This window comes from Mus musculus, chromosome X (assembly GCF_000001635.26).
Source record: "Mus musculus strain C57BL/6J chromosome X, GRCm38.p6 C57BL/6J".
NCBI classification, from domain to species: domain Eukaryota; kingdom Metazoa; phylum Chordata; class Mammalia; order Rodentia; family Muridae; genus Mus; species Mus musculus.
This window is the reverse complement of record NC_000086.7, coordinates 89,845,388-89,917,476: the sequence shown is the minus strand read 5'-3', so window position 1 is coordinate 89,917,476 and position 72,089 is coordinate 89,845,388. Positions and strand designations below refer to the sequence as shown.

General features: G+C 38.0%; 1 pseudogene; it reads left to right on the top strand.

The window, feature by feature from the left end:
- Positions 33,844-34,312, top strand: Nanog-ps1 (Nanog pseudogene 1; annotated as a pseudogene).

The window sequence follows — 72,089 nt, the reverse complement described above, 5'->3', positions numbered from 1 at the left end:
TTTGTGTTGCCAGTCTGTTAGTCTATGTCTTTTTTATTGGGGAGTTGAGTCCATTGATAATAAGAGATATTAAGAAAAAGTAATTGTTGCTTCCTATTATTTTTGTTGTTATTGTTGGCATTCTGTACTTGTGGCTGTGTTCTTTTAGTTTAGTTGAAGGATTACTTCCTTGTTTTTTCTAGGATGCAGTTTCCGTCCTTGTATTTTTGTTTGTTTGTTTTGTTTTGTTTTGTTTTGTTTTGTTTCTTTTATTATTCAAGTGGCAGTAGCCCACTGGCCAGGGTGAGCAGGCTAATTTGTCTGTTTGTACTATAGGAAACCCAGGAAACCGCAAGTTGTCTGGAAGACTGAGGAAGCAGAGAGTTCAGGGCAGGCACTGCTGTCTGAAAAGCAGCTCCATAGGAGCCCTTGCTGTGGGGCTGGAGGGGTTTACTCATGATCTTGAGTGATCTGTAGTTCCAATGTGTGTTTCTTTGTGTGGGCTCCAACTGAAGGTATGCTTTAGATGGTTCTGTCCTACATTGGTAATGCCAGCTGTGTGTTAAAAAGGGTGTCCCATGTCCATCCTAGGGTTTGGGCTCTTGGGTGAAGGGGACTTGGGACTTTTGACTCTGTGAACCCCATGCCACTGCTGAGTGGACATCAGGCTGTGAGAATCTCCATCAGGGATGAGGAGGTGCAGTCTGAGCTTCCTGGGGAACTGCTGGGAACCGACTTATGGATTCCTGGGCTGAACAAAGGTCAAGGATGGCATCTTGGACACCACAGATGCTTCTTTTTTTTTTTCCATTTTTTATTAGGTATTTAGCTCATTTACATTTCCAATGCTATACCAAAAGTCCCAGATATCCACCCACCCCCACTCCCCTGCCCACCCACTCCCCCTTTTTGGCCCTGGTGTTCCCCTGTACTGGGGCATATAAAGTTTGCAAACCAATGGGCCTCTCTTTTCAGTGATGGCCGACTAGGCCATCTTTTGATATATATGCAGCTAGAGTAAAGAGCTCCGGGGTACTGGTTAGTTCATAATGTTGTTCCACCTATAGGGTTGCAGATCCCTTTAGCTCCTTGGCTACTTTCTCTAGCTCCTCCATTGGGAGCCCTATGATCCATCCATTAGCTGACTGTGAGCATCCACTTCTGTGTTTGCTAGGCCCCAGCATAGTCTCACAAGAGACAGCTACATCTGGGTCCTTTCAATAAAATCTTGCTAGTGTATGCAATGGTGTCAGCGTTTGGATGCTGATTATGGGGTGGATCCCTGGATATGGCAGTCTCTACTTGGTCCATCCTTTCATCTCAGCTCCAAACTTTGTCTCTGTAACTCCTTCCATGGGTGTTTTGTTCCCAAATCTAAGGAGGGGCATAGTGTCCACACTTCAGTCTTCATTCTTCTTGAGTTTCATGTGTTTAGCAAATTATATCTTATATCTTGGGTATCCTAGGTTTGGGGCTAATATCCGCTTATCAGTGAGTACATATTGTGTGAGTTTCTTTGTGAATATGTTACCTCACTCAGGATGATGCCCTCCAGGTCCATCCATTTGGCTAGGAATTTCATAAATTCATTCTTTTTAATAGCTGAGTAGTACTCCATTGTGTAGATGTACCACATTTTCTGTATCCATTCCTCTGTTGAGGGACATCTAGGTTCTTTCCAGCTTCTGGCTATTATAAATAAGGCTGCTATGAACATAGTGGAGCATGTGTCCTTCTTACCAGTTGGGGCATCTTCTGGATATATGCCCAGGAGAGGTATTGCTGGATCCTCCGGTAGTACTATGTCCAATTTTCTGAGGAACCGCCAGACTGATTTCCAGAGTGGTTGTATAAGCCTGCACTCCCACCAACAATGGAAGAGTGTTCCTCTTTCTCCACATCCACGCCAGCATCTTCTGTCACCTGAATTTTTGATCTTAGCCATTCTGACTGGTGTGAGGTGGAATCTCAGGGTTGTTTTGATTTGCATTTCCCTGATGATTAAGGATGTTGAACATTTTTTCAGGTGCTTCTCTGCCATTCGGTATTCCTCAGGTGAGAATTCTTTGTTCAGTTCTGAGCCCCATTTTTTAATGGGGTTATTTGATTTTCTGAAGTCCACCTTCTTGAGTTCTTTATATATGTTGGATATTAGTCCCCTATCTGATTTAGGATAGGTAAAGATCCTTTCCCAATCTGTTGGTGGTCTTTTTGTCTATTGACGGTGTCTTTTGCCTTGCAGAAACTTTGGAGTTTCATTAGGTCCCATTTGTCAATTCTCGATCTTACAGCACAAGCCATTGCTGATCTGTTCAGGAATTTTTCCCCTGTGCCCATATCTTCAAGGCTTTTCCCCACTTTCTCCTCTATAAGTTTCAGTGTCTCTGGTTTTATGTGAAGTTCCTTGATCCACTTAGATTTGACCTTAGTACAAGGAGATAAGTATGGATCGATTCGCATTCTTCTACATGATAACAACCAGTTGTGCCAGCACCAATTGTTGAAAATGCTGTCTTTCTTCCACTGGATGGTTTTAGCTCCCTTGTCGAAGATCAAGTGACCATAGGTGTGTGGGTTCATTTCTGGGTCTTCAATTCTATTCCATTGGTCTACTTGTCTGTCTCTATACCAGTACCATGCAGTTTTTATCACAATTGCTCTGTAGTAAAGCTTTAGGTCTGGCATGGTGATTCCGCCAGAAGTTCTTTTATCCTTGAGAAGACTTTTTGCTATCCTAGGTTTTTTGTTATTCCAGACAAATTTGCAAAGTGAGGCAACGCTGGAGATAGAAACCCTATGAAAGAGATCTGGAACCACAGATGCTTCTTGATGTCATTGCTAGCTCTAGCCCAGGGACAAAGGGAAAAGGCCTGGAGGAGAGTTTTCCAGCTAGTGTCGTTGAGGTGGAGTCTTTGGCTTGTTCAGGCAGGTTGGTTTGGTTGAAACCATGTGGGGGAATGCAGAGAGGCCTCTTGCGTGAGATAAGATGCAGCTCTTTAGAGGAAGACCTGCTCCATTGTTCCTCAGGGTGGGCCCCAATGAGATGAGGGACTCGGTGGTGTTAAAGCATTTATTGTTATGTCGGAGAGTTGTGATGAGTGAAACCATAACCCCATTTCCCTGTTTTCTTTTCCAGTTCATTTGACATATGTTTATAAGAGGGCTACTAATTTGTGTGTGTGTCTCTCTCTCTCTCTGTGTGTGTGTGTGTGTGTGTGTGTGTGTGTGTGTGTGTGTGTGTGTGTGAATCTTGTATCTAGCCAGTTCCTTAAAGGTATTTACCAGTATGAATTTCTTGGTAGGATTTGGGGAGTATTCCATCATATCATCTGCAATAATAATACTTTAACTTTTCCTTTCCAAGTTTAATAGTCTTGATCTTTCTCAATTGTCCTACTGTTCTAGTGAAAACTTCAATTATTATATTAAATAAATATGTAAAGAGTGAACAGCCTTTTCTTCTCCCTAATTTCAGTGGAATAGCTTTGAGTTTCTATCAATTTAATTTGATGTTGTTCACTGCCTTGTTGTAACTTCCCTTTATTTTGTTGAAGTATGTCCCTTGCATTGCTAATCTCTCTGAGAATTCTGTCAAGAAGGATTGTTGGATCCCTCAAAGGCCTTTTCAGCATCTAATGAGATGATCATGTTTCATTGTTCTTTCAGATATTTTTCGTAGTTGCTTACACTGGCAGGTTTTGATATGTTGAACTTTCCTTGCACCTCTGGGATGAATCCTACTTCATCATGGTGGATGATATTTCTGATGTGTTGTTCAATTCATTTGCAAGTATTTTCATTATTATTATTTTTTTGTTGTTGTTGTTTTTTTTTCAGTCCAGTCATTATCCCCTTTCTGGTCTACCCTTCAACAACAGTTCCTCATCCCATTCGTGCTCTCCCATTTCCAAGAGGATGTCCCCATCACCCCACTCTATAGACCTCCCCATACCCTGAAGCCTCAAGTTTCCTGAGGATTACTTGCTTCTTCTCTCACTGAGCCCAGACCAGGCAGTCCTCTTCTGTATTTATGTCTGGGACCTTGGACCAGCTAGTTTATGATGCCTGGTTAGTGGCTCATTCTCTGTGAGATCTCAGGGAATCCAAGTTTGTTAAGATTGCCAATCTTCTTATGGGGTCATTCTCCTCAACTTTTTTTTACCTTATCCCTAAGTCAACCACAGGAGTCCCCAGCTTCTGTCCATTGCTTGGGTGTAAGTATCTGCATGTGACTTAGCTGCTTGTTTGTTCTCTTAGAGTGACCATGCTAGGTTCTTGTCTGTAAACACGCCATAGCCTCAGTAATAGTGTCAGGCCTTTAGCCTCTCTTTGAGCTGGATGCCAATTTGGGCCTGTCACTGGACCTCTCTTCCCTCAGTCTCTTCTCTGTTTTGGTCCCTGTAGTTCTGTTAGAATGGAAGTGTTTTTACATGTATGTTAATGAAAAAAATGGTCTCTAATTTCTTTTCTTTGTTGATAGTGTGTGTGGTTTAGTGTATGATGGTAAATGTGGCTACATAAAATTAAGTTTGGCAATGTTCCTTAAGTTTCTATTTTGTGGAATAACTTCAGTAGTATTGACATTAGTTCTTCTTTGAAAATCAAGGAGAATTCTGCACTAAATCTGGAACTGTTGTTTTGTTTGTTTGTTTGTTTGTTTTTGTTTGACTTGGTTTTGTTGATATACATTTAAAGAGTGCTTTCTTAGGGATTAAAGGTTTATTTAAGTTGTTTATCAGATATTTTTTGACATTGGTGGGTAGCATCTGTGGAGAAAATTAAACATTTCTTTTTGTTTTCTTCTTAATTTAATTTAATTTAAAATTTTACTTATTCAATTTATGTGCTGCTTACTTTCCCCTCCCAGTCACCCCCTCCCATAGTCCTTCTCCCATCCTCCTGTCCTTCTCCTCTGAATATGTACTTTCCCCCAGAGTATTCCCACAACCTGGCACTTCAATCTCTATGAGACTAAGCACTTCATTTCACATCGAGTTCAGACAAGGCAGCCCAGCTAGGTGAACATCTTGCCTACAGGCAACAGCTTTTGGGATAGTCCCCATGCCAGTTGTTTGGGACCCACATGAAGACTAAGCAGCCCATCTTCTCCATATGTGTGGGAAAGCCTAGGTCAATCCTGTGTGTGTTCTTTGGCTATTGATTCATATTCTGAGAGTCAAAATTATCCAGGTTAGATGGCTCTGCTGATCTTCCTGTGGAGTTCCTTTCAGTCCTGTAATTCTTCCTCCTATGCTTCCATAAGAGTCCTCAAGCTCCATCTGCTGCTTAGCTTTGCGTATCTGTATCTAAGTCAGCTGCTAGATAGACCCTCTCAGAGAATATCCATGCTAGGCTCCTGTATGCAAGTATAACAGAGTACCATTAATAGTGTTTGGGATTGGTGCTTTCCCATTAACTAGGTCTCTAGTTGGGCTGGTTATTTGTTTGCCATTCCTTTTTTTTTTTTTTTTTTTTTTTTTTTTTTTTTTTTTTTTTTTTTTTGGCTTTGCTCTATTACATGTGCCTGTATCTCTTATTGACAGGATAAATTTAGGGTTGAAAGTTTTGTGGGTGGATTGGTGTCCCTATTAGTCCACTGTGATTCCTGCCTGGTCATAGGAAGTGGCCTCTTCAGGAGACATATTGCCAATGCAATGAGTCACAAATAAGATCACCCCAAGTGTTTTTTGGGTGTCACCCTTATCTCAGGTCTCTATCTCATCTTGGAGATGCCACCTACTTCCTCACTTCTGTCATTTTTAGATTTATATTCATTTTCATGACTATCTAGCTCTCTTTTTTGTCCTTCTCCACACCCAATCCTAAACTCCCCCATTCCCCTCCACAACTATACTTCTGATAGATGGCAATTTTCTAAAATATATGAGGAACTTAAAAAATAAAACTGGACATCAAGGAAAAAAGCAACAAAAATGAGGTATGGATACACACAAATTCTCAATAGAGGAATAAAAATGAGTAGGAAACAAAGAAATGTTCAACATCTTAGTCATCAGGGAAATTTTAAAAAGTACTTTACTATTCCATCTTATACTAGTCAGAAATATCCAACTTCAATAACACAAAGTACAGCTCATATTGCCAAGGATGTGGAAGAAGAGAGACTTTCATCCACTGCTGGTGGGAGTGAAGTCATTTATAGCTACTATGGAAATCAATATGGAAATTCTTTAGAAAGATGTGAATGGACTTACCTCAATATTGAACCATAGTACTCTTGATCATATACTCAGAGAATACTTTATCCTACCACAAAATCATATGCTCAAACATATTCACTGCTGCTCTATCCATAATAGCCAGTAATTGGAACTAATCCAGATGTCTGTAAATGTGTTCATGGATAAAGAAAATATGTTATATTTATGCAATGGAATACTTTTTGTCTGTTTAAATAATCTTTCCTATTCTGTAATTCATTGCTTTGCCCAAATGATGATGTTCTTTGTCATACAGAAACTTTCAGCTTCATGAGGTCATATTTTAAAATTATTGATCTTAGTCCCTGTGCTAATGCCGTTTTGCTCAGAAAGTTATTTCCTGTGTCAATCAGTTCAAGGCCTCACTTTCTTTTTTATCAGGTACAATGAAGTCAATCTGGTGCCTACCTAGAATCTTTACCTATACTGACTAGTGTTCATAGTCTACACTGAAAAAAAAATCCACACTTAAAGGAAAATATACATTGTAGATGTTATTAAATGAAGAAATAAAAAGATGTATCCCAGTAGTAAAGTTGTGCCTAACACATTTAGAGAGAGGGGGAAAGGAAGAGGAAGAAGAACAAAGAGATAATAATAGAGAGATAATAATCTAGCATGTTGAAAAAAATTTGATTTTGGTATAGAAGCTGAATGATGAATAAATGCTTTACTCCTGGAAGGTTATTTGCCTTAAAGGATAATATAATTCAAGTGACATTAATAATAAATTACTTGAAAATTTAACATTACTAAAGAAAAATATATTTCAAAATACATTAAGTATAGAACTATTTATTACAAATAATAGAGAGTTGATTTCAGCAGCAGCACAAATGAAATGCACAAGTATATTCTAACAGTAGTTAATAGTAGGAATGCTGTCATATCATTAGGATCCCAGAATCAGCTTCATTCCTTATAGTAGTACAGATTAACACAGAAAAGGTGAAGACAACACAGTAGGACTTGGGTAAAATACAAGCCACAGAAACAAAGAAAATTGAAAAATAAACCATAAGGAAGGCATGCATCCTTACAGAAGTAAAAAATACAACAAGTATCAAGCAATGTAATACCTCTAGTTGGTCACAATTCTTCAGTCCAGAAAATGAAAAGAAATGAGATAACTGAATACCAGAAAAATGATTTTAGAGTCCTACTCTTTAAAGGATGAATATCCACATAAAACCCCAAGTATACAGATAAGCTAGGTAAGGAAATCTATTTAGAACCTATACAGAAAACAGTTGGCAAATCAAAAAAAGGGTCAGTAATAGGAGACAATTGAGACATGAAGACAATAATCTTTAAGGAAATTGAGGACTAGAAAGGGAATAAGCTGAAATGAAGATCAGAGTCAATCAACAATATAAAAAAGAGAATTAAAAACACCATTAACAGATAAAGAAAACAGAAAACAAAGATTCAAGGATGGGAACAAGATAAAGTCAATAATATCTTTAAAAATTGGCAAGCATGAATATTCCTAAGAATGCGGGGTAGGATTCATCAAAGAAATGAAACCTAAAAAAACATGGGATATGTGAAAGTGCTAGAATAACATCTAAATCCCTTCAATTTATTTGATGAAATTATTCAAGAAAATATCCAAAATACCATGAAAGTAATTGATACTCAGTGAAAGTAAGTGTTGGAACTTGAGTACCAGTCTCTGCTTGTCCACAAAGGTTTAACAGTGTAGTGGGACAGGGCAACAGCAACTGGGCTTTTCCTAGCACCCTGAAAGGGCTATTACAAACAAGAGGAGCAGGGTTTAAATAAAAATCCTTAGAAAAAAATTTTAGCCCAGGTGAATTTATACTGCCTGTGGCTTCCAGATTAGGGGACTTTGGATAAAGCTACTTGGGAAACAGTAGAAGTGCTAAGAAATCCATAGGCTGATTGATCATACTACCTTCTGCATTTGGGCACTAGTAAATGATGCCATTGATGATAATAAAAATAGGAAAAATTTTCAGGCTTTGGCAACAGCACAGTAACAATTACTAGAGCTCAAGGAGGAGCGTTTGTCTGAGAAAGCCCCTTCCAAAGCTAATTCAGTCAAGGATTGGCCCTATAAACCTCCATGGGAAGCATTAGAGGATTTGAAATTAACTGATGATGAATTAGATCCAGAGGAGGAAGCTGTTCTGGAAGAAGCAGCTAAATATCAATATGAAGATTGGCTTCCTTCTGCTCCTTCTGCTCCTTTTGCTCCCTCTATGGCTTTCCCAAGGCAAAACGATTCTGCCAAACATGTAATACAGGTTTGCAAATTAGAGTTAGAAATCTAATGACAAAAAATAATAAATTGCAGGAGTTGAAAATTTTATCCAAGATAAGAAAAGAAGGATATGAGGCTTTTGTTTGCCACTGCCTGCTGGAACAGGTGCTAGTTCAGGTCCATAAAGAAAGCCAGAATCCTTCTGAAGTCCTACCCTTTCCAGTGGTTGAAATAGTTGATCAACAGGGCAATAATGTTAGAAAGTAAAAGCAAATGGAATTTAAAGTAATCAAGGAACTGAAAGCAGTAGTTGCACAATATGAACCCACTGTTCCTTTTACTCAAGCACTGTTAGATACAGGGGCAGAAGCAAATTTAACCCCATTATATTGAAAAACCATATGTAAAGCCACCTTATCCAATGGGGACTATATATTATAGAGTTCTGAGTGCCAAGAAGCCAGCAAACACACTCTCATGATGAGTTCAGAAGTTGGAATGCTAATAGGGATCATAATATGCTCTTGGAAGAAGGCATATATGAGGGTAATGCCAATCAGATTGGCCTGTCTGGCAGAGTATACCGTCAAATTGCAGTGACTGCGTTCTGTGCCTCAACTCAATTACCTAAAAGGGGGAATTTAAGAGGTATTCTATCTAATAGTAAACAAGACCCTTATAAGCCTTTTCAAAAATTTGTGAATCACTTTTTTTCTTGTTGTTCTATTTTTCTCCTTTTTTATTGGATATTTTATTTATTGATATTTCAAATGTTATCCCCTGTCTCAGTTTACCCTCTGGAAACTCCCTATCCCATCACCCTCTCCCTCCTTATATGAGTGTATTTCCCCACCCACCCACTCCCACACTGGCATTCCACAACACTGGGTATTCCAAGCTTTTAGAATAATATCCACTTATGAGTAAGTGTATATAATGATTTTGTGATTGGGTTATCTCACTCAGGATAATATTTTTAAGAGCAATCCATTTGCCTGCAAATTTCATGAAGTTATTTTTTTAATAGTACTCCATAGTGTAAATGTACCACATTTTTTTGTATCCATTCCTCTGTTGAAGGAAATCTGGGTTATTTCCATCTTCTGGCTTTTATAAATGAGGCTGCTTTGAACATAGAGGAGCATGTGTCTTTGTTATGTGTTGGAGCATCTTTGGTTATATGCCAAGGAGTGATATAGCTGGGTTCTTGGATAGTATTCTGACCAATTTTCAGAGGAACCTCCAGACTTATTTCCAAAGTGGTTTTACCAGCTTGCAGTCCCACCAACAATGGGGGAGTGTTTCTCTTTTTTCACATCCTAGCCAGCATCTGCTGTTACCTGGGACAGATAGATAATCATTACTCTCAAGATAAATTAATAAAATTCCTGACATTTCATAAGGTTCTTTTCCCTCTTGATAATGCCATTCTGGTGTTTTCTGATGGAAATTCTAAAGGTAGGTCCAGTTATTATACTAAAGGAAAGATAGTGATGATTGATACCCCTGAATTGTTTGCCCAATTAGCTGAATTATCAGCCATTCTATTAGTTTTTTTTTTTATAATATATCAGAGTCCTTTAATCTTTGTACTGATGGTTTGTATGTGGCTACATTAGTACATCTATTAGAAACCTGTGGAAGTCTTAAAGTTAATACCTCTTCTCAAGCCTTGTTTGCTAAAATTCAGGCCTATCTATATTTTGGCAAGGAAGGCACCATTCCATATTGGCCATCTGTGGGCCCATTCAAGGTTGCCAGGATCCCTGGTCAAAGACCATGTTTCTATAGTCCAAGCATTAGTGGGAGAAATAGTGCAACAGGATCCCATTTCATTGGCTTTATGGGGAATACCAGGGCCAGAAAGCAGGAGTAGATGGGTTGGGGAGCAGGTTGGGGGGTATAGGGAGCTTTGGGGATAGCACTTGAAGTGTAAATGAAGAAAATATCTAATAAAAAAAAGTCATACACTTTGTCTTAGACACAAGATCACCAAAGAACAGGCCAGGTTCCTAATAAACCAATGCCCTGAATGTACATTGTTTGTTCCTGTTCCTCACCTGGGAGTCAATCTTAGAGGATTAGTGAAAAATCAAATTTGTTAGATTGATATTACTCATTATTCTGAATTTGGCAAACTAAAATATGTTGATGCTTGCATTGACACATGCTCAGGGTTCATTTTTGCTTTCCTGCTTACTGGAGAAACATCATGAAATGTTATAGATAATTGTCTATAAGCTTTTAATGTTATGGGGTTAACAAAGTTGATTAAAATAGATAATGGACCAACTTACACTGGAAAAGGATTTAATGCCTTTTTTAAAGTATTTGGCATCCAACAAAAAACTAGAATTCCCTATAATCCAATGGGACAAGGAATAGTAGAACGTGCCAATGGTACCTTGAAAACTTGGTTGACTGAAACAAAAAAAGTGGGATTATATCCCTACTAAGTCTCTGAAAGCTCATCTTACATTTTCCCTTTTTATTTTAAATTTTGTGCATGTTGATGAGCATGAGCATACTACAGCTGATCAATTTTGGCATCCTGAAACATTGAAGATTTATGTTATACTCAAATGGAGGGACCTTCTCACCAATACCTGGAATGGACACAACCCTGTACTCATGTACAGGCATGAGGGCATGTTTGTGTTTTTTCACAGGAAGACAATGGGGCACAGTGGTTGCCAGAAAGGATGGTGAGACAAATGGAACAATCCTACATTCCTGCTGATTCCCTTACTGATGATGATGACAGTTCTAGCACATAGTGAAGTCTACTGGGCCTATGTTCCTGACCTACCTACCACTGATATATCCAGCAGCATGGTCCAGACTGGATATTCTTGTGCTTGGATCTCCCTGGACAGAGGAGCAACGATAAATTTTGTAGATGCTTTTAGCCTTTCGATCCTGATTAGAGATAATTTATATGAGAGAGAGAATGGTTTTCCAGAAAAGCAGTCATCCCTCCTGTCCAGGACACTTAGGCACAAGAGAAGGAACCCTCTCTGGCTCCTACTGGAGGAATGCTTAGTTCTTGTTCTGGGTCCCTTAGGTTAGATATTTGGGTCCCTTTGGCACATCTAGATATCTTCCCTCTCTGTCTATGGCCTGTCCTTGGTACGCGAATATGTCTGCGTCTGTCACTTTATGCCTGTGTTTTCCTTTTGTTGCATAATTATTGCTCTGTGTTTCATGTTCAAAAGAAAAAATGGTTAAAACTTTATCTGCTGGCTTCCAGAACATTTGGTCCAGCAGATGGATGATGTGGCTGTTAAAGCTCTTGATCCTGATGCAACCTCTAATGATGATGACTGAAGATTTGTGGGCCATTGTGCCTCTTCCCCAAATTTTGCTATTGAACTTTTGGCAGAAGAAGTTGAGACCTGTGGGATGATGACAAAATTTGATTGTGAGCCCTGATTTCACTTTCTACCTTACCATATTATCAGCTAAAAATATTTCTTTAGAACAACAGATTGGCTACTTTTGTTAAAGGACATTAGAATAATGAGTTTCTGAATTTGTCCCTGAGGTTAACTCAGAACATTGTAAGCTTTCCTCCATACATGTCAATGTTTTGGACGTGGATTCCTTCTTTGTAGGTAAAATTTGGAACAACATTAAGAAGCATTCTGATCCAGCTTGGATTGTTAATTATGTCCTAATTGGGGGCGGGGACTAGGTTTCCTTCTCCTGTTCCTGTATGCCTGTGGAACATACAGCATAAATAACTGGTGTTTCACCAGAAGACTGTTAACTTCATAATGTACCTCAAATATCAATGTCTGAATATGTACCAAGTACAGCTGAATGTGTGGCTTGCTCAGTTGAACCAAGAGACTCAATAATTTGTGGAAGGGTTCAGCATTTTATGACTGGATAGTTAATGATTGATAAAAGCACACAAGGGTAGGACATACTAAGATAGGCACAGTGGCCCTTAAGCTGCCTTCTCCATAAATGGGATAAGGAAAACAGGTATGACCTGTGCCCACATCCGGCTTGCTGTAAAGCCTGTCTTTTTAAACAAAGAATGGGGAACTGTGGAGGTTCTGCTCTGAGCTGCATAGCAGGAGTTGCCACATCAGCTATTTATGCTATCACAGCACTTGGTGCAGTTTTCCCTTCTGAGTTGAGAGTTCTTCTTTTGGCCTGATAAGAGAGACCTATGCTGGGAAATGGAAACCTATGCTATCCACTGCTGGCATGAGGTGATTAACATAATCATTCATGTCTAGCGGTTGCACTTATGGTTTTTTCCTTCATAAGCCTGCTGGTTTGTAACAAATTTGAGCCTTGATCAGAGCTTTATCATGCTTCTGTTCTTCTCTTGTTTTTGTCCTTTAATTCCCAGACTTCTATTGGACATACCTATATAGACTAGTGGTAACTGATAGACTACGTACAATAGCTAAGAAATAGTGCCAGTTTACATATCTGTCTGTAGAAAAGAAAATAATGTTGCCTATATATTCAATGTCATTTTATTCAACATGAACCAGAATGACATCATGACAAGTTCAGAAAAAAAATGATGGAACTGGGTATTATTATATTAGCAAAAATAAAGTTGACTAAACACCAGAAGTACCACATGCTTTCACTGAATTAAATGGATGTAGCTTAGAAACCAAGTATCTACATAAAACCTTTAAGACTTGAAATACCTAACCAGGACTTCTTGAATTTCCAGCAGTAAAGAAGACTGAGATTAAATTGATTACACATCAGTTGAAAGCAGATCTGAAAAGTAGTCCAAGTTAACATGGCATTCGCAGTAGACTATGATGTGCTTAATGTTAATAAGAAGTAGAAATAGTCTTTGAGTTGAATCTTGGGTATTATATGAACTTTTGGGCTAATATCCACTTATAAGAGAGTATATACCATGTTTGTCTCTGTGACTGAGTCACCTCACTCATGGTAATATTCTCAAGTTCTATCCATTTTCATATGAATTTCGTGAAGTGATTGTTTTTAATGGATGTATAGTACCCAATTCTGTAAATGTTCCACATTTTTTGTATCCATTACTCTGTTAAGAGACATCTTCGTTGCTTGCAGATTCTGGCTATTATAAATATGGCTGCTATGAACATAAAGGAGCATGTGTCCTTATTTCATGTTGGAGTATCTTCTGGGTATATGTCCAGGAGTGATATAGCTGAGTCCTCAGGTAGTACTATGTCCAATTTTCTGAGGAACTGCCAGACTGATTTCCAGAGTGGTTGTACCAGCTTGCAATCCCACCAGCAATGGAGGAGTGTTCCTCTTTCTCCACATTCTCACCATTATCTGGTGCCGCTTGAGTGTTTTAACCATTCTTACTTGTGTGAGGTGGAATCACAGGGTTGTTTTGATTTGCATTTCCCTGATGACTAAGGACATTGAGCATTTCTTTAGATGTTTCTGAGCCCTTCAAGTTTCCTCAGTTAAGAATCCTTTGTTTAGCTCTGTTCCCCATTTTTGAAAAAGGGTTATTTGGTTCTCTGGAATTTATCTTCTTAAGTTCTTTGTATATATTTGATATTAGCCTTCAGATATAGGATTGGTAAAGATCTTTTTCCAACCTGATAGTTGTTGTTTTGTCCTAGTGATAGTGTCCTTTGCCTTACAGAAACTTTGTGACTTTATGAGGCCCCATTTGTTGATTGTTGATCTTAGACCATCATGCATTGGTGTTCTGTTCAAGAACTTTTCCCCTGTGCCCATGTGTTCAAGACTTTTCCCCACTTACTCTTCTAATAGATTCAGTGTATCTGGTTTTATATGAAGGTCCTTGATCCACTTGAATTGGAGCTTTGTAGAGGGAGATAAGAATAGTTCAATTTGCATTCTTCTACATATTGAATGCCAGTTGAACCAGCACCATTTGTTGAAAATGCTGTCGTTTTTCCATTGGATGGTTTTAGCTCCTTTGTCAAAGATCAAGTGACCATCTGTGTGTGGGTTCATTTTGAAGCCTAAGAAGATGGAAGACTAAAATGATGATGCTTAAGTGCATTTTGGAAGTGTGAACAAAATACTTACAGGAGGAAATACGGAGACAGAGTGTGGACATCCAGAGACTGCCCCAACCTGGGGATCCACCCCATATACAGTAATCAAACACAGACATTATTGTGGATGCTGGGAAGTGTTCGTGGATAGAAACCTGATATGATTGTCTCCTGAGAGATTCTACCAGAGCTTGACAAATACAGAGGGTGAAGCTTACAGCCAACAATTGGACTGAGCTCAGGGGTCCTGAAGGACGAGTTGGAGAAGAGACTAAAAGAGCAGACGGGGTTTACAGCCCCATGGAGAGAAAAACAGTGTCAACAGGCCAGACCTCCCAGAGATATAAGGGATAGGACCACCAACCAAGGATTATACATGGAGTGACCCATGGTGCTGGCCACATATGTGGCAGAAGATGGCCTTGTTGGACATCAGTGGGAGGAGAGGCCCTCCAGCCTGAGGGTGTACAATGTCCCAGTGTAGGGTAATGCTAGTGTAGGAAGATGGGAGTGGGTTGGTGGGGGAGCACTCTCATAGAGTCAGGGGGAGGGGTTACGATAGTGGGTTTTTGAAGGGGAGATATGTAAAGGGGGAAATTTTTTGAAATGTAAAGAAAATGTCCCAGAAAAAAAAAAAAGAAGTAGAAATAGGAAATTAGGGCAGCTAAAATGTCCCAGTAGGTTTTAAAAAGTGTTTCCCACTCAAACTTGACACCTGAATTTCATTTCCAAAGGGTTTAGACATATATATCTATAATTCTAACACTCCTATTGTTTTCACAATCCAGGCAGAGACAGGATAACTGGCTGGGAGTTTAAAGGCCAGTTAGCATGGAATATGAGCCAGCTGTGTTGAAACAAGCACTGTAGAAATAAGAGACACCTCACCCCAGAAACACAGCAGAAGGAAATAAGCAACATCAGAAAGTTTACATGACTTCCATGGCTTGTCCATGTATGTACTGACACACACAAAAATCACACACACTTACTCACATGCCACCACAACCACCACTACTACTACCACAATCACCACCATCACTACCACCACTACCACCCAGTATAGGGGAATGCTAGGGCCAGGAAGTGGGAATGAGTGGGTTGGGGAGCAGGGGGGGTCAGGGTTTAGGGGACTTTCATGAGGAAAATAGGAAAGGGGGTAACATTTGAAATGTAAATGAAGAAAACATCTAATTTTTAAAAAACTAAATTTAAACAAAAATGAAGGAAAGCATAAAAATTAGGATTTTAAAAATTACTATATTCACTCACATATTGGGTACATTTCCAGACTATGTAAAATTGAAACATGAGGGAATATAATTTAAAAGGAAGGCTGAAGAGATGACTTAGAAGCTAACAGCACTTGTTGCTCATCCTGAGTACCTAAATTTGGTTCCCAGAATACACAAGTAGCTCATAACTGCCTATAATGCAGGCTCCATGGGCTCCAGTGCCATCTCCTGGTCTGCTTAAGAATGAGGACACGCAGGGCGTGGTGGCACATGCCTTTTCCCAGCACTCCGGAGGCAGAGGCAAGAAGATTTCTGAGTTCGAGGCCAGCCTGGTCTACAAAGTGAGTTCCAGGACAGCCAGGGCTACACAAAGAAACCCTGTCTCACAAAACAAAACAAAACAAAACAAAACAAAACAAAACAAAACAAAACAAAACGAACCTTGACACACTAATTGGCATACACACTACATACACACATACAAACACACACACAAACACATACACACAGAGGGGGGAGGAGAGAGAGAGAGAGAGGGAGAGAGAGAGAAAGAGAGAGAGAGAGAAAGAGAGAGAGAGAAGGAAAGAGAGAGAAATATTAATGAAGAAAGAATAAAGTTGTGTTGATATTCTATATTCTACAGACACACACTATTTTCCTTCTGAGAATGTCAAATCTTAATAAATCTTTATACATGTTTTAAGAGATAATACAACATTCTTATAGGAGTAGGTTTCATTTTGTTAGCCTTTCAAATTATGTATAATGAATGTTTAAGACTTAGCTTGAAACTATTGATTTTTGTTCAGGATTCATTTTTTTCTTTTTTTAATATTTTTATTAGGTATTTTCCTCATTTACATTTCCAATGCTATCCCAAAAGTCCCCCATAATCTACCCCCCACTCCCCTACCCACCCACTCCCACTTTTTGGCCCTGGTGTTCCCCTGTACTGAGGCATATAAAGTTTGCTAGTCCAGTGGGCCTCTCTTTCCAGTGATGGCCGACTAGGCCATCTTTTGATACATATGCAGCTAGAGTCAAGAGCTTCGGGGTACTGGTTAGTTCATAATGTTGTTCCACCTATAGGGTTTCAGATCCCTTCAGCTCCTTGGGTACTTTTTGGCTTGTGCTGTAAGATCGAGAATCTATAAATGGGACCTCAGGATTCATTTTATTAAGTTTTTTTTTTAAATTATGTTGTGTAAGGAAATTTGTCTATGAACCAAGCTATATCTTAAGTCCCTATTTCCATTTTGATACTACATTAATGCTTGTCCTATTGCACAAATTATATTTATACAATGCACTGGAATTGTATCTTAAGGACAAAAAGATTTTTTTATGGCATGCATATTTATGAGGCCATTTTATTGAACTTACTACTGATAAGATAAGCTTTTTTTTTCTTAAGAAAACCACAGTAAACATTTTTTTCCACAAAACTGGTAAACCTTTTTCTTGTATATTCTTTCCATTTATTGACCATATAATCTGAGATAACATCATGTATAATCAACCATAGCCCTCCATGCAACTAGTATTTTATTTTATTGTATGGATTATTTTGTACATTTAATACACACTAATAATAAAAATAAAGAAAAGTGAGTTCAGAGTGATATTGTCTTTGTTGGTTTGTTTGTTTGTTTGCTGTTTGTTTGTTTAGCTATTTTCCAAAGCAAACATTTTTTGGATTCAAAGTTATTTGGCAATGCCAAAAAGAGAGGAAATGTCTAATATGATTTATACAATTGATCAAGATGTCAAACCTTTCAAGAGGTTGGGGAACACAAGTTGGACGTAAAGTTCACCCTCTCCTAGAAAAGAGAGAAAAGAACTCAGAATACAATAACATCCTTAATATGTTATTCTTTCCTTATTAAGAGGTACATATAATAGCAATCTACTTTCAAAACCTGAGAAGCAGCTTCAAACTCAACAAGGCATATGATGAGGTAAACTCTCTCTGTCTCCCAGAAACACAATAAATTGCTCTAAGGTAAATAAAGTATTTAGAACTTCCAATTATGGTGATAGAATTCATACATGGAAACTTGGGTGGGCAGTGAATACATTCATTTTCTTCACTGTGCCAAAATTTTACAAATATATAAATAGCTAAAAATTAATACGATTTAAAAATTGGACAGCTTAGTTTATAAAAGAATAACTTTATGCAAACATTACAATACAGAATATCAATAAATATATAATTGCAATCTTAAAAATATAAAGATTTCCAAAACGTAAGGTCTGTTAGAAACACCTAAAATTAGAAGAAAATCAGACAGCATAAAAATATCACTATTAAAACTAAGTAAAATCATAAGTGGTTACTAGAACTTGTAGTTAGAAAAGTTAATGTTAGCAAATCTAGTAGGAGGATTATTATTATTTATACATTGTAAAATTTAAATACCATAAATTCAGTCAAGCTAATTCTAGGAATGAGGAAAAATGCATTAATAATTTGAATGCCTCTTGCTTAAAACACTTAAGTATTTAAAAGTATAAAAATAGTAAAAATGTCTATAAATACAAACTAATAAATCTTTCTTTAGGTATTTTCTTGATTTACATTACCAATGCTATCCCAAAAGCCCGCATACCCTCCCCCCGCCACTCCCCTACCCACCCAATCCCACTTTTTGGCAATGGCATTCCCTTGTACTGAGACATATAAAGTTTACACGACCAATGGGCCTCTCTTTCCACTGATTGCTGACTAGGCTATCTTCTGATACATATGCAGCTAGAGACACGAGCGCTGGTTAGTTCATATTGTTGTTCCACCTATAGGGTTGCAAATCCCTTTAACTCCTTGGGTAATTTCTCTAGCTCCTCCATTGGAGGGCCCTGTGATCCATCCAATAGCTGACTGTGAGCATCCACCTCTGTGTTTGCTAGGCCCTGGCATAGTCTCACAAGAGACAGCTATATCAAGGTACTTTCAGCAAAACCTTGCTAGTGTATGCAATGGTGTCAGCATTAGGAGGCTGATTATGGGATGGATCCCTGGATATGGCAGTCTCTAAATGGTCAATCCTTTCATCTCAGCTCCAAACTTTGTCTCTGTAACTCCTTCCATGGGTGTTTTGTTCCCAATTCTAAGAAGGGGCAAAGTGTCCACATTTCGTTTTTCGTTCTTCTTGAGATTCATGTTCTTTGCAGATTTTATCTTGTATCGTGGTTATTCAAAGTTTGTAGATTAATATCCACTTATCAGTGAGTACATATCATGTGAGTTCTTTTGTGATTGGGTTACCTCATTCAGGACGATGCACTCCAGGTCCATCCATTTGCCTAGGAATTTAATAAATTCATTCATTTTAGTAGCTTAATAGTACTCCACTGTGTAAACGTACCACATTTTGGGTATCCATTACTCTGTTGAGGAACATCTGGTTTCTTTCCAGCTTCTGACTATTATAAATAAGGCTGCAATGAACATAGTGGAGCATGTGGCTTCTTACCAGTTGGAACATATTCTGGATAAATGCCCAGGAGAGGTATTGCGGGATCCTCCAGTAGTACTATGTCCAGTTTTCTGAGGAACCATCAGACTGATTTCCATAATGTTGTACAAGCTTGCAATCCCACCAACAATGGAGGAGTGTTCTTCTTTCTCCACATCCTCACCAGCATCTTCTGTCACCTGAATTTTTTATCTTAGCCATTCTGACTTGTGTGAGGTGAAATCTCAGGGTCGTTTTGATTTGCATTTCCCTGATGAGTAAGGATGCTGAACATTTTTTTCAGGAGCTTCTCAACCATTTGGTATTCCTCGGGTGAGAATTCTTTGTTTACCTCTGAGCCCCATTTTTTAATGGGGTTATTTGATTTTCTGGAGTCCACCTTTTGAGGTCTTTATATATAGGATATTAGTCCCCTATCTGATTTAGGATAGGTAAAGATCCTTTTCCAATCTGTTGGTGGCCTTTTTGTTTTATTGACAGTGTCTTTTGCCTTACAGAAGCTTTGCAATTTTATGAGGTCCCATTTATCCATTCTAGTTCTTATAGCACAAGCCGTTGCCTTTCTATTCAGGATTTTTCCCCCTGTGCCCATATCGTTGAGACTTTTCCCCACTTTCTCCTCTATAAATTTCACTGCCTCTGGTCTTATGTTGAGTTCCTTGATTCACTTAGATTTGACCTTAGTACAAAGAGATAGGAATGTATTAATTCACATTCTTCTACATGACAATCACCAATTGTGCCAAGACCATTTGTTGAAAATGCTGTCTTTTTTTCAATGGATGGTTATAGCTCCCTTATCAAAGATCAAGTGACCATAGGTGTGTGGGTTCATTTCTGGATCTTCAATTCTATTCCATTGGTCTACTTTTCTGTTGCCATACCAGTACCATGCAATTTTTATCAAAATTGCTCTGTATTACAGCTAGGTCACACATGGTGATTCCAGCAGAGGTTCTTTTATCCTTGAGAAGATTATTTGCTATCCTAGGTTTTTTGTTATTCCAGATGAATTTGCAGATTGCCCTTTCGAATTCGTTGAAAAATTGAGTTGGGATTTTGATGGGGATTGCATTGAATCTATAGATTGCTTTTGGCAAGATAGCCATTTTTACTATATTGATCCTGCCAATCCATGAGCTTAGTAGATCTTTCCATCTTCTGAGATCTCCTTTAATTTCTTTCTTCAGAGACTTGAAGTTCTTATCATACCGATCTTTCACTTCCTTAGTGAGAGTCACGCCAAGGTATTTTATACTATTTGTTACTATTGTGAAGAGTGTTTTTTCCCTAATTTCTTTCTCAGCCTGTTTATCCTTTGTGTAGAGAAGGTTCATTGACTTGTTTGAGTTAATTTTATATCTAGCTACTTCATGGAAGCTATTTATCAGGTTTAGGAGTTCTCTAGTGGAATTTTTAGGGTCACATATATATATATTATCATATCATCTGCAAAAAGTGATATTTTGACTTCTTACTTTCCAATTTGTATCCCCTTGATCTCCATTTGTTGTCGAATGGCTCTGGCTAGGACTTCAAGTACAATGTTGAATAGGTAGGGAGAAAGTTGGCAGCCTTGTCTAGTCCCTGACTTTAGTGGGAATGCATACAGGGTCTCATCATTTACTTTGATGTTGGCTGCTGGTTTGCTGTAGATTGCTTTTATTATGTTTAGGTATGGATCTTGAATTCCTGATCTTTCCAAGTCTTTTTATCATGAATGGGTGTTGTATTTTCTCAAATGTTTCTCGACATCTAAGGAGATGATCATGTGATTTTTGTCTTTCAGTTTGTTTTTATTTTGGATTACGTTGATTGATTTCTGTATATTAAACCATGCCTTCATCCCTGGAATGAAACCTACTTGGTCAGGATGGATGATCGTTTTGATGTCTTCATGGATTTGGTTAGCAAGAATTTTATTGAGGATTTTTTCATCTATATTCATAAGGGAAATTGGTCTGAAGTTCTCTATCTTTGTTGGGTCTTTCTGTGGTTTAGGTATCAGAGTAATTGTGGCTTCAAGGAATGAATTTAGTAGAGTAACTTCTGCTTCTATTTTGTGGAATAGTTTGTGCAGAACTGGAATTAGATCTTCTTGAAGGTCTGATAAAACTATGCTAAACACATCTGGTCCTGGGCTTTTTTTTTATGGGAGACTATTAATGACTGCTTTTATTTCTTTAGGGGATATAGGCTATTTGAATCATTAACCTGATCCTGATTTAACTTTGGTAGCTGGTATCAGTCCAGAAATTTGTTCATTTCATCCAGGTTTTCCAGTTTTGTTGAGTATAGCCTTCTGTAAAAGGGTCTGATGGTATTTTGGATTTCTTCAGGATCTGTTATTATGTCACCCTTTTCATTTCTGATTTTGTTAATTAGGATGCTATCCCTGTGCCCTCTAGTGAGTCTGGTTAAGGGTTTATCTATCTTTTTGATTTTCTCAAAGAATCAGCTCCTCATTTGGTTGATTCTTTGAATAGTTCTTCTTGTTTCCACTTTTTTTTTACTTTTGCCCCTGAGTTTGATTATTTCCTGCAGTCTACTCCTCTTTGGTGAATTTGCTTCCTTTTGTTCTAGAGCTTTTAGGAGTGTTGTCAAGCTGCTAGTGTGTGCTCTCTCTAGTTTATTTTTAAAGGCACTCAGAGCTATGGGTTTCCCTCTTAGGAATGCTTTAATTGTGTCCCATAAGTTGAGTATGTTGTGGCTTCATTTTCATTAAACTCTAAAAAGTCTTTAATTTCTTCCCCTTTTCCTTACTTGACCAAGGTATCATTGAGAATAGTGTTGTTCAGTTTCCACGTGAATGTTGACTTTCTATTCTTTATGTTGTTATTGAAGATCATCCTTACTCTGTAGTGATCTGATAGGATGCATGGGGTAATTTTAATATTTTTGTATCAGTTGAGGCCTGTTTTATGACCAATATGGTCAATTTTGGAGAAGGAACCATGTGGCACTGAGAAGAAGGTATATCCTTTTGTTTTAGGATAAAATGTTCTGTAGATATCTGTTAAATCCATTTGTTTCATAATTTCTGTTAGTTTCACTGTGTCCCTGTTAATTTCTGTCCACGATCTGTCCATTGATGAAAGTGGTGTGTTGAAATCTCCCACTATTATTGTGTGAGGTGCACTGTGTGCTTTGAGCTTTACTAAAGTGTTTTTTTAATGAATGTGGTTGCCCTTGCATTTGGAGCATAGATGTTCAGAACTGAGAGTTCCTCTTGGAGGATTTTACCTTTGATGAGTATGAACTGTACCTCCTTGTCTTTTTTGATAACTTTGTGTTGGAAGTCAATATTATTCAATATTAGAATGGCTACTCCACCTTATTCCTTCAGACCATTTGCTTGGAAAATTGTTTTCCAGCCTTTCATTCTGAGGTAGTGTCTGTCTTTTTCCCTGAGATGGGTTTCCACTAAGCAGCAGAATGTTGGGTCCTGTTTGTGTAGCCAGCCTGTTTGTCTACGTCTTTTTATTAGGGAACTGAGTCCACTGACAATAAGAGATATTAAAGAAAAGTACTTGTTGATTCCTATTATTTTTGTTGTTAGACTTGGCATTTTGTTCTTGTGGCTGTCTTTTTTTTAGGATTGTTGAAGGATTAATTTCTTGCTTTTTCTTGGGCGTGGTTTCTGTCCTTGTATTTTTTTTTTTTGTTATTATACTTTGAAGGGCTAGATTCATGCAAAGATATATGTGAATTTTGTTTTGTCATGGAATACTTTGGTTAATCTATCTATGGTAATTGAAAGTTTGGTTGGGTATAATAGCCTGGGTTGGCATTTGTGTTCTCTTAGTGTCTGTATAACATCTGTCCAGTATCTTCTGACTTTCATAGTCTCTGGTGAAAGTTTGGTGTAATTCTGATAGGCCTGCCTTCGTATGTTACTTGCCCTTTTTCCCTTACTGCTTTTAATATTCTATCTTTATTTAGTGCATTTGTTGTTCTGATTATTAGGTGTCGGGAAGATTTACTTTTCTGTTTCAGTCTATTTGGAATTCTGTAGGCTTCTTGTGTGTTCATGTGCACCTCTTTCTTTAGGTTTGGAAGGTTTTTTTTTTCTATAATTTTGTTGGAGATATTTGCTGGCCCTTTAAGTTGAAAAATCTTCATTCTCATCTACTCCTATTATCCGTAAGTGTGGTCTTCTCATTTTGTCCTAGATTTCCTGCATTTTTTGAGTTAAGATCTTTTTGCATTTTGCATTTTCTTTGATTGTTGTGTAGATATTCTCTATGGAATCTTCAGCACCTGAGATTCTCTCTTCCATCTCTTGTATTCTGTTGCTAATTCTGGTATCTAAGGTTGTAGATTTCTTTCCTAGGGTTTCTTTCTCCAGCGTTGCCTCACTTTGGGTTTTCTTTATTGTGTCTACTTCCCTTTTTAGGTCTAGTATGGTTTTGTTCATTTCCATCACCTGTTTGGTTGTGCTTTCCTGTTTTTCTTTAAGGACTTCTACCTGTTTAGTTGTGTTTCCATGTTTTTCTTTAAGGACTTGTAACTCTTTAGCAGTGTTCTCCTGTATTCCTTTAAATGAGTTATTAAAGTCCTTCTTGATGTCCTCTACCATCATCATGAGATATGCTTTTAAATCCATGTCTAGCTTTTCGGGTGTGTTGGGGTGCCCAGGACTGGGTGAGGTGGGAGTGCTGTGATCTTATGATGGTGAATGATTTTTGTTTCTGTTAGTAAGATTCTTCCCTTTTGCCATCTGGTAATCTCTGGAGTTAGTTGTTATAGATGTCTCCATTTAGAGCTTGTTCCTCCCATGATTCTGTTAGCCTTTATCAGTAGACCTGGGAGACTAGGTTTCTCCTGAGTTTCAGTGGTCTGAGCACTCTCTGCAGGCAAGCTCTCCTTTTTCAGGGAAGGTGCACAGATATCTGGCATTCAGACCTGTCTCCTGGCAGAAGATGGAGGCCTGGAACAGGGCCTGTCCCAGAAACTGTTAGCTTCTGTAGTCCACACTCTCACCTGTGCAGACTAGTCTAAGGAAGATCCTGGAACCAAGATGGCATCCCAAGTTGCTCCAGTAAAATCATCCTGGGCAGGGGGGGGGGATACCTGTCCTCTAGCAGGGAAGGTGCCTGGATATCTGGAACTGGAAATGGGTTCTGCCTCAGAAGCTGTCATCTAGGCACCTTGGGGGTGTCCTCAGACTCCTCACCCAGGTGACCCGGTGCTGGCACCAATCAGAAGGGACTTGTGACCCTGGTCAGGCCAGGTTTTCTGCTTCCCTAATGCTGGTCCCACGTGATTGGAATGGAACAGAAGTTGTGTTCTACTCACTGGTGGTCCTAGAATACTGTGGAGAGTCCTCTCAGTTCCTTGGGGGAGTTCATGGACTCTGGGCCCAAGGTGACCCAGTGCTGGAGCCGACCAGAAAGGACTTGTCCTAATAAATCATTTTAAAAAAAGAAGTATCGTAGATGCTTTAAGTTAATTAGTCTTTAAAAAGTACTCTTTCCTAAAAAGCACTTCCTATTTTGCAAGGCATGATTTACAATTTTTTTTCACAAATTTCTTAAGTAACTAGTAGATATAATGTACAAATTTTCAACCAAATAAACATAAACACTCAGCAAGTTGCTGAGAGTCCTAAAAGCTTTATGCTCAAATGATAAAATTATTATAATAACACAAAATGAATTATATTTACTCATCTTAAGATATTTGTGTTTTATATTTGAATAATCATAATAAAAATCAACTTCAATTTCAGTATCTACTGAATGAATTGGGTCTAACTCAGAAATAAATTCTGACTGTTGTAAAATGCTAAAATTCTAAATAGTTATAATAAAAGAATGAAAACCATGACATACAACAAATACCAAAAACAATTTGCTAAATTTACCATCTAGGGTTTTTGCTGTGGGTTATTGTGATATTGAACTTGAACTCCTGATCATCCTACTTCTACCACACAAGTGTTGGTATTACAGGCATGTGGTACCTTATCTTGCTCTTAAAATCTACTTTTGATTTTATAACACTCTGAAAGAATGGCAAAGATCATAATTAGTAATATTATGCTAAAAACCTTATTCTAAAACCAAGATTAAGATGATCATCTGTAGGGTGGTGGTGCTGATGCTTTGATCAAGAATCTGTGTTTACTGACACTGAAGATCCTTGTCTCCAATTGGTTTTTTGATCTATCAATAGCATTGCCAGCAGCCTATGGTTGAGCAAGGGACAGGACACTGAGGGTTGGGTGGGTAGGACACAGAGACAATTGGAGTGACTAGGGAGAGGAAAGGGGTACAACTGTGGCCACTTCCCTGACTGGAACTAGGTTAGTAGGGGAAGAATTAGGAAAAGACAGTCATCGTATTTGCAAAGGCATTTTAAGAAAAAAAAGTTAATTCAAAAAATTAAAAAAGAATAACTGGCATGTGTGTATGTGTGCTTTCTATTAGTGGATCCAAGATAACTCCTGGGCAATAAGTTCATGAGACAAGCCAGGAACACACAACAGATAGGCAAATCTAGTCATAAAAGCATCCCTGCTATTACCAATTCTGTTATATGACAACAAAGCATGAAGATAGAATAAAACAAAGAATAATAGCTAGAAAAAGAAGGAACATTTATTCACAGATTTTAAGTGGATTTTGACAGATATCTAAAACAACATGCAATTAATAAATTAGAATAAGTATCTGTACCAAGAGTGTTAGATTCCATACAGCTAAACATGTTAAACATACCTTTGTCAAGATAACAATCCTCAGTAAAGGATTTGTTCACTACAAAAGTGGAATGAGAATATTACGCTATAATTTTATGATTTTTTCTTTTCTAATACTGATCAGATAACAGCCCAGAAGATGTGAGCCCTAATTATTGTTGGCATTTTATATGATATCATTAACAGAAAATCATTCTGATAGATAAACACTAAATTATACTAGATACTTAATACTATTGAAAAATCTATCCGCTGTGATTTTTATTATTTTTAATTTAATGTTTACTGACTAATTAAAATCTAGTCCTTATAAATTGTACAGAATTAAATTATTTATACTCAGAAGTATAATTTATTTATTATTATTTCTTTCCATTATAACTCTGAACTAATTCTGGCTCCTTACATCATATACTGTATGTTTAAAAAATACCAGTCAAGTCTGTACAGGAGAGCTCACAGGTGAAAGAAGCTACATAGCTTCTGGGACAGGGTCCAGTTTGGGCCTTGATCTTTGTACTGTCTAGTTTTGTGTCAACTTGACACAGATGGAGTTATCACAGAGAAAGGATCTTCAGGTGAGGAAATGCCTCCATGAGATCGAACCGTAAGGCATTTTCTCAATTAATGATCAAGGGGGAAAGGCCCCTTGTGGTGGGACCATCTCTAGGCTGGTAGTCTTGGGTTCTATAAGAGAGCAGGTTGAGCAAGCCAGGAGAAGCAAACCAGTAAAGAACATTCCTCCATGGCTTCTGCATCAGCTCCTGCTTTCTGACCTGCTTGAGTTCCACCCCTGCATCCTTTGGAGATCAACAGCAGTATGGAATTGTAAGCTGAATAAAACCTTCCCTCCCCAACTTGCTTTTGGTCATGATGTTTGTGCAGGAATAGAAACCCTGACTAAGACAATCTTCTGCCGGAGGGCAAAGCTGAGACCCAAACCTCTGTGCTCTTTCCCCACCAGAGAAGTGGCCTCCAGGGAGAGCTCTGTCCTCCGGACCAGGTATCCTGGGACCCAAAGAGACCAATCTGCACAGCAGAGCACACAGGTGGTAGAAGCTACATAGCTTTTGGGAATGGGTCCCTTTTAGGACTCCATCTTCAGCCAGGAGGCAGAGCTGAGCTCCAGAATTCTTTGCACTTGCATGCAGAGAGTACTCTGACAACTGAGACTCAGGAGAGAGTTAGAATCCCAGGAGTGCAGACAGAGGCTAACAAAATCACAGGAGGAACAAGCTCCAGCCAGAGACAGCTAGAACAACTAATTCCAGAGATTAACAGATGATGAAAGGCAAATTTAACAATCTTACAAACAGAAAACAAGACCAATCAGATTTATCAGAACCCCGCACTCCCACCACAGTGAGTCCTGAATACCCCAACACACCTGAAAAGCAAGATGAGGATTAAAATCATATCTTATGATGCTGGAAGAGGACTTTAAGAAAGATATTAATAAATCACTTAAAGAAATACAAGAGAATACAGCTAAAAAGTTAGAAGGCCTTAAAGAGGAAGCACAAAAATCCCTTAAAGAACTATAGGAAAACACAATCAAACAGCTGATGGGATTGAAAAGAATAATCCAGGATAAAAAAAAAATGGGAGACTGCCATATCCAGGGATCCATCCAATAATCAGCCTCCAAACCCTGACACCATTGCATACACCAGCAAGATTTTGATGATAGGACCCTGATATAGCTGTCTCTAGTGAGGCTATACTGGGGCCTAGCAAACATATAAGTGGATGCTCACAGTCAGCTATTGGATGGATCACAGGGCCCCCAATGGAGGGGATAGAAAAATACCCAAGGAGCTAAAGGGATCTGCAACCCTATAGGTGGAACAACATTATGAATTAACCAGTACCCTGGAGCTCTTGACTCTAGCTGCATATGTATCAAAAGATGGCCTAGCCGGCCATCACTGGAAAGAGAGGCCCATTGGACTTGCAAACTTTATATGCCCCAGTACAGGGGAATGCCAGGGTCAAAAAGTGGGAGTGGGTGGGTAGGGGAGTGGGGGGGAGGGTATGGGGGACTTTTGGGATAGCATTGTAAATGTAAATGAGGAAAATACCTAATAAAAAAATGGAAGTAGAAACAATAAAGAAATCACAACAAAATTATAAAGAAAACTTCCCTAACCTAAATAAATAGATGCCCGTGAACATAAAAGAAGCCAACAGAACTTCAAATAGACTGGACCAGAAAAGAAATTCCTCCTGACACATAATAATCACAACAACAAATGCACTAAATAAAGATAGAATATTAAAAGCAGTAAGGGAAAAAGGTCAAGTAACATATAAAGGCAGGCCTATTGGAATTACTCCAGAATTCTCACCAGAGAATATGAAACCCAGAAGATCTAAGACAGATGTTAAGCAGACACTAAGAGAACACAAATGCCAGCCCAAGCAAAACTCTCAATTATTACGGAAGGAGAAAACTAAGCATTCCATGACAAAGTCAAATTTACACAGTATCTTTCTGGGAATCCAGCCCTTCAAAGGATAATAAAAGAAAAACACCAACAAAAGAACAGAAATAATGCCCTAGAAAAAGCAAGAAAGTAAACCTTCAACAAACCTAAAGGAAGACAGCAAAACAACAGAATCCAAACATTCACAACAAAAATAATAGGAATCAACAAGTACTTTTCCTTAATATCTCTTCATAAAAATGGACTCAATTGCCCAATAAAAAAGACATAGACTAAAGGACCCAACATTTTGCTGCTTACAGGAAACCCAATTCAGGGAAAAAGACAGACACTACCTCAGAGTGAAAGGCTGGAAAACAATTTTCCAACAAAGTGGTTCAAAGAAACAAGGTGGAATAGCCATTGTAATATCAAATAAAATTGACTTCCCACCCAAAGTTATCAAAAAAGACAAGAAGGGACACTTCATACTCATCAAAGGTAAAATCTGCCAAGATGAACTCGTAATTCTGAATATCTATGCTCCAAATGAAATGACAGCCACATTCATTAAAGTAGCTTTAGTAAAGCTTAAAGCACACAGTGCACCTCACACATTAATAGTGGGAGACTTTAACACCCCACTTTCATCAATGTACAGATCCTTGAAACAGAAACTATGCAGAGACACATTGAAACTAGCAGAAGTTATGAAACAAATTGATTTAATATTTATCTACAGAAAATCTTATCCTAAAACAAAAGGATATACCTTCTTCTCAGCACCTCATGGTACCTTCTCCAAAACTGACCATACAATTGGTCACAAAACAGGCCTGAACAGGTACAAAAATATTGAAGTAATCCCATGCATCTTATCAGATCACCACAGACTAAGACTGATCTTCAATAACAACATCTGTATTAGAAAGCCCACATATACATGGAAGCTGAACAACACTCTAGTCAATGATACCTTAGTCAAGGAAGAAATAAAGAAAGAAATTAAAGACTTTTTAGAGTTTAATGAAAATGAAGCCACAACATACCCAAACTTTTGGGACACAATGAAAGCATTACTAAGAGGAAATCACATAGCTCTGAGTGCCTTTAAAAAGAAACTAGAGAGAGCATACATTAGCAGCTTGACGGCACATCTAAAATCTCTAGAACAAAAGGAAGCAAATTCACTCAAGAGGAGAAAATGGAAGGAAATAATCAAACTCAGGGCTGAAGTCAACCAAGTGGAAACAAAAAGAACTATTCAAAGAATCAAATAAACATGCAGTTGGTTCTTTGAGAAAAATCAACAAAACAGTTAAACACTTAGCGATAGGACCCAGAGGGCACAGCGGCAGTATCTTAATTAGCAAAATTGGAAATGAAAAGGGAGACTCTTCTCAAGGATAAAAGAACCTCTGGTGGAATCACCATGCTTTACTACAGAGCAATTGTGGTAAAAACTGGATGGTACTGGTATAGAGACAGACAATTAGACCAATGGAATAGAATTGAAGACCCAGAAATGAACCCACACACCTATGGTCACTTGATCTTCGACAAGGGAGCTAAAACCATCCAGTGGAAGAAAGACAGCATTTTCAACAATTGGTGCTGGCACAACTGGTTGTTATCGTGTAGAAGAATGCGAATCGATCCATTCCTATCTCCTTGTACTAAGGTCAAATCTAAATGGATCAAAGAACTTCACATAAAACCAGAGACACTCAAACTTATAGAGGAGAAAGTGGGGAAAAGCCTTGAAGATATGGGCACAGGGGAAAAATTCCTGAACAGAACAGCAATGGCTTGTGCTGTAAGATCGAGAATTGACAAATGGGACCTAATGAAACTCCAAAGTTTCTGCAAGGCAAAAGACACCATCAGTAAGACAAAAAGACCACCAACAGATTGGGAAAGGATCTTTACCTATCCTAAATCAGATAGGGGACTAATATCCAACATATATAAAGAACTCAAGAAGGTGGACTTCAGAAAAGCAAATAACCCCATTAAAAAATGGGGCTCAGAACTGAACAAAGAATTCTCACCTGAGGAATACCGAATGGCAGAGAAGCACCTGAAAAAATGTTCAACATCCTTAATCATCAGGGAAATGCAAATCAAAACAACCCTGAGATTCCACCTCACACCAGTCAGAATGGCTAAGATCAAAAATTCAGGTGACAGCAGATGCTGGCGAGGATGTGGAGAAAGAGGAACACTCCTCCATTGTTGGTGGGATTGCAGGCTTGTACAACCACTCTGGAAATCCGTCTGGCGGTTCCTCAGAAAATTGGACATAGTACTACCGGAGGATCCAGCAATACCTCTCCTGGGCATATATCCAGAAGATGCCCCAACTGGTAAGAAGGACACATGCTCCACTATGTTCATAGCAGCCTTATTTATAATAGCCAGAAGCTGGAAAGAACCCAGATGCCCCTCAACAGAGGAATGGATACAGAAAATGTGGTACATCTACACAATGGAGTACTACTCAGCTATTAAAAAGAATGAATTTATGAAATTCCTAGCCAAATGGATGGACCTGGAGGGCATCATCCTGAGTGAGGTAACACATTCACAAAGGAACTCACACAATATATACTCACTGATAAGTAGATATTAGCCCAAAACCTAGGATACCCAAGATATAAGATACAATTTCCTAAACACATGAAACTCAAGAAAAATTAAGAATGAAGTGTGGACACTATGCCCCTCCTTAGAAGTGGGAACAAAACACCCTTGGAAGGAGTTACAGAGACAAAGTTTGGAGCTGAGATGAAAGGATGGACCATGTAGAGACTGCCATATCCAGGGATCCACCCCATAATCAGCATCCAAACGCTGACACCATTGCATACACTAGCAAGATTTTATCGAAAGGACCCAGATGTAGCTGTCTCTTGTGAGACTATGCCAGGGCCTAGCAAACACAGAAGTGGATGCTCACAGTCAGCTAATGGATGGATCACAGGGCTCCCAATGGAGGAGCTAGAGAAAGTACCCAAGGAGCTAAAGGGATCTGCAACCCTATAGGTGGAACAACATTATGAACTAACCAGTACCCCGGAGCTCTTGACTCTAGCTGCATATATATCAAAAGATGGCCTAGTCGGCCATCACTGGAAAGAGAGGCCCATTGGTTTGCAAACTTTATATGCCCCAGAACAGGGGAACGCCAGGGCCAAAAAGGGGGAGTGGGCGGGTAGGGGAGTGGGGGTGGGTGGGTATGGGGGACTTTTTGTATAGCATTGGAAATGTAAATGAGCTAAATACCTAATTAAAAAAAATTAAAAAAAAAAAAGAAAAGAAAAGGGAGACATAACAGAAGAACATGAGGAAATCCAAAACATCATCAGATCTTACTACAAAAGGCTATACTCAGCAAAACTGGGAAACCTGAATGAAATGGAAAAATTCCTAGAAAGATACCAGGTACCAAAATTAAATCAGGATCAGATTGATGATCTAAACAGCCCCATATCTCCTAAAGAATTAGATGTAGTAATTAATAGTCACACAACCAAGAAAAGGCCAGGACCAGATGGGTTTAGTGCAGAGTTCTATCAGACCTTCAAAGAAGACCTAATTCTAATTCTCATCAAACTATTGCACAAAATAGAAACAGAAGTTACTCTAAACAATTCATTCTATGAAGCCACAATTATTCTGATACCAAAACCATATAAAGACCCAACAATAACAGAGAACTTCAGACCAATTTCCCTTATGAATTTTGATGCAAAAATATTCAATAAAATCCTCACAAACCAAATCCAAGAACACATGAAAATGATCATCCATCATGATAAAGTAGGATTCATCCCAGGGATGCATGAATGGTTTAATATATGGACATTGTACTGGCTAGTTTTGTGTCAACTTGACACAGCTGGAGTTATCACAGAGAAAGGAGCTTCAGTTTAGGAAATGCCTCCATGAGATCCAACTGTAAGGCATTTTCTCAATTAGTGATCAAGGGGGAAAGGCCCCTTGTGGGTGGGACCATCTCTGGGCTGGTAGTCTTGGGTTCTATAAGAAAGCAGGCTGAGCAAGCCAGGTGAGGCAAGCCAGTAAAGAACATACTTCCATGGCCTCTGCATCAGCTCCTGCTCCCTGACCTGCTTGAGTTCCAGTCCTGACTTCCTTTGGTGATGAACAGCAGCATGGAAGTGTAAGCCGAATAAACCCTTTCCTCCCCAACTTGCTTCTTGCTCATGATGTTTGTGCAGGAATAGAAACCCTGACTAAGACAGACATCCATCAATATAATCCACTATATAAACTAACTCAAAGGCAATAATCACATGATCATCTCTTTAGATGCTGGGAAAGCATTTGACAAAATTCAGCATCCATTCATGATAAAAGTCTTGGAAAGATCAGAAATTCAAGGCCCATACCTAAATATAATAAAAGCAATATACAGCAAACCAGTAGCCTACATCAAACTAAATGGAGAGAAACTTGAATGATCTCACTAAAATCAGGGACTAGACAAGGCTGCCCACTTTCTCAATCCCCATTCAACATAGTACTTGCAGCCCTAGCCAGAGCAATTGGATAACAAAAGGAGAGCAAGGGGATACAAGTTGGAAAGGAAAAATTTAGAATATCACTATTTGAGATGATAAGGTAGTATATATACGTGACCCTAAAAATTTCATCAAGGAACTTCCAAACCTGATAAAGAGCTTCAGTGCAGGATACAAAATTAACTCAAACAAATCAGTGGCCTTCCTCTACACAAAGGATAAGCAGGCTGAGAAAGAAATTAGGGAAACAACAGCCTTCAAAATAGTCACAAATAACATAAAATACCTTGGTGTAACTCTAACTAAGAAGGTGAAAGATCTGTATGATTATAAGTTCAAGTCTCTGAAGAAAGAAATCAAAGAATATCTCAGAAGATAGAAAGATGTCCCATGCAAATGAATTGGCATGATTAATATAGTAAAAATGGCTATCTTGCCAAAAGCAATCTACAGATTCAATGCAATCCCCATCAAAATTCCAACTCAATTCTTCAATGAATTAGAAAGGGCAATTTGCAAATTCACCTAGAATAACGAAAATCGAGGATTGCAAAAACTATTCTCAACAATAAAAGAACCTCTGGTGGAATCACCATGCCTGACCTAAAGCTGTACTACAGAGCAATTGTGATTAAAAACTGCATGGTACTGGTATTATGGCAGACAGGTAGATCAATGGAATAGAATTGAAGATCCAGAAATGAACCCACATTAAGGGTTACTTGATCTTTGACAAGTGAGTTAAAACCATCCAGTGGTCCAGGTCTGGTTGTTCCAAGTTGGGTTGGTCCAGGTCTGGCTGCTCCAAGTTGGGTTGGTCCAAGTCTGTCTGCCCCACATGGAAAGGCTTCCAGATGCGTTCACCAGATAGCCCTGGGGATAGCTGCAATGGATGCTGGGATACTCCACTGGTGCTGAGCCCTGAATCAGACCATTGCTAGTCTTCAACCACTGTTTTTTCTGCCACTGCTTGCACTTCATCCTTTGGTGTTGAAACCAGGTCTTAACCTGCTTATAGCAACACAACTTGGAGCAGCCAGGCCTGGACCGCTCAGTCCTGGAACAGCCAGCCTTGGAACACTGCTCCGCTCCATAACTTCGGGGAGGACTTTCTGCAGCCTTATGTACAGTTGCAGCAAAACTTCTCTGCCAGTGATTTGGAGGTGAATTTGGAAGCCACTAGGGAAAGCCATGCGCATTTTAGCACCCCACAAGCCTTGGAATTATTCCTGATCTACTCTGTGACTCCACCAGGTGAAATATGAGACTTACACAACAACTGGGCTTAAAGTCAGGGCAAGGCCAGGTTCCTTCCTTCTTCCAAAGATTTTCATATTTTCTTAAAGATTTATTTATTCATTATATGTAAGTACACTGTAGCTGTCTTCAGACACTCCAGAAGAGGGCGTCAGATCTTGTTACGGATGGTTGTGAGCCACCATGTGGTTGCTGGGATTTGAACTCCGGACCTTCGGAAGAGCAGTCGGGTGCTCTTATCCACTGAGCCATCTCACCAGCCCCTGGTTTATTTTTTAATTATTATTTGCTTTTTGTTTATCAAGACAGGGCTTCTCTGTATAGCTCTAATTGTCTTCGAACTAGCTCTGCAGACCAGCCTGGCCTCGAACTCAGAGATCTGCCCACTTATCTTTGCCTCCTGAATGCTGGGACCAAAGGTGGCATACCACCACACCTGGCATATATATTTTTTATTTCTATTTCTATTTTTATTGATGCCAGAGCAAACCTAGGACTTAGAACATGCTGGGCACCAACTCAACTTCTGAGCTCTATTTACAACTCGGTGTGTTAGTGTATTTGTCTTAGTTCTGAATTTGTCCTTTTTTAGTGTTAACTCTAGGCTTTGGAGACAGTGAGGTGCATATACTCTCTCCTTCTCAAGAATAAGTGCTTGAACACCCTCACCCACGCCCACCCACCCATGCTAGTCTTTTTTCTTAGAAGCGTGGGTCTTGGTATACACTGTGTGTCATTTTGAGGGGTGAGGTTTAAAAGTATATACAAAGTATAACGATATGGTGGCTACTCTCGAGGATGAGACAGAAGGACCAGGAGTTTGAGGGTAGTTCAGATATGCAATAAGTTCAAGGCCAACCTGTACTTTGTTTAAATAGTAAGACAGCATCTCGATAAAATAATAAAACTAAAGTCTCAACAAAATAAAAGCTTTCACCTGTTAAGGTGCTTGATTGTCCTTGGAGTCCTCCAAGAGTAACTGCTATGTTAATATCTGTAGAAAGATGTTTATATTTGACTGTACCATGATGAACCGATGCCAGGTGAACTCGTTTAAACAAAATAAAACACTAATTTTACCTTAAAAAAAAAAAAACATCCAGTGGAAAAAAGACAGCATTTTCAACAAATGGTGCTGGCACAACTGGCAGTTATCATGTAGAAGAATTCGAGTTGATCCATTCTTATATCCTTGTACTAAGGTCAAGTCTAAGTGGATCAAGGAACTCCACATAAAACCAGAGACACTGACACTTATAGTGGAGAAAGTGGGGGAAAGCGTCGAAGATATGGTCACAGGGGAAAAATTCCCGAAGAGAACAGCAATGGCTTGTGCTGTAAGATCGAGAATTGACAAATGGGACCTCAAAATTGCAAGGCTTATGTAAGGCAAAAGACACTGTCAATAAGACAAAAAGGACACCAACAGATTGAGAAAGAATCTTTAGCAATCCTAAATTAGATAGAGGACTAATATCCAATATATATAAAGAACTGAAGAAGATAGACTCCAGAAAATTAAATAACCCTATTAAAAAAAAATGGCGTACAGAGCTAAACAAAGAATTCTCAAATGAGAAATACCAAATAGCTGAGAAGCACCTGAAAAAATGTTGAACATCCTTAATCATCAGGGAAATGCAAATCAAAACAATCCTGAGATTTCACCTCACATCAATCAAAATGACTGAGATCAAAAATTCAGGTGACAGCAGATGCTGGCAAGGATGTGGAGAAAGAGAAACCCTCCGCCATTGCTAATGGGATTGCAAGCTGGTACAACCTCTCTGGGAATCAGTATGGCGGTTCATCAGAAAAATGGATATAGTACTACCTGAAGATTCAGCAATAACTCTCCTGGAAATATACCCAGAAGATATTCCAAGTTGTAATAAGGACACATGCTCCACTATGTTCATAGCAGCCTTATTTATAATAGCCAGAAGCTGGAAAAAACACAGATGTCCCTCAATAGAAGAATGGATACAGAAAATGTAGTACATTTACACAATGGAGTACTACTCAGCAATCAAAAACAATGAACATATGAAATATTTAGTTAAATGAGTGTATCTAGAGTATATAACCCTGACTGAGGTATCCCAATCACAGAAGAACACACATGATATGCATTCATTGATAAGCAGATATTAGACCAGATACTTAGACAAACCAAGATACAATTTGCAAAACACATGAAACTCAAGAGGATGGGAGACCAAAATGTGGGTACTTTGTTCTTTCTTAGAATGAGGAACAAAATACCCATCAAAGCAGTTACAGAGACAAAGTTCTGAGCTGAGACAGAAGAAAGGACTATCCAGAGACTGCCCTATCTGGGGATCCATCCTATATAACCACAAAACCCAGCTACTATTGTATATGCCAGCAAGACATTGCTTATAGGATCTTCAGATGTCTACCTCTTGTGAGGCTATGCCAGTGCCTGGCAAATGCAGAAGTGGATGCTCACAGTCATCTATTGTATGGAACACAGGGCCCGTAATGAAGAAGCTAGAGAAAGTACCCAAGGAACTAAAGGGGTCTGCAACCCTATAGGAGGATCAACGATATCAACTAACCAGTACCACCCAGAACTATATATCTAGTTGCATATGTGGAAGAGGATGACCTACTCAGCCATCAATGTTAGGAGTGGCACTTGGTCTAGTGAAGACCTTATGCCCCAGTACAGGGGAATGCCAGGGCCAGGAAGAGAAAGTGGGTGAGTTGGGGAGTAGTGCAGGGGAGAATATAGGGAGCTTTTAGGATAGCATTTGAAATGTAAATGAAGAAAGTATCTTATAAAAAAACAAAAAAATACCAGTCAAAAATTCACACTAACAGGCTTCCAAAAAATGTACAGCTCTCAGGCTGTGATTTCAATTACAGTGACATAATTATACACATGAAATTTAGAATGACACTGTGAAGTCACTGTGCATCAGAAGCACTTCAATTTAAATACATGGTCATAATAACTATGAGTAAAACTTGTAATTTTCATATCCTCACAGTTGGGTAAAAAAAAAAGTCAGCAAGACTAACTTCACTTTTTCTCTTTTTCTAATATAACTGGAAATAATCAAGAGATCAAGATGGAAAGATCTCATATGCACATGGATTGGCAGGATCAATATAGTCAAAAGGGCTATCTTGCCAAAAGCAATCTACAGATTCAATGCAATCCCCATCAAAATTCCAACTCAATTCTTCAACGAATTAGAAAGGGCAATTTGCAAATTCATCTGGAATAACAAAAACCCTAGGATAGCAAAAACTCTGCTGAAAGATAAAAGAACCTCTGGTGGAATCACCATGCCTGACCTAAAGATGTACTACAGAGCAATTGTGATAAAAACTGCATGGTCCTGGTATAGCGACAGACAAGAAGACCAATGGAATAGAATTGAAGACCCAGAAATGAACCCACACACCTATGGTTACTTGATCTTTGACAAGGGAGATAAAACCATACAGTGGAAAAAAGATAGCATTTTCAAAAAATGGTGCTGGCAAAACTGACAGTTATCATGTAGAAGAATTCGAATTGATCCATTCTTATCTCCTTGTACTAAGGTCAAGTCTAAGTGGATCAAGGAACTCCACGTAAAACCAGAGACACTGAAACTTATAGAGAAGAAAGTGGGGAAAAGCCTCAAAGATATGGGAACAGGGGAAAAATTCCTGAATAGATCAGCAATGGCTTGTGCTGTAAGATCGAGAATCAACAAATGGGACATCAAAAAATTGCAAAGGTTCTGTAAGGCAAAATACACTGTCAATAAAACAAAAAGGCTACCAACAGATTGGGAAAGGATCTTTTCCAATCCTAAATCAGATAGGGGACTAATATCCAATATGTATAAAGAACTCAAGAAGGTGGACTCCAAAAAATCAAATAACCCTATTAAAATATGGCTTACAGAGCTAAGCAAAGAATTCTCATCTGAGGAATACTGAATTGATGAGAAGCACCTGAAGAAGATGTTCAACATCCTTAATCATCACGGAAATGCAAATCAAAACAACCCTGAGATTCCACCTCACACCAGTCAGAATGGCTAAGATCAAAAATTCAGGTGACATCAGATGCTGGCTAGGGCGTGGAGAAAGAGGAACACCCCTCCATTGTTGGTGGGATTGCAAGCTGGTACAACCACTCTGGAAATCAGTCTGGCGTTCCTCAGAAAATTGGACATAGTACTAATGGAGGATCCCACAATACCTTTCCTGGGCATATATGCAGAATATATTCCAACTTGTAATAAGGACACATGCTCCACTATGTTCATAGCAGCCTTACTTATATTAGCCAAAAGCTGGAAAGAACCCAGATGTCCCTCAACAAAGGAATGGATACAGAAAATGTGATACATTTACACAATGGGATACTACTCAACTATTAAAAACAATGAATTTATGAACTTCCTAGGCAAATGGATGGATCTGGATGGTATCATCCTGAGTGAGGTAAGCCAATCACAAAACAACTCACATGATATGTACTCACTGATAAGTGGATATTAGCTCAGAAACTTAGAATACTCAAGATACAATTTGCAAAACACATGAAACTCAAGAAGAAAGAAGACCAAATTGTGGACACTTTGCCCCTTCTTAAATTGGGAACAAAATACCCATGGAAGGAGTTACAGAGACAAATTTGGAGCTGAGGCAAAATGATCGACCATCTAGAGATTGCTGCACCCTGGGATTCATCCCATAATCAACCTCCAAATGCAGACACCATTGCAAATGCCAGCAAGATTTTGCTGAAAGGACCCTGATATAGCTGTCTCTTGTGAGGCTATGCCGGTGCCTGGAAAAACAGAAGTGGATGCTCACAGTTAGCTATTGGTTGGAACACAAGGCCCACAATATAGGAGCTAGAGAAAGTACCCTAGGAGCTAAAGGGGTCTGCAATACTATAGATAGAACAACAATATGAACTAACCAGTACCCCCAGAGCTCGTATCTCTAGCTGCATATGTAGCAGAAGATGGCCTAGTTGGCCATCATTGGGAAGAGAGGCCCCTTGGTCTTGCAAACTTTATAAGCTCCAGTATAGGGGAACACCAGGTCAAGAAGTGGGAGTGGGTGGGTAGGAGAGCAGGTTGAGGAGAGGTTATGGGGGACTTTTGGGATAGCATTTGAAATGTAGATGAAGAAAATACCTAATAAAAATTGGAAAAAAAAGAAGGCATTGCTACAATAAAGTTAACGAGCATACTTGTTTCTGAGTCAATTTTTTTTAGGTAGACCTTTAGATTTTTTTCTCATTCAGATGTATCCCTGGCTTCTCCCCTGCTTCCAAAATTCATTCCTTCCAAATAAAATGTAATTCAATATGAGTTCATTTATATAAATTATTTAAAATATACTATATTGCATATTATTGTATATTCTAAAGCTATTTATTATTTTATGCTTTATTTATTGCCAGCAAGTTATCACTATTAATAAAAATAAGAGTGGATTCATAAATAGGTACTAAAATTTTAAATGCTTTGCTTCTAAACTACATAGTAGAAATTGGAAAGAGACCTAAAAGGACTAGTGTACTATAAACTTGTATAGCCATAAAAATAAGGAATAACCAAGTAAATAACCTCTCAAGAATGATGCACTAATTGTGACACATTCAAAAGAATCATTAGAGAAGTGATGACAATGGATCAGCAACTTTGCAAAACTGAACTAAGTATATATAAAGTTATCATCAAAGGATTTTTTTCAGCAAAACTGTCTCTCCAACCAGAGAAAGAAATGAATACACATTGAGAGAATTTGTTTCTGTCCATAAAAAAGGGGGGGGGTATACTTATTTCTTCTGACTGCTGTGAAGAAGATTGCATTCAAAGGAAAAGTACCTTAAGGGACCCAGAAAATATAATAGGAAAATTTTACAGGTAAATATAGAGGTTTTTATTATTAATATTATTATTTTTAAGATGAGATTTAAAAGTTAAAATGATGCTATCTAAGATTTATAAATTAAAAAGCCTTACCAAACAGCAAGCTTAAGATTTAATTTTAACTTAAGAATAATTAAGTTATGTAATTTACAATAATTTACAGGTGCCAGTAAGAAGGTCCACTAGTGTTTTTTCCAAGCCTACAGACCAGAGTTTAATCATTGGGACCTAAGTAGAGGAAGGCATGAATCAATTCACCTGAGTTGTCGTCTAGCCACAAAATCCATGTCATGACTATTCACACCAACACATACAAAGATATTTACACAATACATAAATAAAATGTAGAATCTAATAAAAAAAACAATGAGGAAAACTTAAACAGATTCTGTTAGCTTAATTTTTAAATAAGACTAATTTACACATTTGAAAAGGCAAGAAAAAAATCCTATTATATAGTTTCATATGAATAAATTAATGCTGCTGTAAGTGTAAGTACACCATGATAACTAAACATGAATTTAGTTATGAATAGCTAGATTCTATTTTAACCAGTAAATGTAACAGAGATTGGAGCATAGTTTTCAAGTTATTGTTGTAGCATAAACTGTTAATACAATCTGGGCTTGTAGCTCAGTTTAGGAATACTTGTTTAGTATCATGAAACCTTACTGTCACTCCCCACTGGTACTACTGAAATACTAATATAATATAAACATATATTATAGATGTATGTTATTATATTTATATATAATATATGTATGCATATATTATATATTACATATATAATAAAATAACAATAACAAATGAAACTCACTTGAGCTTGTCCAGAAAATACTTTGGCTAGGGAAATGACTAAGTGGATAAAGTACTTGAAAAGCATTCATGACAACCTATAATTTGGATCCTCAGAAACTACATAAATGTTTATGAGGAAAACATGCATCACCGACTTTCTGGTGTAGTCAGTAAACAGGATATTTGGAGGATATATGTATTTAAAGCATGCCATATGCCTGGATGAAAATGACTCTATAAAATTCATCATTTTATACATTTAATATGTACTAATAACAATGAAAACAAACGATACAAAGGAAGTAAAGCTCAGGTAGTAAGACCCCATTTTACAGACCCTTTCCCTCTGCAAACCTTTCACTAATTTAAAAGAGATAACTTTCAAGCCAAACTTCTTGGGGGGGGGGGGGAATAACAGCTGTGCTACCACTAATCCGGGTTTCCAACAGTCTCTCCAGTGGAGGGGACAAAGATAGGCTTTGGGCACACCAGGACAGACAAAATGTTGAAAACAACATGATAGTAATTATATAATCCCTAATGCAAATATGAACTTGGAATTTCAAACTAATTGTAAATCCTGAAAGCCAGCTTCAAAAGCCTTCACCACTGGGGTAGGAGAAAGGGCTAAACAGTTTAAGAGCATACTGGACTTGCCAGCACCCACATCCTGTTGTTACCAAACAATTGTAATTTCAAATCCATAGCATACAATGCCGTCTTCTCACCTCTGTATGTACATCTTCTCAGATGTATATGGAACACACACACACACATGCACACATAATTAGTAATATGTTTTGTTTTGTTTTTTTAAATCTCCACCACTGATTGCAAAATGTACCTACACTAGCATCTCCTTCGGGCAAGCAAAAATAACATAAAAGATCCTAAAATTTCTCAGAACTTAAGCATCATTTATGCTATTTTCAACATGAATTTCAGAATTCAATAAAACTAAACATAAATACAAAATACTAAGAGCAGGAAAATGATTATCATCTGATGTGACTAATACTTTCTGTAGTTCAGAGGATACAAGTACTACAATTGAGAAAATGAAATTTAGACTAAGCAGAGATAATATTACACACCAGATAAAGATACTAACCTAAGATACTAAATGTAGTCACTGCTGGCAAGGTGTAAAGTATCTAGTTGTGCCAATCATTCACTCTTTTAAGGGTGTAAACATTTACATAAATATATCTCTAATACTTTAGAACCTTCTGACATATTTTTTAAAAACGCATAAACTATGTCACAATGTCACCCAGCCATTCAATTCTTGGATATTTACTGGGAGAACAAGAGTACTTACATACAGGTATGACTGACTAGGGGAATCAGAACATCTATAAAGGCATATAAATGTCAGTTATCAGTAATAACATTTTAACTATTAATTATAATAATTAATATTTAAAATTGACCAGTTTATGATAAACACATTCATACCAAATATTAAAATATATAAAAGCCACTAAATATAAGTTTAAACAACTTTAGAAATTAAAACAAGAGAAATTCTGAAAATTGAAGGCTAAGAATTAAAATCACCTCTACATTTAGGAACAGAGAGGCTACTTATGAATGATGAAAGTTTGGCCTCCACAGTAGGATTAGTTAATAAAATTAGTCCACGACAAAATCTTTCTTTCTGTTTCCAGTGTATAATGCCAGCATTACAAACTTTGATATAAATATCAGAAGGATTATAATACCAAAACTTGCAACTACTTCCAGAAAACATAGATAGGTAAATAGTAATATATAGATGTAGATAGATAGATATAAAATATGGAAAGTATTCTGAGTTACTGAAAACTGCATCTTAGCGTTACACTAAACTGAAAAAGATATGTTATAAAGGTAAATCAATTATTGTTTATTACTGAAAAGTGAGAGAGAAAAATCATGAATGTATACCATTAAAATTCAAATACAATAATAATAATAATGTTCCAATAATATTTACATTTCATGTAAGAAGTAATTATCCCTGGTTTAGCAAAGAGAATTGTGTTGTTTTCTCAAGAAAATAGAGGATAAAGACAATGTTATTATTATAAAAAGCAAAATATATCTATTTGTTAAATTTAACATCTCTTTAGAATTTTACAAGAATCAGAAAACTATAGCAAAAACTATAATTAGTTCCTCAATATTGAAAACTTTACCTTATGATCAGTATTGAGACAATGATACCTACTACAACACTTTTATCTCATACATTATGGAGTTAAAGACACAGAATTGTTCCTGTCTTAAAGATCTGCAGGGGCAAAAATGGAGAAGAGACTGAAGGAAAAGAGGTCCAGTGACTGGCCCAAATTGGGATCCAGCTCAAGGAGAGGTCCCAAGGCTTGACACAATTACTGATGCTATGGTGTGCTTACAGACAGGAGCCTAGCATGGCTGTCATCTGAGAAGGTTAACATGCCACTGAAAGAGTCAGATGCAGATTCTTACACCAAACCAATGGACAGAAGCCAGGGATCCCAGTAGTTGAATTAGGGAAAATCGAGAAGAAGCTCAGGAGGAGGGCAACCCTATAGGAAGACCAACAGTCTCAACAAACTTGCATCCCAGATATCTCACACTCAGCCACTAACCAGACAGATACACTAGATGGTCTGAGGTCCCTGACACATTTACAGAAGAATACTGCCTGGTCTGTCCTAAATGAGAGAAGATGTGCCTAACCCTTGAGAAACTTGAGGCATGAGGGAATGGGGAGGTCTGGTGGGGTGAGGTGGAATGTGGGGTTATGGACACATCCTCTGGAGATGCGGGAGGAAGAATGAGTGGCATGAGGAACTGTCAGAGGGCAGAACCGGAGGGGGATAGAAACTGGACTGTTTAAAAAAGGATAATTTTAAAAAGAAAGAAAAGAAACAAAAACAAAAACAACAAACAAACAAACAAACCAAAAAACACGGGGCAATAAACAAAGACATGAAGAAGATGTCTGACATCTGAAAAGAAAGAAATGAACAGACCTTTATTTACAGACCTTAAATTCAATTTCAATAATAATAATAATGTTCCAATAATATTTACATTTCATGTAAGAAGTAATTATTTCTGGTTTAGCAAAGAGAAGTGTTATTTTCTTGAGAGAAAATTGTGTTATATTCTGTATTGTGAGAATAGCTACAGATAGGACATTAGACTTCGTACCTACATTTAGCTAGGTTGTTCAGTATCAAACAGTTACATCTTTAAATATACATTTTCTTTGTGAATTACACTTCTCACTAGAAATTTTATGTATAACAGAAACAATAAATTGGGCATCTTGAACAATAATATGATTTTAAGTATTTATTTTCCAAATGATGATCAAAGTTGAAAGGATTTTAATATTGATTATGATTGTAATTTGTTTAATATGACAGATGATTAATAGTAAACTTTATGTATGTTTAACATTTAATTTCACTAAAATAATGAAAAGAGCACACTGTGAAAATTTTTCTTGCGCTCTCTAATTTAATGACCTCACTATGTAGAACTCAATTTTGTATAAATCACTCTGAAATAAATTGATTACTTCCCACAAAATACATGTGACATTTTTCTTACTTCTCTTGTTTATAATGAAGTTTTAGTTCTGGCTTTAAGTATAATGCCTTATTTGTATGATGCTATGTTAAAAATCCAGCACAAAAAAAGAAAACTTAATAACAGGCTGTCATGTCACTTGTGTTAGCCTTACTCATTTCAAATAGTATGTTCACTCTCTGCAATATTTCTGAAAAAAATAAAACCCCAGATCTACATCCTTTCACAGAAGTAACTGTAATTAAATGAATATGCATCATTTATTTAAATAAATATATAATTATATAACAAGTATATCAATGCATAATAAATATAATTTATATTTTTATTACAAATATGGTTCAATGATACCTTCTTTGATTATTAGAGATCTGTGTAAAGGTAGCCCATTCTACTAAAAACTACTATTTTACCTTTTTACATCTAATAATCTTAAGCAAATGTTTGATAGTTTCTGTCACATGTAGTTATATAAGGACAATTACTGTGGGATAGGGCAGAAAACTTCTTAATAATGTTTAATGATACCAAAACAATTTCACAAATAGTAAAATTTCATCCTCCCAAAAGTCAGATACAGTGAATTTCAAAAATGTCATCTTGATTTTTAAAGTACACAAAGTAAAATTTTTTAACACAAATTTCCACTGGTTCTTATACTTTATGCCATTCATTTCATAACACTTTAGTTAAACAGTATATACTTTTCTAATTATTTAATAAAAATATATTTCTTATTAAGTATACATAAATATGTACTAAGTAACTCCTTTAAATTTTAATCAGTTGTTTGTGACTGAGTTGAATTTGTCCTTAACTTTATAACAATTACTTTACTAGTTCATTTTTTTTTTCAAAAGCAGAAAATGATAATATATGAATGCAGTACTGTAAATATCAGATATTGTGCTCTGAGTAACCCACTTATATATTCATTATTTTTGTTTACACAAATTAATTTTACAATTGATGGATGTCAAATGCAAGACTTAACACATGCTAAGTAAGTGTTCAACATCTATCATAAGCCTACAAACAGAAATAGTTGAGAAGACAAAGTGGTTGTTGGCATTTTACTAATACCTTCAACTTTATGAGTCCACTGGGGTTCTATTCCAGGCCTTGGGTATTCTGAAATGGTGTTATATAACAGAGTTATATCTCCAGGTCACAAAAACAACAGTAATATATGAATTGACAAAAGAGCATTTGAAGTGTTACCATTCTCACTCCCCACTTTTTTATCAGGGTGGTTTGGTGCATTCTGATAGGTTCAAAGGCATCATAAATGCTAGGCAAGGACTCTACTAGTGACTGGCAATTTCTAGGATATCAATAGAAAATTTTAAAATGACAAATATTGGCACTATTTTGTTTTGTTTGTTTTTTGTTTGTTTGTTTTGTTGTTTGTTTGTTTGTTTTTCCCCTAACCCTATCCCAGGCTGCTTGATGAGGTTGAGGAACCAAGAGCATTAATATTGCCTAACTTGGACCCATCTGTTAAGGGGTGCTGGAGGTAGAACCATGTGCAGTAAGTATGTTATTAATGTGCTATATCCCTCGTCCTAAAATTTTCAAATAGTTCATTAGATGCATGTTATGAATCCATATATCATACAAGAAATGTAAGTTCAATGTAAAAAATGAAAGTGGCTTAAAAAGATACATAACGTCCTGGAAACAGTAATTTTAAAATGGTTATTATCTCCTCAGAAACTACAAAGAACCATAAAAAAGGCAATGGGCTGGGAGGTGGTAGTGGGTTGGTGGGTGGTGGAACACCTTCATAAAAGCAGTGGCAGAGGTGATGGGATAGGGGGTTTCAGAGGATAAATTGGGAAAGGGAATAACATTTAAAATGTACAAAAATAAAATATCCAATAAAATTAAAAAAAAAAAAAACAGTAGACTTGTTATAGTTCCAAGAAACAGAAAAGTATCAACAGAATACAATACCCAAAAAAAAATTTTATCCAAATTGGGACTGAAGTAGAACTTAGTATCTTTAATAATAATAATAATAATAATAATAATAATAATAATAATAATAATAATCTTTCTTTTTTTACACTCCAGATTTTATCCCCTTCCCAGTCCCACCCTCTGACTGTTCCATATCCCATACCTCCACCCCACCCAATGTCTCCACGAGGATGTCCCCCCAGATCGCCCCCCAGATCTTTAAACTCCCTGGGGCCTCCAGTCCTGGTAGGCCTCTCCTTATATGTGTTGGAGGCCTCATATCAACTGGTGTATGCTGCATGTTTGGTGATCAAGTGTCTGGGGGAATCTCAGGAATCCCAGTTGATTGAGACTGCTGGTCCTCCTACAAAGTCACCCTCTTCCTCAGCTTCTTCCACCTTTTTCCTAATTCAACTACAAGGGTCACCAGCTTCTATCTAGTAATTGGGTGCAAATATCTGCATCTAACTCTTTCAGCTGCTTGGTTGGTCTCTCTGAGGGCAGTCATGATAGTTTCTTTATGTGAACACTCCATACATAGCCTCGGTAATAATGTTATGCCTTGGGGCCTCCCCTTGATCTGGATCCCATTTTGGGCCTGTCTCTGGACCTCTTTCCCTCTGTCTCCATTATTGTCCCTGCATTTCTATCAGATAGGAACAATTATGGGTCAGAGTTTTGACTGTGGGATGGCAATCCCTCACTTCATGTCCTGTCTTCTTGCTGGAGGTGGGCTCTATAATTTCCCTTTCCTTACTGTCGGGTCCCTCACTTCCAGTCCTGGTAGTCTCTCACCTCCCAGGTCTCAGGTGCATTCTGGGGGGTTTCACCAACCCTAGTTCTCTAGTATATTCTGGAGGATCCCTCCACCTTCTCCCTCCCGAAGTTGGCTGTTTCCATTCTTTCTGCTGGCCCCTCGGGGCTTCAGTACTTTCCCCCTAGAGTGTACCATCTTAAACAAATGTGAAATAAGTTATTGTTGTACGATGTATAATATTCTTATCCCCAGGAGTCATTAAATCTGAACAGAAATACTATTTTTATGAACTAAAGAGAACATGAATGAGAAATATGCATGAGTGAACTGTACAAGGTGGTGCCAAGCACTGGTGGGCAGTGATAATTACACATGTGCACACATGCAATAGAAAGGTAGAAAGGTGGAACTATCCACTCATTGGAGTTAATAACAGTAGCCTAGAATTAAAACCTAAGAATTTATATAGCATCCTAGAAGCTGCATTCTGTTTTTTACATCTAGTCCAGTATCCAAGTACAATTACTTAATATAATATATTTTGAAAAGTGGGGGGCAGGGGTAAATATGTTGCTACATATAAGAAAGCCAAAAGAAGAATTTGTAATGAATAATTTTAAAAGGATACCAGGCCCTACAGATGGCTCAGTGAGTAAAGGCAGTTGCTGCCAATCGTAATGACCTGAGTTTGAACTCAGGAATCCATCTTGTAGAAGGAAAAAATTAAACTCCCTCAATTCCACTTCTCTTTACATGAATGCTTTACCATGCACACAAATACATACAAACAGGTACACTCAAATAATTATGATAAAAAAATTAAATCAAAAGGAAAGGATGCACAAACATAAAAACAGGAAGAAAGTAAAATGGAAGAGAAAATAAAACAAATTGCAAGATAATATATATATATATGTGTGTGTGTGTGTGTGTGTGTGTGTATAATTGGATAGTTTATTTACATTTTACATTCCAAATATTTTCCCCTTTCTAAGTCTCCCCTTCAGAAACCTTCATCCCATCCCCCCTCTTCTGCCTCTATGAGGGTGCTCCCCCACCAACCTGGTTCCTAAATTATCCATATGATTTATGTAGAAAAAAAGTAATGCTAAGCATGAACAAAATGTTCTATATAATAAACATTTCAAAATTATTCTTGTTAGGTATCAAGAAATTCCTTTTCACAAATTCTGACATTTGGACAAAAGCCGTTGTTCTCCCAAGAACTTACGACAATAGTTCCTACTTGTAAAAAGGAGACATTTTTCCAATCTCTGGCAAAAGAAAGTTATGACTCTTCCTTTAACCTATACTGTGGTGCCTATAAGCATATCAATGTCTATCGCAACCTCTAAGCTCTCTCAGTCCCTACCCACACGGACTTGTTACAAAGCTATCCTGAGTAGCACAAGCTGCCCCTATGCTCTATTTCTCCAGTCCCTGAACTTTGCTTTCCTTCTCCAATATTCACTTTTCTCTAATAAAACCTATAAAACCAAGTCATTTTACCTCTTGGCTCTGAATTTCTTTCTCCTTTTCTGGTTGAGGACAATCTGTCTGGCAGGTTTAGTCTAGTCCCTTCCAAATACTTCTGGCTGTGTTCTCCCTCAGATCTAAAACATCCTCAACTATACCCAGTATAAGGCATACCTACATTTTAAAAAAATTACTTTAATCTTTCTTTTGTACAGTCCAGTCGCTATCCCTCCCTCAGTCTGCCTTCCAACAGTTCCTCGTTCCACATCTCTAAGAGGTTGTCCTCATCCATCCCCACCCCACCAGAACCCCCTACTACCTAGATCTTCAAGACTCTCAAGGATTAGTTGTGTTTTCACTCACTGAGGCCAGACCAGGTACTACTCTGCTGTATATGTACAAGAGGGCACATATCAACTAGAGTATGTTGCCGGGTTGGGGGCTCAGTGTGTGAGAAATCTCCAGGCCCAGGTTAGTTGAGATTGCTTGTCACTCTCCTCCTCAGCTTCTCCCAGCCTTTCTCTAATTAACCAACAGGTGTCTCCAGCTTCTGTCACTTCATTGGGTGTAAGTATCTGCAGTTCATTCAGCTACTTGGTAGGCTTCTAAAAGGGCAGTCAGGCTAAACTCCTATCTGTAACCATGCCATAGCATCAGTAATAGTGTCAAGACTTGAAGCCTCCCCTTGAGCTGGATCCCAATTTGTGCCAGTCACTGGACCTCCTTTCTCTCACTCTCTCCTCCATTATTGTTCCTTGCTGTTATTTTCCCTCATTCTCCATTTTTGTCCATGCAGTTGTAGACAGGAAAAATTCTGGGTCAGAGTTTTTGACTATGGGATGGCAACACCATCCCTCCACTTGATGTCCTGTCTTTCTACTGGACGTGAACTCTACAAGTCCCCTCTCTGCACTGTTGAGCATTTCATCTAAGAACTCCCTTTGAGTCCTGAGAGTCTCTCACATCCCCAGTCTCTGGTACATTCTAGATATTTTATATTATTTAATACTATTGTGAAGGATGTTTTTGTCTATTGCCTTTCTAAGCCCATTTATCATTTGTATGAAGGAACTATCCTTATTTTTGTTAATTTTATCTCACCACATTGCTGAAGTTGTTTATCAGCTATATAAGTTATATGGTAGAATTTTTGGGGTTGCTTATACATAGTATCATATCATCTGCAAATAGTGATATCTTGTATTATTCTTTGCCAGTATGTATACCATGGATCACCTTTTGTTTTTTTATTTCTGTAGCTAGAACTTTGAGTACTATATCAAATACATAAGGGATGAGTAGGAATCCTTGTCTTATCCCTGATTTTGGTGAGATTGTTTTAGGTATCTCTCCATTTAATTTGATATTTGATGTTAGTTTAGGTATTTGCCTTGAATTCCCAATATCTCAAATACTATTAACATAATGAGGTGTTGTATTTTGTCAAATGTGTTTTCAGCATCTAATGAGATTATCATGTGATTTTTTTCTTTGAGTTTGTTTATATAGTGAATGGAGTTTATAGATTTTTCAGATATTTAACCAAACTTGGAACCCTGGGGTGAAATGTTCTGTGTATATCTGTTAGATACATTTGGTTCATAAACTATTAGTTTCACTGTGTCTCTGTTAAGTTTCTACTTCAATGACCTATCCATTAGTAATAGTGGTGTTTTGAAGTCTCCCACTATTACTATGTGGTGTTCAACTTGTGTTTTGGACTTTAGTAAAGTTTCCTCTATGAATGTTTGTGTCCTTGCATTTGACACATAGATGTTCAGAATTGAAACTTACTCTTTGTGAAATTTTCCTTTGATGAATATGAAGTGGCCTTCCTCATCTCAGTTAATTTTTGCATGAAAGCCTACTTCATTGGATAATAGGATAGCAACTCCAGCTTGTTTCTTCAGACCATTTGTTTGGAAGTCTTTCTTTGCAGCTTTTTACTCTGAAGTAGTGTCTGTCTTTGTTATCTAGGTGTGTTTCCTGTATGCAGCAAAATTTTGGATCCTGTTTTCATATCCATTCTGTTAGCTTATGTCTTTTTATTGGAGTTGAGCCCATTCATATTGAGAGATATTTAAGACAGATGATTGTTAGTTACTGTTATGTATGCTGTTGTAGGTGGCTTTATGTGTGTGTGTGTGTGATTTTCTCCTTTTGGCTTTGTTGTGAGATGATAAATATCTTATTTTTTCTTTTGTGTAGGTAACCTCCTCCTGTTGGAGTTTTCCTTCTAGAATCCTTTGTAGGACTGAACTGGTAGATAGATATGGTTTAAATTTGTATTTGCCCTGGAATATTTTGGTTTCTCCATCTTTGCTGATTGAGAGCTTTGCTGGTTATGGTAGTCTGGGCTGGAATTTGTGTTCTCTTAGGGTCTGCATGATCTCTATCCAAGCTCTTTTCCTTGTGTCCCGAATTTTCTGGATGTTTCGGGTTAGGAGTTTTTATGTTTTCAGTGTTTTTTGACAGTTGTGTCAGTATCTTCTAAGGTTTCTTTCTCACTTAAGATTCTTTCTTATATCTCTTGTATTCTGTTGATGTTGCCTGCATATGTAGTTCCTGACTTCTTTTTATAGGTTTTCTAATTCCAGCAATGGGCCGGCCAATTTATATTTTCTTTACTGTTTGCATGTCCACTTTTAGGTCTTGGACTGTTTTATTCAATTCCTTCACCTGTTTTATTATGTTTTTCTGTTTTTCTTTAAGGAATGTATTTGTTTCCTCTTTAAGGGATTCTCCCTGGTCACCTGTGTTTTCCTGTATTTCTCTCCTTGAGTTATTGATATCCTCCTTAAAGAACTCTATTATCTTCATGAGGTTAGATTTTTAGGTCAACATCTTGATTTTGAGGTGTGTTGATGTATCTAGGGTCTGCTCTGTTGGGAGAACTTGGTTCTCATAATGCCAAAATATATGGCTTCTGTTGCTTATGTCCTTGTGCTTGCCTCTAGGCTATCTGATTATTAGCTGGCCTGTGTTGCTGTATGTCTCCCAGGAGACCTGCATCCATGGATATAGCTGACCTCTTAGTAGGGCTTTAGACTGTGGGCTCATCAGAAGAACAGACAAGATGATGATTTACCATAGTAGCCATACCCATATTTTTCATTCAGTTCTTCCAATGTTTAATACTTTACACCAAAATGCCAAAATCTAAGTAAGAAAGACATTTTCAAAATTATCTTTTATGAAAAGATGAAAAGAGAATGGAGAAAAGAAAGGAGAACAACCTGACCACAACCAACAATAGCATCATACAAGTGATAACTCAGAGAAAAGATATCAACAGAAAAATGAAACAAACATATCTAGTGATGAATTCAAACTCTAGTAGAAGCATGATTCTACTACAAAGAAACAGAATAAAATAAAATCACAAGATTGTAAATTATGGCTTATACCATATTTTACAAGCTGCAAGACTTTCTTTTTTCTTTTTCTTTTTCTTTTCTTTTTCTTTTTTTTTTTGTTGTTTTTCAAGACAGGGTTTCTCTGTGTAGCCCTGGCTCTCCTGGAACTGACTTTGTAGACCAGGCTGGCCTCGAACTCAGAAATCCGCCTGCCTCTGCCTCCCGAGTGCTGGGATTAAAGGCGTGTGCAACCATGCCCGACAATCTACAAGACTTTTTATTAATGCTATTTTCCATTTATAGTAATGTATTGAACCTAAAGCAGTTTACCATGATTACTAAATAAAAGCTCAAGGAAAACATGAAGTATAGCACTATTACCATATAACAGAAAAATAATTATATATATATATATATATATATATATATATATATATGCAACAGCAATAATTAAAAAATTAAAAGTCATATATTTGAGAGTATGGAGATGCAGGATGAGTTGGAGGGGTGGATATGATTTAAAACTGATAGTCATATATATAATTCCTCCACAATTGTATATTATTATTATTATTAATTGTTAGTATTCATCCAATATATAGTTACCAAACCCAGACACATCCACCCACTTGTGGATGCCAAGAAGTGCACGCTGACAGGAGCCTGCTATAGCTGCCTCCTGAAAGGCTCTAGCAGAGCCTGATAAATAAAGAACTGAATGCTCACAGTCATCCATTGGACTGAGCATAGGATCCCTAATGAAGGAGCTAGAAAATGTACCCAAGGAGCTGAAGGGGTTTGCAGCCCCATAGGAAGAACAACAATATCAACCAGCAGTACAGCCAGAGCTCCAGGGACTAAAACACAAACCGAAGAGTATGCATGGGGAGTTACCCATGGGTCCAACCACATATGTAGCAGAGGATGGGCTTTTCAAATATCAATGCGAAGAGAGTCCCTTTGTCCTATGAAGGCTCGATGGCCCAATGTATGGGAATGCCAGGATGGGAAAGTGGATGGGTGGATGGGAGAGCACGCTCATAGAAGCAGGGGAAGGAGGGATGATATGGGGGTTTTTGGAGGGGAAACCAGGAAAGGGGATAACATTTGAAATGTAAATAAAGAAAATATCTAATAAAATATTAAATAAAAATTATTATAATGATGATTAAACACTTTAAAATTGTGAGCACATAAAATCCAAAGACAAGAATAATAAAATATATGAAAAATATTTATGTAGATTTCTATGAAAAATTGTTCAGTGTTAATTGAAGAACTTATAAGTAACTAGAATAGCATAGTATCTTCATGTATTTGTAATACATTCTGCCTACATTGTACCTAAGATTTAGTATGATTCAGTAAAATATCTTTTCTGATATTAAGTATATTTCTGAATGCTAGTCACATAAAGATTTGCTTTTATTTTGTGAAACTTCAGCAGAGTTAATTCACTTCTGCCATATTTTATGTAGATCTTTCTATATATTGAAATAAAATATTATAGAAAATATTGCTAATGTAACATATTTTATTTCTTTAAAATTAAAAAAATATATATATTTGAACTTTACATATACATTCATTATCTACATACATATCTAGGCACTATGGGTGACTAGTGTCCTCAAAGGTCAAAGGGGTCTTGTTGGATTCTCCAGAATTAGAGGTATAAGTATTCAGATGCTAAGTAGCCACATGTGTTCTAAAAAACAAACCTAGCTACTCTACAAGAACAATAAGTGCTCTTAGCTGCTGACCCTTCTCTCCAGCTTCAACAACTTTATAAAATACACTATATTTTCTATAAAACAAATGAGCTATTTTAACATATTCATGAAAAATAAGCAGTTTTTCCTGCAGACAAAAACCATAAACTATATTTCAGCATACATATGTATCTCATAGCACTGTAATAAACAAGAAGCATAAAGAGAAAGAAACTAAAAGAAGCATCCAAAAGTCAGAGACTAAGCAGCAAGACACAGAGTAGAAAGTAGACAAGAACGATGAGAAAATTAGCATTATTTAGCTAAGAAAAATACATGACAAAAATTTAGCCTCCTAGTTGATGACTATTCTGAAAGAATATACTGGATCTTAAGAAAAAAATTCTCAATGTTTTATTCTAATATACAATGCGGCACACAGAAGCAAAGGTTAAGACTTCTATTTCATCTGTGTATATATTTCTTGACTATAAAGGTAGAGACTCAGAATAAATTAACATGAATATTTTTTTCAGCGCTTCAAAGTTAGTTGTGTGAAAAAGCAGACTGGCTCTACGGGTCAGACATTTCACTTTCAGTTTTGACTTTTTTATACCTGCTCTTTGACCCTATGCAACCCTCAGTGACTTCATGTTTAAATTTTAGATAATAATATTATTAAATATTAATAGCAGCATTGCTGTTAGAATCCCATTTGACAGTAGAAAGAAAGATGACTTCTAAAGGATTATTAAATACATGAGTCCTTACTAAAGATGCATTTGTTTTTTATTTTAGAGCATGTAGAGGTTTTATTACAACAGTAACCTGTGACTTAAATTTGTATTTTGTATATATTGACCTGACTTTATAAATATGTCACTGTGTTCAATACAGAAAGAAGGCAATATATTTGTTACTACAATTTTAAAGAAAAATTTAAATCCATGAAATATAAATTGTTAGTAAAACCTTTATAATTAGGAAGTGTTTTATAAAAATATAAATACTTATTATTTAAATGTGCATTTTTAGAATTAGTTTATAAAAATATGATATGTCCCAGAAAACTCTAATCTATTGTGTACATTTCAAATATCAGGAAATGTATCAAATAACATGATTCACCACTTCAATGAAAATTATCATTTCTACTTATTAATATAATATTGTTGGAAAAATTGTTAATAGAAAGCAAATGGCCTTTTTCTCCTGTACTCCATGAGACATCCATTTTCTTCTTCTAGAAATAGAACAATATCAATTATATCTTCCTGCTTACAGTTCGCTATAGAGCACACCAATAGTATGCAGCATATGACTTGCCAATATTACCAGAAAAAAAAATCATGATATAATATCAGGTTGCATTAGTTAATTTTCTGTGTCTTAGTGCTACTAGTGCTATAACAAACCATAATGACCAAAGCACCTTGGGGAGAAAAGGGTTTATTTGGCTTATACTTCCACATTGTAGTCCATCATTGAAGGAATTCATGATGGGAACACAAACAGGGCAGGATCCTGGAGGAAGGAGTTGATGCAGAGGTCATAGAAAAGTAGTGCTTACTGGCTTTCTTCCTATGGCTTACTCAGCCTGTTTTCTTATAGAACTCAGAACAACTTGTCCAGGGATATCACTGATCACAGTGGGGTGAGCTCTCCTCCTTTGATCTCCAATTAAGAAAATGCTCTAAAGTCTTGCTTAGAGCCGTATCTTATGAAAGTGTTTTATCAACTGAGGATCTCTCTTCTCAGATCATTATAGTTTGTGTCAATTTGACACATTTCTAGTAAGCACAGTGATGAACAAATTCCATGTCCAAAAGTAACTTATATATCAAAGAGTTTATTTTAGCTTATGGTTCCATATGAAGACCCCATAATGGTGGGGGAAGTAGATGAGGGAGGAATAAGCTGAGAAACAACACCTTCAATTCAAACACTAACCACAGGGAGTAAAGTGGAAATACAACTGGGCTATGGAGTTGAGACATATGAATTCACAAACTCACTCCAGTAATACATTTCCGGTAGCAAGAACACAAACACCACCACCAACTCAGAACCAAGTGTTCAAATACTTGAGCCCATGGGGATGTTACTTATTCAATGATATCACAGGTGAAATAATGTAATTTAATCTTACCATTTTAGAATTGTGTATAAAAGTGTTATTCCTTCTTCTCAGATGGTTCAATACCCCCCAAAAATGTGAACATAAATTTAACTGGGGGCAGGCAATATAGGATTGCCTTGTTAAACCACAATATATTTGCAAAAAATAGGGGACTTGGGGATATAAGTCAAACACATAAAAAATAAACAAAGCAATACAATTTTGACAAAAATAATAAGGGAAATGTTTAGGTGATAGGCCTTACTTTGTGATAACCATGAAAATGCAAATAGTAATGTCTCATAAAAAGGTCATTAAATCAAGTAAATTAGTCACTATTGCATAGACACCAGAAGATGAAAATAAGTCATTTACAGCTGGTTTAAAAAAAAGAAAACTTAAAGAGAAAAATGTGTTTGTTTTCTTTCCCCTTGATTTCTTCAAACCATAAGAAGGAACTCTTGCAGGTATCCAAACAACTTTTGGGTTCAAATTATGTACATTCAATGTAAGTTAATGATTTTGTGGCTTAATTTGAGAAATGCACATTTGTTAGCAAACATTTGGGGAGATATACAAATATACCAATGGCATTAACTCCTTACATTTTATAAAATTCATACACCGTGGTTTGCCTTACATAATTCATATAAATTCTATTTATAAGTGTATTAGTTCTGTATTTATAATAAATAAAAAATTACTAAGGTAACTATCTTTAGGATTTCTGTTGCTGTGAAATGACTCTATGACCATAGCAATTCTTATGAGGAAACATTTCATTGGAAGTGGTTTATAGTTCATAGGTTTAATCCATTATCGTCATGGAGGAAAGCATAGTTGCATTCAGGCAGACATAGTTCTGGGGAAGCCTACAGTTAGACATCTGATCCAATGGCAACAGGAAGAGAAAGAGGCCCATGGATCTGGCTTGAGCATCTGAGACCTCAAAAGCCCATTCACAGTGACAGACTTCCTCCAAGAAAGCCATACCTTCTCCATCAAAGCCATATGTCCTAATAGTGTCACTTCCCTATGGGCCACACATTCAAACACATGAGTGCCTGTGTTGAGTGACATATTTCCTCCAGCAAGATGTTGCCTCCTAAGCCTCCCCAGATAGCATCACCAACTGTAAACTGATTGGTCAAATATCAGATCCCAGGGAGCATGGAAGATAATATCATTCAAATAATTGTGGTAGAACTATTGTGAATTGGCTTTTGTATTTTTGGAAGCAGTTTCTGCTGTGCCTGCGTGGCTTAATTGGTAAACAAGCAATGTGCACATGTGCAAGAGTGTTTCGTGCCAAGTCATGGCCCATCCCAGGGCGTGGTGATGAGGCTCTGAGAGAGCAGCCAATCAGGTGTGGACACACCACACTAAGGTGTATATAAGCAGTGCTTTTTTGGTGCTTGGGGTCTTCCTCTTCATATTGAAACTGGTGTAATAAAGCTGCAGCAGAATGATCCAGTTTCTCACGCATGTGTTCTTGCTGGCGAGACAATAGTGCATGTGAGAATTGGTGCCGAAACCTGGGAACTGCCTTACCATCGCCAGCGCCGTTCGCAGGGCAGATTCAGAAATGCAGTCAGGTTGGTTTTTTAAGGTTCTGAGAGGCATGTTTGGTTCTGGTCTTTCTCTACAATTAGAAGGGGCAATGGATGCCTTTGTAATTGTTTTTGCAGCACTTACCCTTTTCCTTATAGTGAAAGCAGGACAGGGAGTGCTGGATGAGGTTCAAGACAGCATGTTAGAAATAGAGCGGGGTAAAAGATTGGGAGCTCAAAGGAAAAAAAAAAAAAGGTATACCTAAGAAACAAGGCCCTTCCAAGGATTCTGGATCCGAGGAAGAGGGAGAAAAGGGAAAGGACGCCCTGGGAGAGAAAAAGGAGAAGGGAGAGAGAAAGAGGAGGAAATGTAAAAAGGAAAGGAAAAAGGAAAGGAAAATGGAAAAAGGAAAAGAAGGAAGAAGGAAAGGAAGGAAGAAGGAAAGGAAGGAAGAAGGAAAGGAAGGAAAGAAAGAAAGGAAAGAAAGAAAGAAAGAAAGAAAGAAAGAAAGAAAGAAAGAAAGAAAGGAAAGAAAGGATTGAGATGATAAGGTTCTTGGATAAATTGGGACAAGTTAAGGTTCACGGTTTTGGGACAAGTTGCACCAAGCACCATGGGGACTTGAGGTTTGCAGAGGAACAGAGGGTTTTACTAAAAGGGGTTTTGTTGGTCTGGAAGTTAGTGAAAAATTGCATAGAAGATAGAGAAAGATGTGGTGCAGAACTCCAGAGAGGTAATGAGGAGCTGAATCAGGTGAGAGAGGAGCGCTCTCAATTGGTTTGGGAGAGAGGGTCTGTTTGTGTTTCCTCAGGATCATCGACAACAGCTGCAGGTCCCGACACGACTGACAAGGACCGTGAAAGAGCAAGATGAACCCCAAGATGATCCTCTTGCTCCTGATGATTGAGACCAGGATAAGTATACCTCTGTGGGCCATAGTAAGATCATGGCCAGTACCTTTACAGGTACATTCCAATTCTTTTACCTTGCCTTTGCAAAAAAGCAAAGGAATATTTTTTGGATGTTCCTTATGCACGACAAACTCCTCAAGAGCCACGGGTGTATAAGAGTAGATTATCTTTAATTGGGCAGCATTACTCCCATTAGGTATAGTAATGATTCTTTTATTAAGAGTACAGACCTATCGAATCACCTGAAGGGGAACTGGTCGCAGGAGCTGGGAAGGTTGCAGACGCGGCTGCAGATACAGATCCTGAACCTCAATGGGACCAGAGTGGAACCAGTGACCCTTGGAGATTTTACCTCTTGGCTTGTCTCTGTATTTTATTATTTTAAGGAGTGGGTGGGGGCTATATTGTTTGGTGCAGCCTTATGCTATGGGATAGTGTTTATGCTATGGTTGATTTGCAAACTCAGATCTCAACAGAAACGTGACAAGGTCGTTATCACTCAAGCACTTGTGGCCATTGAACAAGAGGCCTCCCCTGAAATTTGTTTCAGCATCTGAGTTCTCTGCTCTTGCACCCCATGGATCTTCGGATCCATTGCACTGGGATGAGAGAGACTCAATGATCATTGATCAGCCCTTGCACATCGCTGAGGTTTCCTCATTGCACGTTTCAGGGTGATCATGATTTATCCACTAGAATTTTTCTTTAAAACCTGGCTGGCCTTGTATTTAGAGTTCACCCTAGGTCATCTAGCAGTTATTGTCACACAGCACTGTGGTATCCAGAGACCGGCAACTTTCCTAGTGCACAGACCAACCTATAATGCTCTTTTATGCCATGGGTCGCGAGGCTAAGCACTGCACAGAGGATAGCTTGCTGTTGGCATCCTGTGGAAGGCACATCTGATTGCATGAAGGTTCAGTGTCCTAGTTTCCTTCCCCCAGGAAAAAAACGACACAGGAGCTGGCCAAGACCTCTCTGGATGATGAGCCCAAGGGATGGTTTTTTGTAGGGCCCCTATGCTTGCACACTGGGGATCAGACCTCTACCTTTACCCATGAGGCTTGTTTGCAGCAATCAAAATCTGGCCATAGATTAATCAACATCCTGGCTTTTTGATGCACCTGCCACATGCAGACAGGAGAGCTGTGCAGGTGTATAGGTAAGGCTGTGACATTAGAGGAATGACCTAAAACAGGGGCCACAGCAGATGGGCATAACTGCAGAGGCCTAGACCAGCCTTGTTTTAATAAAACAAAAAAGGGGGAGATGTGGGAAGCGGTTCCCGCTGTGCCTGCATGGCTTAATTGGTAAGCAAGCAATGTGTGCATGTGCGAGAGTGTTTTCCTGCCAAGTCACAGCCCATTGTATATGCTATTTTACAATATAATTTAATTTTTATGCATTTTTAGCTGAAGTTGGTGCTGACAATGATTGTAAATATGTCATAGTGTCCACAGCACTTCGAAACTTTAATATGTTCAAATTAGAAATCTTGTAGTTTTGAAACCATACACCATGTATACATTTTTCATTTGCTTAAGAATTGCAACAGTTATGGCATTAGGTAAAGATTTATGTACTAGAATATAAACAACAATTTTTAAAATAAAGGATATGGGTTTTGTGAGTAGGTGATATGGTTTATATGATGAGAATGCTTGTATAGAACATGAGGTCTAGTTCCAAAAGTTAGAGAAAAAGAAAACTGACTCCTTCAAGTTGTTCTTTGATATCTGTGTTTGTGCCATGGTGTGCGTGCACATTTTCATGCACAAGCACATGTACACATGCACAGACACAGGTATAATAAATAAATAAATGTAAGCATCTGTTTAAAAAGTACACAGATTTGACCCTATGGATATTTCTTTATAGAGAAACTAAATATATTGCAATAAATATCAGGTATTGGAAGTTATTATTAAAGAAAGTAATCATGAAAAGTGACTATATTAGATATTATTAAATATTTGCACAGGAAAAAGGATTAAAATTACTCATTTGATTTTGGTTATCTATAAACTAGTGGAATAATTTAGTAAAATTAATTCAAGGGGCTGGAGAGATTGCTTATTGAGCAAGAGAGTTAGCTCTGCAAGCATGTGAACTCGAATTCAAGTTCCCATTACCAACATCAAAATTGTGCAAAGCTACACATGCCTGTGCCCTCAGCATTAAAAGATAGATTTATTCTGTAAGCCCTGTAGCCTACTAGGCTATCTGATACAGCAAGGTTTGGGTTCAATGAGAAGTCATATGCCAAAGAATAAGGGGCAGAGTGATAGAAACTACCCAAGATGCCCTTAGATATCTACTTATATGTACACATGTGTGCACACAAGTACACACATACAGATACACCAAACATAAACACTAAGAGTGATTTCAGTCTCATGGAGGGAGGGGGTGTTCTAAGGTGACTGGAATTGAAGAATTGGAGTTTGATTACTTAGTAAGCAAGTAATACATGTCATAGCCTGATTAAATATTGGTTACAAAACATAGAGAAGACAAACCTTGTAGATATCTGTGTAATATCAAGCATTAATGCTTGTAAAATAATTATTTTGTTTAAAATAACAATGTAATGTTACTTCATAAAAAGATCCATAGTAGAGCCTGGCTGGCAGCTGTCATCATGAAGGTTGAGTGATATAGTTTTACTAGGTACAAGATCGATGCCAGACATGGGGAGCTCTACTTCTGGATGCACTCAAAGAGGGTTTCTAGTTTCTTAATACAAAATTAGAGTCCATCTTTGAAGATTAACACGACTCCTCTCTACAGACGAAAATACACACAAAAAGGACAGACATAAGATAATCAAAAGGGAAGAACATATTGGCCAGCCAAATTGCTGTGACCCAGCACCACTACATTTCTTGCTGATTTAAAATACAAGAGGAATTATAAACCAGAATTTCGTAAATTACAAGAGGAATTATAAACCAGAATTTCAGAGAGTTCAATGAGAGTAGACTCTCAGGGTTGCCAAGGAAGTAAACATTGTTAAGCAGGCATCAAAGAAGAAAGCAATGTGCTAAGAAGAAAGCACTAAGGCCTGCACAGAGGTAAAAGATTGTGAAGCCTGTGAAGGTCCTAACTCCCTAAGTCCTTGGAAATACGCATTTGGTAGGTCAGAGTTTTAAATACAGATCCTTTATTACTAGAAATGGGGAGAGGAGAGGGAGGGAGGTGGGGGGGAAGGGGGGAAGGAGGGAGGTGGGAGGGGAGGAGGGGAAGGAGGGAGGGAGGAACGAAGGAAGTTTAGGGAGGAAGGGAAGATGAGAGAGAGTGCCTGAGAGATTTATTCCTAGTTTTAAATTTTTAAAAAATAGCGGTTTGCATATTATGCGAGTGATGGGTACAGTGAATAAATTGATTACTTCTGCCACTCATTAGTAACACTTCATTTCCTAATTCATACTTTCAGCTCACCAACAGTATTTTAGTACTTTAGATCTTTTATTCACTGAGTCTTGCAGAGACTATTTATTACCTTGGAAACATAAATGGAAGGGTAAATGATCTTGATCATTAATCATAATATTGGGTATTTAGAGTTACAAATATATTAATTTATGACAGCATTTTGGTATGTAGGCCAGGCTGGGCTTAAATTCATGATTCTTCTGTCTCAGTATCTCAACTTGTGCACTTTCCGATGTGTGCTAGCATGCCTGACATTATAAGCAGCTTTGTTTTTTGTTTGTTTGTTTGTTTGTTTGTTTGTTTTGAGACAGGGTTTCTCTGTGTAGCCCTGGCTGTCCAGGAACTCACTCTGTAGACCAGGCTGGCCTTGAACTCAGAAATCTGCTTGCCTCTACCTCCCAAATTCTGGGATTAAAGGCATGTACCACCCCATCCCAGAGTTTGCTTCTGTTCTGTTTTGTTTTTTAAATCATTGCAATATTACTAAAATATATTATGTTCAATCAAGCAAATGGGCAACAATCTTTGTTTAATTCTCTTTGTCACAAGAATGATAAAATTATGTTTTAGAAAATGAAAACTTTTCCATAAGTTAGATTGCATTGCTGAGCAAATAAAAATACATGTTGTTTTACATTGGAAGTAAAACAAGATCATTCCCTCATGTCAAGACTGATTATAGGAGAAATGCAACTGGAGTTAGGAGAACAATTAAAGAAAGACCTAGGCAAATTCATTCACCATCATCACTGCAGAGGTTTTAGTTGACCTGTATTATCTTTTTGAGATATAGTCTTAAGTCATATGAAATATTAATGTCATATGACTATAACTTCTCTACAAAATAATTTTTTTCTTCCATAATCAGAGGCTGAACCATTATCGCAAGAGAAATGTATTTCAGAAAAGTTTTAACTATTGGTACGTATGGTAGTTTGAATAAAAATTGTCCCCATAGGTTCATAGGGGATAGTAATATTCTGGGTGGCCTTGTTGGAATAGCAGGAAGTGTGCAACTGGGAATTGGCTTGGAGCTGATCAAGATGTACAATTCTCACTTACCTCTCCAGTGCCATTTCTGGCCTGCACACAAACCTCTGAACTGTAAATCACCCACAATTAAATGTTTTCCTTTTGTAAGAGTTGCCATGCTCATGTGTCTCTTCATAGCAATAAAACTTTATTTATATGAGAAAATATAAAAGAAGAATTAGCAAATGCTTTTCACAAACTGATGAATAAAATGTAATGTGTTATTTATGCTGTTGAGTTACACTACATAATATTTGCCTTACCCTTACCAAAATCTGTTTATTTTAATATGTCAATATAATATTAATGAAAAGATGAGCATATCTTCACAAAATGGAAATAGAGAAAGTGGGTATGTTTAATCCATTTCTGCCTTACTTTGTTTTAGGGTTTAGGGTATTATTACAACTAAGAAAGGATATATAATATGTTTAATAGTATATGTCTGTAATATCAGAATTGGAGAGGCTAAGGCAAGAGAATCTTGAGGTCAAGGAAAACAAAGATTATGCAGTAAGATAATATTACAATGAATGATAATATAGGTAACTGATAGGAAACTTTGCTAGCATATATGATTAAATACTTATGACAAATTAAGTAAAATGAAAGGAAGGAAAGAAAGAGAATGTGAAAAAAAGAAGTAAAGAAAGGAAGAATAAATAAACAAACAAAATTTATATACAGGTTTTATAACCTTGGGAATAGTTATGCTCTAAAATGTATTTTAAACTGACTCTTAAGTTTTTTTCAATAAATTTGGCAAGCAAATAATGACGTAAAATACCAATGAAAATAATGAAAAATATTTTTCAGTCATTTCCTATATGAATACTATTCATTTATATCATATATACTCCTCCACTTCTGCCTCCCACTCCTGTCTGGAATATGCTGGAAGAAAGGTGGGGAGGCGCAAGAGAATTAGAACAGAGGAGTGATAAAACAAAAGATAACTAATACTACACTAAATGTCTTTTAAAAACCTATATTGAAACCTATTATTTTATAAGTTTCTGCAAAATTTATATTTATTAAATTTCTTTAAGGAACAGTTACTTTATTTTAGCTACCATAACAGAGTAGAATGTAGCACCTAACTGCATATAAATACATATTTTTGTGTATTATTTTATTTGATACAAATATATGCAGAATTTTAATCCAGCAACATGGCTTCTCAGATAAGGGGCCACACATTTAATCCCTCTGGCTGAAATTAAGATACACTGTTAATATACCCCCTTAATCCCAAACAATGTACTCTAATTAAGGGCAGATAAAGTAGTGAAATGAATCCAAGATAGGATATGTATGAGGCAATGTGCCATGCACAGACAGCCTGGTTTCCAGTGGAGCTGAGGTCTTGAAACCTGGTGGTACCTGATGGGTGGTAATTTCCATCTACATGGGGCAGAAGGCATTCGATCATGTCCCCTGGACCTCTGGCTCCTGTCAAAGTTACTGTCCCCACAGCCCCCACAAGAGAAGCATGTGCCTAGCAGTCATGCAGACAATGTCCCAAGCTTCAGGCATTCTGGCTAGACTCCTCCCCACAATTACCTAGCAACAGCAAAATAGCAATTCCACCATAAGAGGGGCTGTTTGGCCCCTCCTTGCTCTCCTTAGCTTTCACCTTTCTTACTCTTTAGCTTTTCTCTCTTTCCCTTTCCCCCTCTCTCTACGTGGCCATGGCTGCTCTCTCTCTCTCTCCCTCTCTCTCCTTTCTCTTTTCCCCTGCCTTTCCACAATAAAGCTCTAGGCAGATTTCTGAGTCCAAGGCCAGCCTGGTCTACAAAGTGAGTTGCAGGAAACCAGGGCTATACAAAAAAACCCTGTCTCGAAAAAACCAAAAACAAACAAATAAAAATCTCTAAAACCATAGACTGTCCCTGATCATCAAGGCTCGCTGTACTTGCAACCACGAACTAGACTAAAGACTCTCACCTGCGTGGGAACCACCCAGTGCCCTCCCCACCTGCCCTCTTTCCTAATCTCCGGGGCCCAGTGCCACCCAGGGGCCCTATTCTGTTCTCAGCTATTCCGACATATCCAGTGTGGGGTGCCGGAGGCTGAGAACCTGGCACAGGTGGTTCTCCTTGTCCACCCCCTGCCATGTGGGGTCAGTGGCTTAACACAGCTAGATGCCCACCTGGGGCCACGTGGAAAGCTTCTGTCAGTCCCCCTGAATCTGCCTGCTCAAAGCATGAGAACTCTGGTGGGATGCAGGCACCCACACTCTACTACTCCCCTGTTTCCCATACACCCATGGCCCCACAGATATGCCTAACTCATACATGAACAACACAGGAAAGAGAGACTACTTAAGAGCAGGGAGGAAGAAAAAAGGAAACTATATAGTGTGTGATGAATGTGTATGGCAGTGCTACAAGGACAATTTTACAAATACAGTTGTAGAAAGACTAAGCTAGACAAAGGTGAAGACAGAACCAGTCAGCAAATGAGAAGGAGCCAGAAGATTAGAACATATTGCTAAAGTTACTATTAGACCAAGCAGAGCAATTCAGTAGGAAGGCAAGAGAAACCAGATTAAATCAGTCAACAGACAACTGGGATATCCGTTTAGTCCAGCTCAATTGAACCAGTCAGCCAGACTTCAGAAAGAGTTACATAGGGTGAGTTTATTCAGCACTAAACCTCCAGATGACTATTACATCTGGGGAGTGAAAGCTATGTGTAGAAATATATAAATTGCTTTGATTTATTCAGAGCAGAACTAATTTTACTTTTGACATATGTTCTTTACTTTTGAAATATTTAGGAGTATTTCATATGAATTTCATATATTTCTTTACATATATTTTATAGAAAATAAATTTTGTAACAATATATTCTGATTAGAATCTTAATTGGAGTTATCAGAATTTTAATTGGGATATGTTAATGATAAATTTCAGTATAAAAAGTTATAAAAATTTCTAACCCAAATAATGTGATCAAAGGAATTATTATTTTTTAGATAGATATATAGATATAGATATAGAGATTCTTGCTCGCGCTCAACTGGCCAGGAAGAACGACGCTGCAACAGGATCCTTCTACACACGTTTATTCAGTCCTGTTTCTTGTTTATATCTCCCTTGTTTATATCTCCCTTGTTTATATCTCCCTTGTTTATATCTCCCTCGAACCCTGGGCCTCTCTTTATACTCTCTCTCAGTTCCCATCCACGCACAGCAGGCCACACTACCTCACCAGGCACACAGCTTTAGCTAATCAGGGCAGCAGGGGCATATCTCCATCAAAATGGATTCACCAGGATCCTGGTACACCTGCGCAGCTCTCAAGATGTTTGTGGTTTATATGAGGAAGTCAGGTGCAAGTCATATGACTTAGCTGCAGTCCCTGGCGCCTTTGGGACTGCCGACACACCCGCTCCTCACATCTCCCCCTTTTTTCTTTTTTGGCAGAGAAAATGTCTGTAGATAGCCCCCCGCAGCCATGCCCCTTACCCGTCCTTGGGAGACAAACAGCATTGGTTTGATCCCTGTCTTAGGTTGGAGATATGCCCAGGGAGTCTTATCACTGACTACCTCTCTATCATGCCAAGCCACACCTGGGGAGATTGTGTTTTGCTTGCGGCAGGTGCATCAAAAGGCCAAGATGTTGATTAATCTATGGCCAGATCTTAATTGCTGCAAGCAAACCTCATGGGTGAAGGTAGAGGTCTGATTCCCAGTGTGCAAGCATAGGGGCCTTACACAAAACCATCCCTTGGGCTCATCACCCAGAGAGGTCTTGGCCAGCTCCCATGTCATTTTTCCTGGGGGAAGGGAACTAGGACACTGAACCTTCATGCAATCATACATGCCTTCCACAGGATGCCAACAGCAAGCTATCCTCTGTGCAGTGCTTAGCCTCTCACCCCATGGCATAACGCAGCATAATTTCTTTTAGAGTGGCAAACCAAATCTGAGGAAATTGTCCCGCCTCCACTGCAGCAAAAGCCTATGCTACCATGGCGAAAGTGTGGGCCTGCACACGCTGCACCTAACACATGTGCCAAACACACAACACACACACACTATAACAAGCATATATCCCAGGGCTCTCATCCCTGCTCATCTTCCCTGAAGCAAGGGATAGATAGCCAGAGGAGCTATCTCTTTAAGGGGAATTCAGGGATCAAAAAGGCATGGAAAAATTTGAACGTAATGTTGAGCTGGTATCAGCTTCTGGAACACTGAAAGGATCTCCCATCTCGGCTCCATCGTTTGTGCTTGTGAGACCACCCACCACATCCACAGGGGCAACTGGATCAGGAGCCTCATTCTTGCAGTGTCTCACCAACCTCTCTGGCACCCAAAGAGGTTCCGTCTGGTCCTGTGGAAACACACAAACAGACCCTCTTGCCCACGTCAACACCGGATCTACTCGATCCCCAGGAGAGATGGATACAATACCTCGTGGTGATGAGACCATAACCTCAATCACCTGTGTGTCCATCTGGGGAGTCAACAGGAGAGTCAAGTTTTCATTAACTTCCCCTCTGTTAGGCAATGATTTCCACGCCCTTATGGCAATCTGATTCACCTGCTCAAACACCTGCAGTGGATATCCTGTCTGTTGTTGTGCAAATCAACCTTGATCAAGCAGCATATCTCTATCCCATGCTGGATTTCCTGCAACAGCATTAGCAGCTGCCTGCTCATTTGTAAATTCAATAAGAAAGGCTTTCCAATCTAAATACTGCCCAGGTGAAAGGCATGCCTTCACCAAGCCTGCCCAATTGGACTGCGTCATACAGTGTCTATTCAAGGCCTCTACTTGAGCCACAGTATAGGAGGCAGTTAAGCTGTACGTCTGCATAGACTCAGCAAAATTCCTGATTACTTTGAAATCTAGAGGCTCATGATATCTCTGCCCTGCTTGGTCGGTGAAAATAGGACATCCCAGCAAGGAGAATCTATCCTCTCTCCAAACCTCTGGACAGAAGGTCTGCCTATAGGTGGCTGCTGAGGAGGCATAGGGAGGAGGCGCAGAAGCTAATTCGCCTTCCTCCTCCGCCTTGGCTCTTTTATTTTGTCCTTTCTGTCCACCTGATAACACTGTGTCTCCTTTCTATCCCGTCCCACGGGATTCAGTTATTCATGGGTGCGAGGGGGACCACGAACCTGGAAGGAAATGGGAGTAAAAGAAAGAAGAGTCGGAGGACCAAGTAGATATGCCAACCTAACAAGGTCTCGTCTATTAGGCTGAGGTGCCTTCTTTTTAAAGCATACATCGCAGGGAATATGGGAGGGGTCGAGGGAGAATTATACAAAGAACAAAGAAGTGGGCATCTGCTGACATGGGGGCCGAAGTCAGGCACCAGGCATCGGGAACTCTGGATCTTATCTCTGGAACATCGATCCTCCTTGACAGCCTTGGGGGTCAGGCTGGGCTCAGACGTGACTTATGTCCTTGGATGGCATGGGAACTCAGGAAGAGATATGGAAGAGGGGACTATAATTCAGCTTTTACAGTCTCAGGTGCCAAGAAAGGAATAGGGAGGAAGGGGGGTGATAACCAGCTCTTAGTACAAGGCCATTTGGCCTGTTAGGGAGATTTTGAAGGGCTCACTTTCTCACGGGATGGTCTCTGTCACCTTTCTTTTTCCTTTTTCTTTTTAAGCCCTTCTCCTTTTCCGACATACTTTCTTGTTGCTCTATAAGGATTTTCTGACCTGTCTTGACTGCCTCTCGATTCAAACAGTAACAGAGTCCATATATCAGAACAAACAAGACCAAAACTATCAGACCTACCCACAAAGGGTCAATGGGAGAAAAACGCATAACTACACAGCGAGGATCTATTGATCACTACACTGAGGTTATCATAGTTCCTTAACTTATCCCAAAGCCATGAACCTTAACTTGTCCCAAAGCCAGGAATCTTATCGTTACTTTGTGCCTGCTTCCTGGCAACTTTATGCTTGCCTCTCTTTTATCCGAGGTCCTTCCCAAACTCCTGGGAGCAGTTCACTTACCAGGAACTTACCCTGCCTGCAACCACTGACTGCTGAAAGTTCTGAACTCGGTGGGGGAGTCGGTTCCCCATACGGGCCACCAATTGTTGCTCCGCTCTCGACAAGCAAGAACGACATGACCACCAGTCCTTCTAACAGCAGTTTATTCAGCAAACTTCAGTCTTCATCTCTCTTCTTTCTCTTCATCAGTACCGTTCCCCAGCTGAAGAGTTCTGAATCCACGATGGATCCTTCTCAACAGTCTGTTTTACAGGAACCTTTATTAACCACTCCTTCCCTGTGATGCAGTTCTGAATCCTCCCTGTAGTCTTCTCTTGTGCCTGAAGATGTTTCTTGTCCCAGGTTTCGGCACCACTTCTTGCGCACGCTCAACTGGCCAGGAAGAATGACGCTGCAACAGGATCCTTCTGCACACGTTTATTCAGTCCTGTTTCTTCTTGTTTATATCTCCCTTGTTTATATCTCCCTCAAACCCTGGGCCTCTCTTTTATACTCTCAGTTCCCATCCACGCACAGCAGGCCACGCCACCTCACTAGGCACGCAGCTTCAGCTAATCAGGGAAGCAGGGGCATATCTCCATCAAAATGGATTCACCAGTATCCTGGTACACCTGTGCAGCTCTCATGATGTTTGTGGTTTATATGAGGAAGTCAGGTGCAAGTCATACGCCTTAGCTGCAGTCCCTGGCGCCTTTGGGACTGCCACCACACCCGCTCCTCACATGAGATAGAGATAGAGATAGAGATAGAGATAGAGATAGAGATAGAGATAGAGATAGAGATAGAGAGATAGATAGATATAGAATCAAGCAACTTGGCTGCTCTGACAAGGAATCACACATTTAATCCCTCTGACTTACATAGAGACACACTGTTAGTACAAACCTTTAATATTTATACCTATAAACATGTGTGCTGACTAGTTTTATGTTAAGTTGGCAGAAGCTAGAGTTATCTGACAGAAGGGAAACTCAACTGATAAGTGCATCCATAAGGTCCAGGTATAGGGCCTTTTCTTAACTAATGATTGATGAGGGGAGTGCCCAGCCTTTTGTGGGTAGTGCTATTCCTGTCCTGATGGTCCTGAGTTCTATAAGAATTCAGGCTGAGTAAGGCCAGTAAACAATACTCCTCCATGGTCATTGCATGAGCTCCTGCTTCAAGGTTCCTACCCTGTATGAATGAGTTCCTGTTCATACTTACTTTAGTGATGGACTAAGATGTGTGATTAGAAACTAAATCAACCCCTTCTCCTTATCTTGCTTTTAGTAATGGTTTCATCACAGCAATAGTAACCCTAACTAAGATAAGTTTATATCTATTGTATCTTGTATATTATTTACTTGACAATTATTTTAATTTTTATTGCCAATGAGAATAAATATGGAAATAAATTCTCAATACATTATTTACATGTGGTTATGAAATTTAAAAGCACCTGAACTCATGATGCTCTCTTTTCCTTTCATTCTTCAAATATTTTTCTTCACCAAATAATTTTACATTCATGTTTTGATTTCAATGTGTATATTAGTTAATTTTCAAAATCTTCATTTGTGACCTCCAAGGCAAGTTAAATATCCTTCTGGATACTCCTGAAACATCCATAATGTATATATGTATATATGTATATATATATATATATATATATATATATATATATATGACAGTCATCAGATGATGATTTTTCAATTGTTGCTCTATGACAATCAAGTTTTGCTCCTTTAGAGTAACATTTAAGCTTTTCTTATGAACATTAGTTACTTTTGTCAGTAGAAGAATGTACAGCAGATAATGTATTTTAATTAAAGGAATACAAAAATCAGTAGAATACATGAAGTGCAATAATCTGAAGAGATGCTTGTGTGTATACTTTTGTCTTTATAAGTCTTATGTTCTGTCAGAAATGTACTTTTACTTGTTATGTGAAACTAAAGGATTTTGTTTTAATTTCAATGTCCTGAAATCTTCATTTGTAAGTGACCAGCATTGATGAAAGTAGAAGAGACAATATTAAATTCAGTTTTGTAGATGTTTTATTTTATATTAACCAATATTTCTTTCTTACTGTTGTAAATCCCATTACATAACACAATCTCACAACTCTATCCAGGTTACTAAAACAAAATCAAGATATAAATCTTCCTAAGTAGCATTTTGGGCAGAGTGACATAAAATATTTTTATATCTGTGACTCTCATATGCATTGTGCTTGATGACATAACTAGAGCTGATGTCCAGGTATGTATATGTAATATGGGTGAGGTCCAATTCATTTTTGTCAGAAGCTGACAGATTGCCAATCTGTTACTCAGCCTGATTAATCAAGACACCCCCTAACTTTACTATATCTTACATTTGAAAATTTATTTTAGCTAACACATTTCATTTTTTAAATTCTTTCTTAACTTTTGTTTCAGATGATATATGACATTATATGATTTTGAATGTAAAAAGTTTAGATTTACCCTTTAAAATTATATAATATACAATTACATAATTGTAGTGGTTTGACTATGCTTGGCCCAGGGAGTGGCAGTATTAGGAGTTGTGGCTTTTTTGGAATAAGTGTTGCCTTGTTGAAGGAAGTGTGTCTCTGTGGGGTTGGTCTTTAACTCTTTCCCCCTAGCTTCCTGGACATCAGTCTTCTCCTAGTTGCCTTAAGAACAAGACATAGAACTCGCAGGTCTTCTAGTACCAGATCTGCCTGGAAGCTGCAATGGTTTCCACCATAATGATAACAGACAAAGCCTCTCTGAACTTGTAAGCAAGCCCCAACTAAATGTTGTCTTTTATAAGTGTTGCCATGGTCATGGTGTATCTTCACAGCAATGAAACCCTAAAACAGAAGTAAACCATAAAAGCATCAGTAATTTTTCCTGGAAGTATATTTTAATGTGTAAATAGAACACCAATGTTTGGCTAATTATAATATTGTAATTAAATAACAAATAAGTTATACACATTCATGGATAAAAATCTGACATGGTATTGATTATTCAATTGTAACACATAAATTATTTTAATTAATTGTAACTAACTAATAATATAATTATAGCATTTTATCTTATCTTTTAATTGTTTCACCAGACAAGATAAGTATTTCTAAAGTACATTCTATGTTATCATAATTTCTTTGTACTTGAATTTATTCATGTCTATCTTAAATTAGCCCTTTCCTCTGAAATTTCTATTAATTACATATTATTAAGAACTGGCCCTTCCGGTTGGCACCTGCACCGGGTCACCTGGGGTGCAGAGTCAACGAACACCCCCAAGGTCCCCAGAACACACTCCACTCGAACTTAGGACCTCTGATGAGTGGAACACAACTTCTGTTCCAATCCAAATGTGTGAGACCTGAGACAGCATTAATTAGGGAAGCAGAAAACCCAGCCTGACCAGGGTCACAAGTCCCTTCCAG